Here is a 56,684-nt window from a genome sequence, read left to right as displayed (position 1 = left end):
CTAATTGATATTCTGTCACAATCTGCTCAACAAATGTTAGGTTTTTTTAATTTGTTTTTTTTTTTGTTTGTCTTTTGTATACTTGGGCACGCATGTGTGCACGTGTGCCTGCGTGTGTGTGTGTGTGTCACTTTGGCTGTATTTTTAGCCAGGTTGGGGAAGGAAGAGAAGGAGTTACTCTGGAAGGCAGAAAATGTATTGCCAGGTCGTTCTTGCCTGGCATTCTCCTTTTTTTTTTTTTTTAATGTTTTATTTATTTCTAGGAGAGAGAGAGACAGCGTGAGCAGGGGAGGGTCAGAGAGAGAGGGAGTGACAGACTCCAAAACAGGCTNAGATTGGTTACACCAGGCAAATATCTTAACTACATTGTGGTTCTCAAGGATTTGGTGAGATTTTGATAGATGTAATTTAAATGGCAACTAAAGTTCATCTTCGATTTTTTTTTTAGTTTTCTTCAAGATACAATTTACCTATAAGGCTCTATCTGTTTTATATGTATCCAGGTATAGTAGGACCTCAAATACCTGTAATTCTACACTTTCGGTATTTATTAAGGGTCAGTAATTGTAAAAGTACAGGAAAAACTTGAAGATATGGCCAAAGTAAATTTTTTAACTAGGCAAATTGAATCATAGGCAAAATATCAAAACATTTATAGTGTCTAAAATGAAATTTAAAAAAAATTTTTTTAATGTTTTATTTATTTCTAGGAGAGAGAGAGACAGCGTGAGCAGGGGAGGGTCAGAGAGAGAGGGAGTGACAGACTCCAAAACAGGCTCCAGGCTCTGAGCTGTCAGTCAGCACAGAGCCCGACGCGGGGCTCGAACCTACAAACCGTGAGATCATGACCTAAGTGAAAGTCGGATGCTCAACCGACTAAGCCTCCCAGGCGCCCCTTGCCTGGCATTCTCCTAAGTGGCTGTGAACACCTTTAACAGATGGAGTTCAGGATATGCTCAGATCTGATTTTATCAGCATATATCCTGGGCAAGTTCAACGTGAGGATGAAGACTTCCTTTGTGCTTCTTTATGTGTTGTATTGCCACCCTTTATTGTTAGTACACTCATCTCATTTTAAGGGAGCCAGCCCTGCTCAGCCATGATAGACACCTGGGTGGGAGTCATATAACAATGTCTGACACTCCACTGCAACAGAAGAGATGGCAGGCCTGGCCCAGCACTTTGTAGTGGATCCTCCAACCCCCCTCCCCATCTTATTCTTATATGTAAGTGCCAGATTGTTCTTGGTAATGAAGGGAGAAATTAAAACAAACCAAGCAGAATAGGCATCCTCAAAGACTGCCAGTAACACCCAGAATTGCCCATAATTCTTCTATCTGAAGGGCCTTAAGCTTCATGATAAAAAACAGAAATGGGAGGTTATGTGTTATTATTGATATGGCCTTTATCGTTAAAATTGGACACTGCACTTCACTTCACTGCACAGTAAACATGAACTCAGAGGAACAACTACCACCCTGAACAGTGTGTGGTACAGTGGATAGAGCCTGGGCTCTTGGATCAGAAGATAAATAGGGTATCTATTTCCACAGAACTGCCATTAGCTTCTGGTTTTGCCCAGTTCAGATGGGTGTACAGTACTTCATTCACATGCAAGGAGACTGGGGAGAACCCTGTCAGACAGAACTTCAATAACTTTATTGGTCCATCCAATGAAGGCAGACTTTCCTTTCTAGAAAACCACACGCCTACTCTGACTTATGGAAACCTCCATTCCCATATCCCACTACCAAATATGGCACTGAAATGAATTTAGTCATCCCTCTGAGAGGAAAGAATAGAGTGAACCTTCACTAATCCAGTCAATTCAATTCCCCTTTAATAAGAATTAAATTAAGATCTCAATAATACATGATGACAGTACTGCTTTCTAGTCTTATATAGAAATTATGCCTCTAGCTCTAAATCCTAGTTATCTCTGACAGAGGAAGTGAACCATTGATCAAGTAACAGAGTTGCCATGTTGTAGGGAGTAGAAGGAGTGGGAAGAAGAGATTGATGACCAGGTGATGGAATAAGTTAAGTACGGGGCGTGAGACTTCTCTGTAAGTCAGACAGGGATGCCAGGCTGGGCAGGAGGGGTAGTTATTTGGGGAATTCCGAGCCATCTCATAATTGTACTTTATGGAGTTACATGAACCTGGGACACAGTAAACACTAAATTTCATAGAATCTCATCGCTGGAAGAAACCTTTCATTTCATCTGGTCACATTTCCCAAGAGATGCTTGAAAGTCCTCTACAGACTCAATTTACCAGAAGATGTTTCTGATTTTGAACACTTTGCTAAAGAAAACCCAGCAGAGACTTGCTTTTTAAGTAACCCCCATTTGTTATAGCTCTGATTATTACTTCATGACCCTGGGGAAGTCACTTCACTTCTGTGGGCTTTTGCTCAAAATTATGGCCTCTCTGGCTATTAGTTTCTGCATCCATAAATAACCACCCCAGATCTCTCCTGCCTGCCCCTCAGCATGGATAACACACTAAAGAAGACGATAGAAGTGGAAGTCTCTTGGTAACCATAAGGTATGGTATACTTTTTAAAACATAAAAAGTATTGCTATTACCTCCTACGTTCTCTCACCAGTGACATGCCAAAGAATTGCACTGTTTCATCCCTCTCCATTCTACGAAGAGGTTCCTCACCCTTGCCCGTAATTCCTTATATAGAGTTACCCACAGATGGGTCCCTGCAAGAGCATTCACCAAGGGATCCTGTGCTTTTTCATGACAAACAAGGAATGGGCTTGTGCGGATGCAAGGCCTGCTGCCTGCACGGGGGAGGGCCAGTGTGCAGAGGGGCTTTGGGAAGGAACAGCGATGATCTTGCTCCTCCCCACATCCTCGACAAGGGCCACCTGTCCACAGGCCTCTATCACTGTGGGTGAACCTTAATGAGCCCAGCAGTAGCAACCACACAAAGTTTCCTCATGGTCCTCAGTTTTTAGTCACAGTGGAGCCTCATAATGGCACAGACTGTTGTTCATTTTAACAGGCATTTAGTAAGTGTTTGTTATGAGTCAGGTCCTGTGCTTGCCACTGGGGATGAGAGATGAGTCAGACGTGCTGCCTTCCCCTGAGACCTCACAGTTTAGTGGGAGAAACAGACTCATGAGTGTCAAACACAGGATGTGTTATGACCAAAGCCCGGACGGTGTTTGGGCATAGCTGATGGATCACTCCTTAAGTCTGTCTGAGGGCTCTGGGTTGACTTCTCAGAGGAGATGAGATTTAAAGGGGACCTTCACAGAGGTGTAGAAATTCCCCAGGGGAAAGGTGTGGGGGGGGGACTTTCAGACAGGGGGAGCCGCAAGTACAAAGGCAGAGATGTGGGAGGACAGCTTGGTTCTAGGTAAGAGGGAGGCTGGTGTGCTGCACACCAGGGAGTGGAAAAATTTGAAACCAGAGGGTAGTGGGGGCCCAAGCAGCAGGGCTTTGTGATGTCACAGGAAGCACTGAAGGATTTGAGAGAGGAGAAGGTAAGGTAAAGTTCTTAGAGCATTTAGGTGGCAGTGTAGGGCTGGATGGGAAAGGAGAAGGGAGATAAATTAACTGAGAGTATTGCAGGAGACAGATCCTAGAGAGATTTAAGAGGTAGAATTGATAGATCTTATTATGAGAAATACTAAGAGCTTCTGGCACAGGAAATTAAAAGAGAAAGAAGGCAGACTGAAATTTTAGTGAGGGCCCACAGGTAAGATGACAAGATACCTTGCATCAACTTGACTTCAATTTCTTGACTGCCAACCAAGATGGCCTATGGAATGTTTGTGGACAGGAGGTCAAAAGCTCTTTTTTTACAAATGATTTTTAGAGCTGCAGGGGTGGAGTCAGCAGATTAGGCTGACTGGGCCAGTATTCCCTTCCTTCTTTTCTCATGCTCCACAGGTCTTAGCCCCAGAACCAATTGCTTTGTCAAGGAGGAGGCCTTCCCCAAATAGAAAAAGGCCACATTTTCGTTAAGGATTGGCAAATAGCTGTGCTACAATCTCCATGCTAAGTCTTATCTAGATTCACGTATTACCACTAAGAACTGCACAGCTCGGAATACTCTGTGGCCTATAGCATACAGTTACAGACCAAGCACGGGGCAAATTCCCAGAAGAATTGAAATTTGAGCTGGATCTTGAAGGAAAGCAAAAGAAAAACAAATGCACTAAAATGATTCTTACCCAGTTTGGCACCTAGAGGGCTCTAGAGATGAGCTGTCCAATAGAACTTTCTGCAATGATGTAAATGTTCTTCTTTACTATCCAGTATGGTAGCCACTAGTTGCATGTGACTATTGAACACTTGACATGTGACTAATATGACTGAGGAACTGACTTTTTAATTTAATTTGTATTACTTTCAATGTAAATAGCCACTCTAGTTAGTGGCTACCATATTGGACAGCATAGCTCTGGAGCACATTTGGCATGACCAGATTCTGTTTTACATGCTCATTCTTTGCTTCATTCTCCTTGTGACCCTCCTCTGTCCCTATTCTTGTCTGCCTAGTCCTTCCAGTTTGATGTGCTAAGTGGCTGTCTTCCAGCTTCCAACATTGGTTCTGTTTCATGGTTATTGATTTTCTCTCTCTCGTCACAGCCCTGGACTATCTTCCATTTGACTCATGCCTTTATACCTCCCCAATTTGTCGCAGTGTGTGGAACTAGATAAAGTAGGATTAAGAGAATCCTGTCCTGCCACATTGGGCCCTTCAATAGGCCTTCTTCACTCCTTTTCCTTGGTTTCTTTTCTGGGCCACTTTAACCAGCCAGTTGGTAACCTGGAATATTCTTTGATGTTTTCCCTCCCTGACAACCTGGGTTAGAAGATGGGACAGTTGAAAGAAATGGAGGGTGGGGAGGAAGGGTTATAACAATAAATACTTTGAAAAACCACTTTGATTTGAGGTCTCTGATAGCAGGTAAAGGACTCCATCCTGAGGACTTTTTTATTGGTTGTTTTTAACTTTGATTTGTATAAAGATAGCAGTATCAATAGATTGATTACATTTGTGGATGTAAGGGATGGATTCAGGATACAAAAAAAGGCGACAGGCCAAAGCATTTGGCCAAATTTAACAAAATGAAATGTAATGACAAATCTCAGATCCTGTATTTGGGTCTAAATGCCTAATTACCTACATACCAATGCACAGTTTAGAAAGCTTGGTGTTTTTTTTGCTGATCATTAATCAGTGGTGGATAACAAAAAAGGTAATATACTCTGGGAAAGTATGATAGAATCCTCTCCAACAAGCAAGTGCTTATCCAAGAGAGATCTGCTCATTTCCATACCAATCAGACCACATCTGGATCATTGTTTCAGGTTCTGAGCACTCACTTTAAAAAAGGCGGGGAGGGGACACTGATAAACTAGCCACAGTGGTAAAGGGACAGGTAACCTCTGTATATGAACTGGGACAACTAAGCCTTAGGAGAGCAAACCATGGGGACAGGGTCACTGTCCTCAGTCTCTGCAGGGCAGTCACGGAACAGGGAGCAGACATGCTTCAAGGGGCTCCAGAGGGCAGAGCAAAAAACCAAAGAGTAAAAATTCAAGCGGACTTCAGCGCAGTGGGAGGAAAATATTTCCAATTGAACTGTGATTTTTTGCAGTTTAATCTACAGAGGCACAGTTTGGTAGAGCCCCTGGAGGAACAATATTAAACGTGCCCCAAAGCCAGTCTGCTCAAAGATGGGTTGTTCTGTACTGATGGATGGCTCATTCAAATGTGTAGGCCCTATACTTGCTGACCCCGTTTAGCTTGCAGGTTCTATATTAAGTGTCAGATTCTTCTCATTCTAGCTCAGCATTCTAATTAAATAACCTTGGCTCCTTGCATGTGGAAAACAGGTTTCAGGCACAGAACCTCTAGCACCAAGCAGAATGGCAACATAATTTTAGCTCCTGAGCAAAATGGGTCTCACAATAGCGGCAGTGCTACATGCACATTAACATTTGAATATGCTGTATAATAAGCGTGCTAATAACTCTGAGAAGAATACTTGAAGAATAAAATCAGCTGTGATCATTAGAGGAGAAAGGGGCTAGCAATTTATAGCATGGCTGCTGCTTGATATTCAAAAACACATGACGGTTCTCGTCACAGGTAAAAGGTAATTACTGTGATTATAAACTGTAATGAGAGTGGCAGGAAGTGATCAGAATTTTATTGGAAGTAAGTACACAGTACAGTTATGGTTTTTGTTGTTCTTGGGTTTTTTTTTTTTTAACCACATTCAGATTTATTACTAATAAAAATGTGTCCCCATTTGGTTGTTTGGCTCCTTTGAACAGTTTAGATGTGAACCCATTGCTGCATTGCTAATCTCAACTGTGCAGAAAATGGCTGGCAGAGCTCACAAGGGTGATGAGAAGCGGGGAGGGGGCGGACCTCAGGCTGGATGCAGGGCCACGACAGATAATCACCTGGTGCTAGGGTAGAAGCTGTAATGGGGACCTGGTACCTCATGCCTTGTACTATCTACACCAGCAGCTCTCAAAGTCTCATCTGTAGACCGCTTGTGGATCCTGCTACTCTTTCAGGGGGTCCATAAGACCAAATTATTTGTATAATAATATTAAGGTGTTATTTGTCTTTTTCACAGCATTGAACAACCACATACTGTATAACTCAACTTATAACATCTGTCCCAAACAGGCAAATCTATAGAGACAGAACACAGAGAAGCAGCTGCAGGGATCAGGGGAGGCCAGAAGGTACAGGGTTTCCTTTTGGGGTGAGGAAAATATTCTAGAACTAGTTCGTGGCAGTGGTTGTGAATGTCTGAAATGTCACAGGATTGAATACTTTAAAATAGTTAAAACAGTGCACTTTATGTTATGTGAATTTTACCACTTTTTTTTTTTTTTTTAAAGACCGAGGGAGAGAAAGTTTGCAGATTGTACTGCATGAGAAATTCTTCCCATCCAGAATTTTGAAGCTTCTTGAGGGTTTTCTAGTTCTGGAAGTTCACCTGTTTGTGAGGCCCTTTCAATAGCTATAATTCTTAAAGTAAGGAAACATTTTCCTTATTCCCTGAATAGGCTAGGCTCTTTAAAACCTTTAAAAGACTCTTTAAAAGACTTTGCCTAATGCTTTATCTTTTTGCCTTATCCTTTCTGTCAACCTGGAAAGCTACTACTTGTTCTCCGAAGCCCATCTAAAAATGACACTCCCTTGGTGAAATGTTTCTGGACCTCCACCCCCAACCTACCCAAGGAAGAGCTGGTCGCTTCCCCCAGTCTGCGTTCTTAGAGTACTTTGTTGATATTCCTTATATCGTATTCCTGGCGCAAGGAATTGTATCACAGTTACTCACAATACATAATTTTTTGTTAATGTGTCTGTCTCTCCTAAAAGGTGACTCTTAAAAGTGGAAGTATTTCTCGTTACCATAAAATCCCAGTACACACACACACATCTCTAATATTGTACCAATTATTAACTTTATATTAAGTAGCTTTAAAGTTTTTTTATTCATTTATTTTGAGAGCAAGAGAAAGCATGTGTGCAACCTGAGAGAAGCAGAGAGACAGGGAGAGAGAGCATCCCAAGCAGGCTCTGTGCTGTTATCCCAGAGCCTGATGCAGGGCTGGAATCCACAAATGTGAGATCATGACCTGAGTGGAAATCCAGAGTCAGACGCTCAACTGACCGAGCCACCCAGGCACCCCTTAAGTATTTTTAAAAAGGCTTTACAAACATTGACTCATTTAATCCTTATAACCTTATATACATTTTATAGAAGGTTCACCTGAGGAAACAAAACTTTAGGTCATGACGAGATGTTAAAACAGCAAAACTGCATGACACTAAAACCACATTATAGCTTGGCACATGGTTGGTGCTCAACAAATGCCTATTCTGGCAAAAGGAAAACTGGTTAAGAATATTAGGCAAATACGGGCGCCTGGGTGGCTTAGTCGGTTAAGGGTCCGACTTTCGCTTAGGTCATGATCTCGCGGTTCGTGGGTTCGAGCCCCGCGTCGGGCTCTGTGCTGACTGCCAGCTTGGAGCCTGGAGCCTATTTCAGAGTCTGTGTCTCCCTCTTTCTGACCCTCCCCTGCTCACGCTGTCTCTCTCTCCCTCTCTCTCCTAGAAATAAATAAAAATATTTTTTAAAAAAAGAATATTAGGCAAATAAAAGCATTCTATTCTTATGACTTGTTAAATGTTTACATATATTTTTTAGACTTCACAGAGTGTTAGAGCTGGGAGGGGCCTTGGCTATCTCCCTGTGCAAGTTAGAGATAGGGCAGGGGGAGCTCCCAGGAGGTCCTGTGGAAGCAACATGGCCCTGGAGCTTAAGGGGGGAGATGAGGAGCAGGGAAAGGGGTCTCCCAGGAGCGGAGAGAGTGATTAAGTTAACTAAGAGAGAGATGGTAGCTTAAGACAATTATTCAACCAGCACTAAGGAAACCCCCTACCCAGGAGAGAGGCCAGAGGAAGGCAGAACTAAGACATGGGAGAGCCAGAGAGCAGCCCAAGAGGCTCCGGAGCATGCCTGCCCCACAGGGGACGTGCAGCATCTCTAACCAAAGAGCACATCAAGGCCTCCCACAAAAACCAGCTGGGTCTCTTACCCCACATCACCCTGGTAGATCTTCCCAGAGGCAACTGTTGCCAACTCTTAGCTTTCAATGTTTACCTCCGTATTTATCAACACATGTTTCTGTTGCTACACCTTGGTTTTCCCACTTTATATATTGAGTTCCTAGTATTAGAAGTATTAGTATTAGAAGATTAGGACTTAGCTGTCCACCGCTACCCCTTAAAACCAGGTGTGCACCAGTAACCTGGAAGCCAAGTGACCCATCTGAAAGGGAGGCAGCTCCTACTTATCAGGTTTTTGCCAGAAATGCAGCTCCAGGCCGACATACGTGACAAAGTATGTTAATTTGTAAGTAACCAAACCACAGCCAAAAAACCGTCTTAACAATGAAGCTCCCACCGGAAGTCCAGGGTAACTCAAGCTTCAAGGTTGGTTTGATTCAGCACAACACCAGCCTCATCAAAGCTGACTTCCGTGTGAGATGGCTACCAACAGTTCCCAAGCTCCTCACCCAGATCCAGACAGATGAAGGTCATTTCTGGAAGCCTCTTTAGCAAACCTCTTTTGGTCTAGATTGAGTCATGTGCCTGTAGTGGATACTGGGGAGAACTCCTCAGTTCTCTCTTCAGGGCAGGCATAGCCAGCCATCCCTCAGCTGCTGGGAATAGTCTGCCAGTCAGTCTCAGGTCTCAGGAAGCCACTTCCCCCAAGGCTTTACACCCCTTCCCCGGGGTGTGCCTGAGGCCAGCAACTGGCTAATGTGGGAATACAAACACCTAGCCCCTGTTCTTCAGTTTGGGACAATTCTGAAGGGCCATCCCCATTCTCAAATTCCTGGTGGGACCAGCTGAGGCCTTAGTTGTAACTACACTGTAGTTCGCTGGTCAGCTTCTCACGCCCACCCTGTCCTCTGCACGTCTCCACAGGTGTATGTCCTGAGGACTCTCCTCAATAAACCTTGTGTCTGCTAATTCTCCATCTCGGATTCTGTTCCCAATCTAAGTCAGTGCCAGCTTCTGAATCAATAAAGGTGACAAGAGGTGGGACTATGCTAATGAAGTAGGACTAGTTTGCATACCCTGTTATAGAACTAGGGCTGGGATCAACCTCTCCCAAAGCACTTAGGCTGAAGCAGAGAGGCTAGGGACTGGAACAGAACTTTGAATTTTTCACAAAAAAGAGAAGAATCATACTGGAGAGGAAATGATACAGATTTTTTCATTTTTCAAGACAAGCCAGAATCTCATGATGTTTTAACATTGGAAACAAATTTAGATGTTTTTAAATGCTATGAAGAGCCAACAAGACATTGTCCAACATTTCAGCAGTCTGCAATCTTGGCCAGAAAGAACACAGGTATAGTTTGTTGCCCCAGAGAGCAAAGCTAGGACTGATAGTTATGTGAAATCAAGATTTCAGTTCAACCTGATGAATGGTTTCCTAATGATGCGAGCAATATAAAAGTGGAATGAAGCATCTCCGGAGAAGGTGAATTCTTTGGCACCAAGCTTCATGTTTGGGTCTTCTGAGAATTTGAAGTATATGATCTTTGAGATCCTATTCATTAATATCCATATAAAGTGCCCTGTAGTCACAAAATATCACTGATACACCCTTATCCCAATATTAACAGCAACCAGCATTGGGATTGTACCAATAGTACTAGTGAAAGACGACTCAGTTTCCTTTTCCTGGAATACACTTGACTCATCACTTCTGAATATTTACCTAAGTACCAAAGGGAAAAAAGGTATCTTGTCTTAGATACAGACATGCTACTAGCAAATTCTTTACAGAGATCACATCATGATAACCTCTGTTGCTTAGAAATTAGCATTATATTCTAGCATGTCAGAGCTGGAAGCATCTCAGAGATCATGCAGTCTTGTTCCATTTAATGGAAGACCCAGAGAGTGGAAGGGACCTAAATTACACAGAAAAACCGGGACCAGGATCTGGAGCAGAGTTCTTCCCACTGCAACCCAAATGGCCTAAGCTGTCATTAAGCTGAAATAATTCCCCATCACCCAGCTATTCCAGAGTGACAGTACTTCTGGTCTAATGGACTTCAAGGTTCTAGGAGGTAGCCAGTCTCTGGTGGCAATTCCCTTTCAGCAGCCTAGAATGTCCAGCCATTTATAGAGATAGTTGATTTGATTATGCTTAGTGGTTACTTGTCTTAAAGGTATTATGTTCATATGGTTCCAAATTCACTGTTCTTTCCACGATGTCACTATACCTGGAACCATGGTGTTAGCCACCAGGAGCAAGATGAAGGTACAAGTGGGACTGGAGGGTAGGCTGAGCCACTGACCCATAGCTCCTTAAATTCCCTAATAGGACAGAGCCTGCAGAGGGACTGATTGGCCCAAGTTGTAAAAAGAGGGTCTCAACAGGGAGATGACCACGTTGAAATAGACTGGTCTCATCCTGCTCATTCATCCCATACCTCTAATCTGACACAAAGCCCTGTTGAGTCTTCCTGTGAAATATTTATCCTGCCCAGCTCTCCCTCTCTCCTCTCACAGCAAAAAACAAACAAACAAACAAAAAAACAAAACAAAACAAAACTTGATTTGGACTTGAGTTATCCCACGTGTAGGTTACTGCCACAGGCTTTTAATTCACTTCCTCTGGGTGCAGAAATAGACTAAACTAAAATGAGCATGTATTACATCTGGTTTTTATTTATAGCACATGTGTAAATTTTGCTGGTCTTTAAAAAAGCCTAGATTTTTACCCTTCGACTCTACGTAGTGAAAAAAAACACTGTAAGTGCCACGCAAAGACTCGCTCCAGGTCAGAAACAAGGCTGGTCACCAGAAAGAAGAAACTTGCTCAGAAAGTGGAGGGGTGCCTGGGTGGCTCAGTTGGTTGAGCATCCGACTTCAGCTCAGGTCATGATCTCACGGTTCGTGGGTTCGAGCCCCGCATCAGGCTCTGTGCTGACAGCTAGCTCAGGGCCTGGAGCTGGCTTTGGATTCTGTGTCTCCCTCTCTCTGACCCTCCCCTGCTCATGCTGTCTCTATCTCTCTCTCAAAAATAAATAAAATATTTGAAAAAAGAGAAAAAAAAGAAAATGGATAAACAAGTTGCATTATATTTATACATTAGTATACTGTCCATTAATACAAAGAAGTGAGCTACTGATGCACCCAGCAACCCAGATAAACTCAAAAGTACCATGTTAAGTGAAAGAAGTCAGCACCTGTAGTATGATTTCATTCATATGAAGTTCAAGAAGAGGCAAAATCATCTCTTGGGGATATAATTTGGGATAAGGGTTGCCTCTGATAGGGCATGGGAAGGGATACAGGGGAATGTGATAGCTGTACTTTCTAACTTGACTGGGGTATCAGTTATACATCTTTGTCAGAACTCACCAACTGTAGGCTCAACACCTGTACATTTTACTGTATGTAATTATTCCTTAAATTAAAAGAGAAAAAACAACCTACCTGCTCACGCTGTTGTAGAAAGAAGAACCCCAATGTCTGGTGAAAAACAATGGCTTCCTAGCAGTCCCCTGCCCTCTCAACTTCTCACTAAAAACATCAGAAGAATTGGGGAAATTTGGAATCTCCCAGCACCATACAAAATCCGACAGAAATGCAATGCCAGAATATTTGCATTATTTCTTTTCCTTTAAAGCGCATGTTGCAGCTGGATTAAAAAAATCATATCCTACCACTTTCCTTCTTTTCTTTTTTTAAAGATATTTCCAGACTATGATACTTTTTTTTAATAAATTTTTTAAAGTTCATTTATTTTTTGTGAGAGAGACAGACAGAGAGCACGAGCTGGGGAGGGGCAGAGAGAGAGGGAGAGAATCCCAAGCAGTCTCTGCACCCTCAGCACAGAGCCTGAGGCAGGGCTCAAACTCCCGAATCGCAAGATCATGATCTGAACTTAACCGACCAACCGAGCCACCTGGGCGCCCCGTATCCTACTACTTTCATTCCCTGAGCAGATGCCTGAGAAAGGGTATGAAGCTCCTTGGCCCTTCCCACACCACCTGTCCTCTGTCACTCTGGGGACATCTAGGCTTTTGGGAACAGATCTAAGGCAGCCAGAACCCCGTTTCTCAGTATCCACAGCCACCGCCAGGAGCCTCCCTTGCCAGTTTGCTTGCTGTTTAAATTTCATTTGTTTCAGAGTTAATACACCAGAGTTTTTAATGCCAAATAGGACCATAGTGCTTATTACCCAAACAACAGCTCCTGCCCGCCCTTCCCACCTCATCCCCCAGAGTCCCCAGGGCTTCCAGTTCTTTTAGCAGTTGCCTCTGTTTGCCTCCTTTTATATAAATAACGTGGTTATATTACTCTTTGGGTCTTGTTTTTATTTGACACAGTAACTATTACTATTAACTATTGACTTCCTGCTATGAAAAATAGGAATTTTGCTCTCTCACACCCTCACCGTGGCACAGCTCTGACTACCCCTCCTTTCAGTACTGGTTGTTTATGTTAATGGGACTTCGTGCTTGCAGATGAGCCACATTAAAACAAACAAACAAACAAACAAAGAAAACTACTTCTTGTACAACTTTTTTATTTTTTCTGGAGTTAAGAGTTACCTCTTTTCATTGCTTTCATTTCTCCATCGGAGCTATGAAATTATGTCAGGGTGCTTACACAGGAGGTAATCCTCATTTTCATTTTCCTGGACTCTTCTGATCTCTTGCTCCGTCTGTACTGGGTTGCTCCCCAGGCCTGCCATACAGCTACCCATGTGGGAGTATATTCTGCAGTAGCTTCATGAGAAAGAATGCATGGAGGGTTACTATTTTGAGATCTTGAATATCTGAAAACATTTTTAGTCTTCTTTCACTCTTGAATGATCGTTTGGCTGTATGTTAAGTTCTTAGAGGAGGATGCTTTCCCTCAGAATTTTCTCAGGAGGCATCAATTACTCCACTGTCTTCTAGCTTCCCATGATCCATTGAGAAGTCTCATAACAGGGGTGCCTGGGTGGCTCAGTTGGTTGAGCGTCTGACTTCGGTTTAGGTCATGATCTCATGGTTCCTGGGTTCCGGCCCCGTGTCGGGCTCTGTGCCGACAGCCAGCTCAGAGCCTGGAGCCTGTTTCAGATTCTGTGTCTCCCTCTCTCTCTGACCCTCCCCTGCTCATGCTCTCTCTCTCTCTCTGTCTCAGAAATAAAATATTTTTTAAAAATTAAGAAAAAAAAGAGAAGTCTCATAACATTTGATTTAACATTTTTTTAATGTTTATCTACTTTTGAGAGAAAGAGAGCCAGAGAGCAAGTGGGGGAGAGACAGAGAGAGAGGGAGACTCAGAATCTGAAACAGGCTCAGGCTCTGAGCTGTCAGCACAGAGGCCGACATGGGGCTCGAACTCACAAATTGCGAGATCAAGACCTGAGCTGAAGTTGGACGCTCAACTGACAGAGCCACCCAGGCGCCCCATAACATTTGATTTTTGATCCTTTCATTATAACCCCCCCCACACACACACACACTTAGGATACTTTTAGGATCTCTGGTTTTCAGAAATCTCATTACACTATAATTTGGTGGGCCATTTCAATCTGAAAATTCAAAGGAACTGTGCTACATTATTGCTTGATAAGTTCATCCTTTACAGCTACAGTGCTGAAAATGCAGACACTTGAGGGTCTCTCAATGGAAGTACCAGTGGGCTTCCTAATCACCACAGAGCGATGCCCTCTAGTCTTTAAGACCTATAAGTGCACACAGAGTTTCCACTCACCTTTTTATGCCTCTCTTGTAAATATGAATGGACATTCAAGAATGATCAGATGCTCAGGAAAGACTCTAACACAAGAGCCAAAAATCTGAGTTAGTAAAAAGTAAGTTGGAGAAAATGAACACAATTCAGATATGATAATAAACCTTTATCCCCTCAAAGATAGGAAAGATGTTACATCGATGAAATAAAAACAGGATGCTATGAAAAATGAACAATTATAAAGAACAAGAGAAAGCCCTTGGAAATTAAAAATATTATAGCTAAAACAAATCTTGTTATTTTACATATTTTCTCTTAAATCAGTCACTTCCCTTCCCCCCCCCCCCCCCCAAAAGAATTCTCCAATCTCCTGCCTGGAGATTAGCTAGTAGCCTTCAGGAACTTCTGGTGCAGGAAGGCAAGTTGGAAGGATATCTCATAGTTTGGGATGTAGATAGACTTCCACTAATTCTCTCCATTTTATTCTTCTGTCTTTCTTGAATTCTGATTAATCTAATATTGGACCTCCTGGGCTGTCTTTAATTCTATTTTTCCTTTAGTAAATTTTTTTCTTTTTGTTCTGCTTTCTGGGAAAATTTCCTCAACTTTACTTTTGAGTCCTTTTAAAGATTTGGGAGGGGATGGCAATAAGCATATGAGTTAAATCCATCACCACTATCAAATTACAGAGCATCTCCGCTACTTCAAAAGAAAGACCATACTCATTAGCACTCGCTTCCCAGTACTCCCAGCCTTTGGCAACCACTAATCTACTTTCTGCCTCTCTGAAGTTGCCTATTTTACACATTTCACATAAAAGGAATCGTATGTGGCCTTCACGTCTGGCTTCTTTAATTTAGCATAATATTTTTAAGGTTCAGCCATGTTGTAGCATCTATCAGTACCACATTCCTTCTTGTGGCTGAAAAAAATTCCATTGTATGGATATACTACATTTTGTTTATTCAGACATCAGTTTAGGGACATTCGCATTATGTACACCTTATGGCCATAAATAACACTGCCATAAACATTCATGTGCAAATTTTGTACTGACATATATTTTCATTATCCTGGGTACATACCTTGGGATGAGATTGCTGGCTTTGTTTAGCTTTGTAAGGAACTGCCAAGCTGTTTTCTAAAGCAACTGCACCATTTTACATTCCCCCCAGCAATGCACAAAGGTTCCAATTTTTCTACATCCTCACTGACACTTGTTGTCTATCATTTTTATTATAGACATCTTGGCAGGTGTGACGTGGTGTATCATTGTGATTTTGGTTTGCATTTCCCAATGCCTACTGATCTTGAGCTCCTTACACGTGTTTATTGGCCATTTGTATATCTTCTTGGGAGAAATGTCTATTTACAGTTTTTGTTCATTTTTAATTGGGTTGTCTTTTTGTTGTTGAGGTCTAATAGTTCTTTTTATATCCTGAACACAAGTCCCTTGTTAAATATATGATTTCCAGATATTTTCTCCCATTCCATGCATTGTCTTTTCACTTTCTTCCTGGTATCTTTGAAGTACAAAGTTTTTAAATTTTGGTTAAGTCAATGTTATCTTTTTTTTAGTTTGTCTTGCTTTTGGTGTCACAACTAAGAAAGCTTTACCTAATCCAAGGTCATGAAGATGAACTCCTTTGTTTTCTTCTGAGTCTTATAGTTTTAGCTCTAATATTTAAGTCTGTGATCCACTCTGAGTTAATTTTTGTATATTCTGTGAGGTAGAGATTCAACTTCATTTGTTTGCACGTGGATATCGAATACTCCCAGCACCATTTCTTTAGACGCTATCCTTTTCACATTGAATTGTCTTGGTGCCCTTAGGTTTTCAACCGTGTCATTAGTTGAAAACTGACTGACAAAGGTCTTTAAAATATAATATGCCTAGGGTTACCTGGGTTAAGCGTCTGACTTCAGCTCAGGTCATGGTATCACAGTGAGTTCAAGCCCCACATGGGGCTCTGTGCGGACAGCTCAGAGCCTGGACCCCACTTCGGATTCCATGTCTCCCTCTCTCTCTGCCTCTCCCCTGCTCGCACTTTGTCTCTCTCCTTCAAAAATAAATAAACATTAAAAAAAGTTTTTTTTAACAAGATAATATATCTAATTTAGGCAAGGGTGAGGGGAAATCTTACACCATGCTAATGGGAATACAAAAGAAATGCAGCCTGTAAAGGGCAATTCACCATGCACATCCAAATTTGAAATATATACACTTTGATTCAGGAATTATACTTCTAGGAATTTATTTCAAGGGAGCTAATTGTACAAAGATGTTATGCGTGGTGGTGAACAACTGGAAATAACTTAAATGGCTGTGAGCAGGAGACCAGGAGAATAAATTATGCCACATCCATACAATGAAATATGATGCAGACTATAAAAATGATGGAGATAAAACAAATTAACAAACAAATAAATAAATATGATGGAAACCTAGATTTATTGATTTGGAGCAATCCATTGCTAGGAGAAAAAGAAAAGCACGCCACAAACCACCACTTATAGTAGGATTCCATTTATATAATATTACATATTTTACATATGCGTCTACATTCATAGAGACAGTTTGGGAAATATTCACAAAAATGTTAACAGTGGTTGCTGCTAGGTCATGGGATTTTGGCTGGCTTGTATTTTCTTCTTTATACTTTTTTGCATTGCATGAATTTGCTACATGAATATGTATTGTCTTTATATTCAGAAAAAGAAAAGCTATTTTCATTTTGTAGAAGAATGTCCTCAAGGAATGTATATTGTGGAAGGCTCCTCAGTGGCATGGAAATGTGTTCATAATATATTGTTAACCAAAGAAAAGCAGGTTCCAGTATCACCCTTATCAAAAAATTTTAATGTAATATATGCAGCATTTCCTAGGTACTATGATACTTCTTTTCACTCCTTGCTATTTCTGAAATAAGGATGTCTCGCATAATCGGTATGAATATTTAATGTAGGGGGCTCCCCCCTCCCCACCCTCCTGGAAAGCTGTTATTAATGAGATGATGCTTGCGGCAATCTGAGACTTGAGAAAGTGCCATATGTGTGTAGAGAAAAGACTGGAGGAATAGACACCAAAACATGAGCAGTGCTTAGCCCAGAGTTGAGATGTTAATTTTCTTCTTTTCGTTAAATACAGTTTCCAAGTTTTCTATAGTGTGTGCATAGATAAACATTAAAAATAATAATAAGCCACCCAGGAACCTGACTGCTCTGCTTTTCAAGGAAGAAGTAGAGTGGAACTTAATGGCCTTTACCAAAGGAAGAGCCTAGCAAATTAGGGAGCACCTATACTGCCAGAGTCGTGTTAGAGACTAGCGTGAGGAAGGAGTACCTTGCATGCCCACCAAGGGGCCCTGGCCAGGCAGGAGCTGGCAAAGCAAGCTTGAGAACAGATGGAAAGTTCAATCAACAGGAACAGGACTCTGAGATCAGTCTTAGTACTGCGTGGACAAGGACATCCCTGTGAGGTAGGAGAGGGTCCAGATGGTCAGGATGCTGGCTAATTATGGAGGAGAGGGGTGCCCAACACTGTGGGGCCATGCAGATATTTTCCAGGCCAGCTCAGGGACACATTCCCAATTCCTCAAATGACACCAAAGACTAAGTCAAATGGAAAATGAGCCCACCCCTTTTGAGAGCGAAAACTTATATAGGTTTGGGTGAGCCCTTCTCTCAGCCAAAGGCGCAGGGTCCCTCCAGGAGATGAAGGACATGGAGCAGAGGTGAAGAACTGATGGCCACGGCAAAACTTCAACAGCCTCTGGGGAGGCCAGCAAGCTCTGGGGTCTCTGTTTAGGGTAAGGGAGGGACTTGGACTTTTGGTGACTGTGCCCAGGACACAGAGGAGAATGCCAGGCACCGTGCCAGGTAGGAGCTTTGCCCACATGACCATGTGTAATCCTCATAGCAGTCTCCTGATGAGCAACCTGAGGCTCAGAGAGGTTATGTGGTTTGTATAAACGCACCCAGCCAATTAGTGATAGAACACAGTTCCCAAATCAACAGAGTCCCTCTCTGAAAAGGGAAAATCTGAGCGGAGTTAACACTCATACTAAATATAAATATTGGTTTTGTTTTTTTTTTTTTTTTACAAAAAATATGCATAATACACAGGCGGACAAAGGCTGCAAGGATATATGCCTTAATGGTGTAATGGTGGTTATGTCTCAGTGGCAGGAATTTAAATTAAAAATTTTTTTTTCTGGACTTTGGTGTTTCGATTTTTTCTTTTTTTTCCTTGCTTTCCAATTCCTCCATGATGAGCACGTAAATCTTCTTAAAGCAGAGAAAACAAGACATTTTTTTTAGAAGCAGTTGTGAGGACTAGTGGATCAAAGTAACGAGACTGAATTATAGTGAAACCTTAATGACAGAGAAATCCAGGTTCTTACTGGCTACATGAGTTCCACTTGGCTTCACTGAACCTGTTTCCTAAACAATAAAAGGGGATTATAATCTTGTCCCAGCGAGCTGTTGCCAGGATTAACTGAGATGCAATGTACATGAAAGTCTCAAGCATGGTACTTGGCATAAGGATGGTGTTTAATAAACATTAAACTTGACGAGTCATAGCTTTTCACGCTGCACCAGGAAGGCCCAGCACCTACAGCTGTTTCAGGGAGCGGAAAGGAATCTGGTTTCTTTGGCAGGGGCCCCTTACTAGACCTATAGCTGCCGACACACCTGACACTCTCCCCACCTCTGTTCTTATCATCTGGAGACTAATTGGATCTCATTCCTTACCCCATTTTCACCTATTTGCCTCTCTTTCTCTGTTTCAAAAACCTCAGCTGCCTAGACAGTAGTTTTGAATACGTGTGACATCATTTTCAACATAACACACATTTGCAGAGCACCTGTGTCCTAAAGATGGCCCCGGGCTTCTACTCTCCATACCCTCAGAAATATTTGTATGAGCTCACAGTCTATTTGAGAATCTAGGTCCTTCAGCTCCCATTTGTAGTCTGACTGCTGTAGCAGGTACACAAAGGGTGTGTGGAAACCCAACAGGCAAATTTACCAGCGTACGCACATATGCACGGGAGAGCAGGGGGAGAAGTATTTAGTATTTAAAGAACAATGATCTCATGCGTCAGCTTCATATACTGTCTTTACTAAAGAGAAAATGTGCCCGTTCTGCTAAACTGGCTTCAAAGCCAGTCAAACGAACGCTCCAGTGGGGCTGTTTCCTCCCGTCTTCAGATTTATTAAATTCTGTTCACAGCCACAAAGTTTGTGGAAGGCGCCGGTCATCTCATGATGTTGCTGAGGCAGTGGGGTGGAACAGGGCCAAGGAGTTACAAACTAGCTCAGAGAGTTCTCCTCGGACATTTTGGAGCTTCCTGGAATACACATTCTGATTAACAGGCAGTTTTAGGACTCCAATGAGTGCCCAAGCTGGGCATTATTTGGCAGATTTTTTTTTTAACTTATTAGGCAAACACTAACTTTGATGGGAGCAAAAAGAGTCAGCCATAGTTCAGACTCTCTAAGAAACTAAGTGTTTTTCACTTTTGCTTATTCTCTTTCAGCCCTTGTTCAAATTCATAAATCCCTGAACATGATGATAATTGTAGATTAGATACAATTATATATTCTACTTCTTTCTCACACCCAGATGCAGACTCAGAATGATGTTAAGTACGGCAACATTCAAAAGTAGGGCACTGTGACAACAGCCCCTTCAGGCCTGTGGACTGACAGTCCAGTGGAAGATGTTGGCAGGGCACGCAGACACACCCTGTTCCGCCTGTGTTATTTATGCCTCTGGCAGTGAAGCCCCTGACAAAGAAGCATGTCACTGGAACACATGCTCTTTGTTCACAGAGGTGCATGCCAGCACCGGCTGTGTCAGAAGGGACAGTACCCGGTTTGTAGTCTCTCCTCCTTTGGCTCTTTTGCTTTCTTTTTATTTGCTTGCACATTGTGGCTATGTTTATTAATTACTTTGTAGCTTAATCTTATAAAACAGACATTTATCCTGTGAGCTATGTACTATGTATCATGGGGAAAGAGGCCTTCATACTCTTGAGTTGGTTATAGAGGACAGGATCTCAAGATTTGCCCCTTTTCTCCCTAAGGATCAGTACCACCTCTCCCATGAGTCACCAGGTCACCGCTGTCTCTAGCCCAGAGCTACCATGTTCCAGTCTCCTTCAGCACCTCTCCCTTACCTGTGAGAAGGCACCTGCATGCCGTGTGCTATTAAAGGCTGGCTACAAAGGCTCTCAACCTACTATTCCAAGCAGGCCCCATGCTATGACTTCATTCCAGTTGGACTGATGGTGTAACAGAAAAGATGGCAGGCTTTGGACATAGACTCATCTGGGTTTAAATCTTAGCTCTACCTCTTGTTGGCCATGGAGCTTAAGGACCCAGAGCTTCAGTTCCTCATCTGTAAAATGATTAAAACACAGTTAGGGCGCCTAGGTGGCTCAGTCGGTTAAGGGTCCAACTTCGGCTCAGGTCATGATCTCGCAGTTCGGGGGTTCGAGCCCCGCCCGGCTCTGTGCTGACAGCTAGCTCATAGCCTGAAGCCTGCTTCAGATTCTGTGTCTCCCTCTCTCTCTGACCCTCCTCTGCTCATGCGGTCTCTCTCTCTCAGTAACAAATTTTAAAAAACAATCTACTTCACAAGGTTGTTTGAAGATTACATGAGAAAGAACATACTCAAGCCTTAAAAGTGGATGGCTCAATTATTGCTTGTTAGCTCATGTAACTGATTTGCTAGTTTTTCATAAAAGCCTTTATCTCATGGCCCTGTGGTTCCCATAACCTTATAGATACAGACCTCCTGTGGTATCCTGAAGACTACTTCCCTCACAATTTTTTGGTCACAGAGATGCCTGCTAAGAATAACATTTTACATACAACACTCAAAAAACAATGTGCTATAAAGCTTTTGCCTTTTCCCAAAAGGCTTCTAAAACTTTCTTTTGCTTTGAAATTGTAACTCATTGATATAGGTGGTTTTGTTTGCCACTAAATGAACTCAGGCTAAATGGAAGGGATTGAGTCTTCATTTCAAGAAAACCTTAGGTTAATGCATGGAACTGTGCGTTTTTCTCTTTCATAGGTTGGCAATCTCGTCTATTAAGATCGTATCTGATTTGACACATGGTATATTTACTTATTTTAAGTTTAATACACCCTGAAGTGACTCCCCAGAGGCCTGCAAAACAAACTTAGTGCTCTAACCCTGGCTCTCAGGGTGCTGTCTGAGCCGGACCATTACAAAGGCTACCTGCCAAGCTTCGCCAAAACGCAGCCCATCGAGAATTTACACACCTCGCAGGGGTGCCCTGAGGAATAAATAAGATGAAAGTCTGCAGGAAAACTTCGTTAAAACTCCGAGACATTAGAAATGCTAATTGCTGCCTCGCTAGCCCAGGTTTAAGTGTTAGAAAACCCAGGGAGATTCTCCGAAACTTGGGGACACTCGGTCCCTCTGTGGCTCTGGCGGGCGCCGGGGCTCCTCGGTGCCCGCAGGCCCGGACGGCCAACTCCGCCTGGTGCCGCGCGGTGAGACGCGGGCCGGCCGCAATTCCGCCCCCGGACGGGGGTCCCCGCAGCACTGCTCTCCCCCGCCCCCGCCCCAGGCCAAGGGGAGCGGGGTTCGCGCTGTTAGCTTCGCACCGTGTGAGGAAGAGGAAGGCAAACCCGAAAACCCCTATCCGTGCTTCCTTCACGTCTCCCGACTTCGCGGGCGTCGGGCTGGCCTGGTGGGGCCTCCGAGGACCCACCTGGCTTTAAAGAACCCCCGCAGCCCGACTGTACAGTCTCCCCGAAGCCCTCCGGGCAAACGTCCAAGCGCGGGTCGGAGACCCGCCTCTCGGCGCGACAAGCTGGGGCCCCGGGGGGCTCACTCGGCTGCGGGCGGGGAAGCCCCCGAGGAAGGTCTTACATCAGCCACCCCACGTGCAGTCGGAGGGAGGGAGGAAGTCGCTCCAGTCCCCCGGGCTGCGCCTTTCCCCCCCGGCCTCCGCCCCTCCCGCCGCGCGTCTCCCCGCCCTGTCCTTGGTGCAGCGGCGGCCGCCGAGCCGAGCAGCGCCGCGCCGGGCCGAGTCGAGCCGAGCCGAGCAGCCGCCCGCGCCGCGTCGCCGGTTTAAGTGCAGTGCGGGGCCGCGGCCGGGGGCGGCGGTAGTGAGACCAGCGCTGCGCTCCAGCCCCCTTTTCCCTCCATGGTTTCTCTCCGCTCCCGTGAGTAACTTGGCTCCGGGGGCTCCGCTCGCCTGCCCGCACGCCGCCCGCCGCCTGGGACCGCGCCGCCGGCCTCTGCCGCCAGCAGACCCCTTCCGACGGCCCTCGCTGTGCAGGCCGGGACGCCTCTCCCCCCTCCGCCCCCGCCGCGGAAAGTTAAGTTTGAAGAGGGGGGAAGAGGGAAACATGGACATGAAGAGGAGGATCCACCTGGAGCTGAGGAACCGGACTCCGGCAGCTGTAAGCAGAGCCCCCGTCGAGCGCCCTCTCCCCCCCGATGACTTGCATGTAATGGTGGCCACCTGCGGGGCCCGGGCCGCGGGTTCGCCGGCCCCGGCTCGGAGAAGGGCGCAGCTCGCGGGCTCGGACAGGGAAGGCGGGCGGGCTGGCGGGCGGGCGTGGAGGGGGGAGCGAGCGCGCGGGGATTAACTCTTTGGCGTCCGCGGGCCCCCGCGGCCGTCTGGTGAAGGCAATGGGGTGGGGGAAAGCAAACTTTGAGCTCCTCGCCCGCCGGGGTCCTTTCTCGGAGGAGCGCGTGTGCGTGTGGCCGGCGGCGAGGGAGGGAGGAGGGGGTTGTGTAACGCTGGGAGCCATGTTTGCAGCCTCCCGGGATGCGCGGCCGGGCGGAGGCCGGGCCTGCCGAGGAGCCGCGCGGCCAGCCGGGGCTGGCTCCGCGCGCCCCGGGACGGCCTGGGAAGGGGCTCGGGCGGGGCGGGGCCTTCTCCGGTCAGGCCTCGCGGTTGGCGCCGGCCGGGCTGAGGGCCGGGGCCGTGGGGGTGAGGAGGGGGGCTGTCGGGCCTCCGAGGGGGGCAAGGAGCCCCCGAGCGCGCCGGGGGGCTTGGGCGGGCGCGGCCTGGCGCGCGCGGAGCGGGGGAGGGGCGAGCCGGGCAGCGGAGGTGGCGCAACCGCCGCCCCTCCCGAGGCCAAGTTTGAAAAAAGGACGCGGTTCCCGCCATTTTTCAAGCCTAAAAATAAAACTTTCTCCCCCGTTTCTCTCTCTCCTTTCGTCCTCCGGGCCTTCCCGACTCCCGGCCTCCCGGGACGCACCCCGTTCGGCCCAGGCCAGCCGTAGTGGCGGTGGCGACGGCTTCGCCTTCCCTCCGCACCGCGGTGGCGGAGCCCGGGGCCCCTGCCCGGAGTCTGGCCCCTCGGTGTGGGCGGGCTGCGGCTCCTCGCGCCAGCCGGGGCGCGCCACGGTCCGACGCAGCGCCATGTTGGCGGGCGCCCATCTCCCTCCGCCGCGTAAACCGGCCTGTGGGTTCGGGCCGCCGCTCCCGGGCCCAGCCCCGTGGTTTGCTTTGCGCCCGCCTCGCTGGGGCTCGGCTCGCACTGGCGGGAGCCGCGCGCTCCGGCCGCCGCCGACTCCTCCGGCTCGACTCCTGTCGGGCGCGCTGCCGTTCCCCTCCCCCGTTCTTAAAAGGGCAACGTCAGACGGCCGCCTCCGCCCGGGCTAGGCAGCAGGGCTACGGGCGGGCCTCCGTTGGGTTCGCGGTCCCGGCGGTCTCCCCGCACGTGCTCCGGGGAGGCCGACACTCGCCGCTGCGGCCGCGTGAGCGGCGAGCGGGCCTTTGAGAATCGCATCTTTCTTCTCCACCCCTGCCCTCGCGGCGGTCGGGCGCGGGGCCATGTTCCCCCGCGCCCGCGCGGTGTGGCCGCGTCTCCGCCAGACCGGGGCCTCCGGTGAGTGGCGTTCTCTGGCTCTGGGGAAGTCCTCCCACCCCGCCCCATTCGAGCGATGGGCGCGCGTCGTGGAGTCAGGTAGCTGTGGGTAATAAGTTGCTAACTTGTGGAAATTTATAAACCAGGGTTCGCCTGGTGTCACCACAAGTGGGGTACCGGGTGGGTCGCCCCGAACGGCGTCCCGTGCGTCCCCACAGGACCTGAGGGGGATGGGCGTCTCAGCTTGGCACCCCGGGTTTTAAGGTTGAGGTTTGACCAGAGCCGTCCCTTCCGTCCACAGTCAGACATTTTGTGTCGGCCACGTGCTAGTGTGATGAACGGTTGAGCCTCCTCGCACCCTAAAACTTGAAGAGTTGTGTTCCCTTTTTGAGTTGTTAATTGCATACCTTTGCGTTATTACTGCGTAGCTGCACGTTAGTGCAGTGTGGAGTAGTTCGATTTAGCCAAAATTTCTAAAAGCATGTACATAGATCTTAAAACCGCTTTAAAGTCTAGAATTTGAATTCTTTGTCCGCAAACTAAAGGGCTGTTAAAGTACTCTGGAAGAGCAGTGTTCCTCCCATCAGGAAAGCACAGCTGGGATGATCCCACTATATGGACTTTTTTCACATAGGATATCTGGTATGTTCCTCTTTAGAAATAGTATGTATATAGGTTCAGGTTTTAACTTTTCAAGTAATCCACTTAGGCCTTACACTCTTGCCAAAGACAGGTCAGAGTCATGTGATTGTTTCATTAACATTAAATTAGAAGTCAGTTTATCCTTGGCACTATCCCCGTCGCAAGAGCTCAAAAGCAGCAGGTGATTAGTGGCTAGTGTATTGGACAGGACTACCCTACAGCAGTCCACTGGTTTTTAAATAAATATTTGAGTACCAGTATTACGGCAGGGCCTGGAAAAGCAGGGTGAACTAGACAAAGAGCAGCCCCTTTCATTCTGAAGCCTCAGAACCCGGTGGTGCCTGTTGCACTGGTGCAATTCAGGGGCCTTGGGAGTTTGCTGGGAGCCTGCCAAGGTTGGGGGATAGGTAAAAAAAAAAAAAAAAAAAGGCTGCCCTAGGGAACCTGAGGAGGAGACAGAGACAGCAGGAGTCAGGTTCTTAAGAAAGGAAGGCTTTGACCTTAAACTGAAGGCTTTTCAGGAAAAAAAAATGCTGTGGATTTTGAAGGAAATTCTCAAAGAGTTAGTGTTTTGCACAAAATCATGCTTGAAGCAAATGAAAAGTTCGAAGATGACGCCTTTATCAGTCACATGGCTATTAGGGTTTGTTGTGGGGCCAGCAGTTACAGAGTAAGTAGGCTTGGCCTCTGGGATCCAGTAGGCCCTTGTCATTTGGGAAAAGAAAAAGAACCTTTTCTTCATATCACCCCTTGATGTTATGTAATATGGACAGGAGGCTCTTAAATGCATGCATGGCATCCCGTGGTTGACTTTAATATTATCAAGTGAGAAGTAAGACTTTGAGGAGGGTGAGGGTTTAATCACAAATGTTTTTTGGAGGTTGCTTTTTTTTTTTTTCTTCCTTTGGACCAGATGGGCTTTTATTTGTGTGTGGCTTTGTTTGTTTTTTGTTTGTTCTGAGTTTTTTGTTTTTGTTTTTGTTTTTGTTTTTTTTTTGGAGGTTTGAACATGTCCCTGGTAACACTTTTACCTTCTTGTATTCCTTGGCCAGAGTACATGAGACCAAGATAATAGGTTTAGTTCCCCTATGACTATATCCTTATTCCTTGTAAAACAAGTATGCACGTTTCTTTAAGAGGGGACTTGCAAAGAAATGTATACTTCAGTTTTTTTCTAAGACCAAAAGAGTTCTTGATATCAGGTGTATTTTCTTAGTGGACAAAATGGCTAAGATAGCATTTAAAACTAATCCACATAAAGAACAGAGATCACCATTTAAAACTATACCCAAAGATAAGAAATACTTTATACAAAATATTTCTAGTGTCCGTTAACTTCACTTAGAGCAAATTGTGCAGTGCTACAACATACTGTATACACTAGAGAAATTGGTAGTATTTTCAGATGTGAAATGGACACTGGCATTCAGTAGTGAGATGTAATTTAGTTATGTTCCAAAATGGGAAAAATAGGTGTTCCTTATGTGAGGCTTTCATCCTTCCATTACACCAAACATGGCACTCTTTTCCAGCACCTCATTAACTATGCATCTAGGGACAGTTAGCCTTGATGTTAGTTAGCTGTTTGAGTTTTCCGTTCAAAGTTAGAAAGCCCGGCAGGTCCGTGGTTCACAGTGGATGCCGTGGGGGACTCCGGTGGGGGGTGTGCGAAGACGAAGCACTTCCCACCCATCATGAGAGTAGTCTTTCCTTAAGAGATGCATTTCCGTTTTCCCCACTTTTATGCCTTTAAAAGATTTTTCCCCAACTTTTACTATCTTGTGTCTACTAATGTAATTTTGAGCACAATGGGATCTTCTGATTAGTTGCTATGCAACTATGGTTTTTTTCATGTTATAAGTATTGTATCTAAATTGAAGAAAAAATTAGGTACAGATAAGCCAAAAATACTAGATATAGATAAACAAAAATGGGATGGGCATGTGTGAGATTTTTATCATCTAGACATTCTGGTGTATAGTCTACCAGAGTGTTTATTTTCTTCCAAAATAAAATTCTGTTAATGTGTATATTATCTTCTTACATAAATAGAGTAAACTTCTTTATCTCTCTGTCGCTGTTAACTTACAGTCTTATTGTTAATGTCTGCATAGATCATAATTTATGGGGTGGTTAGAAGGGTTTTTGCCCCTTTAAATAGTACTGAAATGAACTTCTTGTAATGAGGATTTCAGTCTTCTGTCAAATGGCTGTCTATAATGGTTCCTTCCTTTACCTACCCACCAATAGGATATGAGTTTTCCTTCTTTCATGTTGACAGTCCTGTCACCTAAACACAATTGAGTACCGCTAATACAAATTTGTTCCACTGTCGTGTTGAAAACATTTTAAAATAATGGTAAGGTAGAAGGTTTGAACATTGGTTAACTCAGAAGAATGGCAGAAGTTACTTTTTCTACATTTTTGGATTCTTTTACTTACTGCAATAACCATGTATTAGTTTTCTAATTAAATGAATTGATAACTCTATAATTCGTCCATACCTTTACCCCTCCTGTTATAATTAGAGAAGATCACTCAAGCAATTTAAACCAGGTAGGTTCTGTGTTGTGTTGTTTTGTTTGAGTAGCCAGGAGAGTGGGAAGTGAGAGCAAGTTGGAGACGGTGAAAGGAAAATTGCTGGACTTTCTCTGACCCCTAGCACTAATTGCCATAACATGGCTATAGTATAGTTCAGGTTTTTCAGTGAAAAAGTACTAGAAAACAGTAGTTTTTCTGATAGTTGCAGAAAACTAAAACAAGAGTTAAATAGGAAATAATATGGATTACTTTCAGTTAAGTGTTTATACTGAATTCATGTTTGAAGAAAGAATCTAGTTTAATTAGAAAATGGTGGATGACGAGTGAATTGGCCTTAAAAGTCCACCTATCTTCAAGCAGAAGGCCAGTTAACTTTATCTTGGACCAAACAGCTCCTTCTGACTTGTACACACAAATATACGAGTGCCTGCCCAACCTTCCTTCCTTAGATAGAAGCTCTGGGAGGATTTGGAACATCAAAAGGAGAAGCTGGGACCTTTTTTTTTTTTCTTGATTAGAATCCCTCATTTATTCTGAACCTAGATTGAGAGGCCACAGGATTATCTATCCCCAACTCCCTCTCTTCCCCAGTTGTTATCTTCCTTGCAGGTGAGTCAGGATCCCTTCATAGTCAGCAAGGTGTAGGGCTGTAGGGGAGGCTTAGTTTTCTCAAATGCTGCTGGCCCCATGCCTGAGAGCAGATACCTTTTACCATGCTACTGTTTAGAGCTTTAAACAGGCTGGAAGAAAGCTGCTGAGGGTTGGCTTTCCAGACCGGTCATCCTTAGGCACAGTCCCAAGTGGAACCCACCTGTGGCCTCTGCTTTCCTCAGTGATTCCCGCTCTGTTCCATTCCTCAGTGGCTGGTCCTCCTACTGTGCCTCTCTGTTCTGGTGGATAGCATGCTTTACTACATCTTCCTGGAAAGGTCAAGGGGTATGCCTTCTCTGTTGAGCCATACAATCCTCTGTCCTACTCACCTCAGTAAATTGTTACCTTCTTCTCATAGAGAAAATTAAAGGTCTCAGGTGTGCTTTCCCTGAACTTCCTGCTCTCCTGCTTACAAGCTCCCCTACACCTGTATCCATCCTGGCCTTCTCCATAGGAAGCGCTTCCTGCCTCCAACAAGATAGAATGATCTATCTCATTTTTAATATGCAGTTCTTAGTGTTGTGGTTGAACATCAACTTTTTAAATGTGATGATCTGTGTTTTTTATGGCGTGTCTGTTTTTTGTCCATGCTTTTGGGTTATTTTTTCTCACTTAGCTTAAAAACAGTATCCTCAAGCAAAAGATAAGTAAATGCAAATACCTAAAATTTTCATATGTACAGAAAGATCACATTCTGGATATATGTTTAAATACTTAAAAAAGTGCTTAACAGGTTGGTTGCCATTTTAAGTAAGGAACTCAACTCAGTAACAGAGACTCAAACGTCTATATTCTTTTATCTAGCAATAGATTGTGAGAAGAGAATCCTAATTACAAAAGAAATTTTACTGAAGATATTTTGCCATTATTATGATAGGGAAAATTAGAAGTATATTCAACAGGATTGTAAAGTAATTTGTGGTACATCCATATACTTTAATGTTTTTAGCCATTTAAAAATATTGAGTTGTTATGCTGAGTAATGAGTTTTATCTTACTATATTTGAAATATACAAAGGAAGACTGAACTTATATACCAAAATATTAATACTGACAAATATTCCTTGCATTGATGTGATTATGCTTGTGATCAGAAAGAGGTTCTCTTTATTATATCCAAGTTTTCTTTTGTATCATCTGCTCAGTCCCCTACAATCCTGACACAAATCCTGATATAGTACTCTGACAAGCCTGCAACCAGTTTTCCTCATTTAACAGTTGTGAAAGCTCTTTCTCATACTGAGATATAGTGGTAACTAAAACAGACATCACCCTACCCATCATGAAACTTGAAGTCTAGCAATGACTTTTAAAATCTTTATTCTTTAATAAATTAACACCATCATTGAAATGCTAAGTAAGTTTAGAGAGCAAGGTCTCCCAGCCACTCACTTTCTCTTCCTGAGAGTTTCTGTACATATAAGAAAGTGAATGTGTGGTCTATTACATAAATGACAATACCCCCGCACCCCTTGTGCCCATTTTTCATCCCACAGTGTATCCTAGGAATAAGTCCCTTGTTGATGGGCATTTAAATTGTTTTCTAAGTTTTCAGTCCTTTTTTCAATAACTTCTCATGCCTTATTTCATAAGCCTTTACATGTGTTTGAAACTACTACTTTACCATTGGTACCACTCCCAGTTTTTCTCGGGTCTCTCTTTCAGGATGCTCAGGGTTCTGTCCTTGGTTCTCTTTTCAGGAATTCCATCCTTCCACTATTGTTTCTGTCCTGATGACTCCAAATACAGTACTGACCACCTACCTCCACGCCAGACCACATTCCCAAGGGAACCTTAAACTCAGTAGCCGTCCTGGTATTCATTACATCCACCCCTCAGAAAGCTGTTCCTGCTTATTTACATCTAGCTGCATGGCTCCCATTTCTGTAAGCCAGAACCTCAACTCCCCTCCATCATCTTCCATACCCAGCAACTAAACATGCAGATTTGAACCTTTAACATTTTTTTTTCCTCCCAGTTCCTTCCTCTTGATTCCTGTTCTGCTGTTTGGTTCAGCAAACATGTTTTAATTCACATTTGAATCTTCATGGTAGTTTTTGATGACCCTAGTTAGGGTAGAATCTTATAGTTGAAAGAAATATCCAAGAGGTGGTTTCACACAGTGACCTGGGAGGCAATATGACTACTGCTAATTCCCCTTTACTTGGCTTTTGGCATGTAAGTGTCATTCTGTATAATTTGGATCTTCTGTCAGATAGAGTCATAGAAAATCCCCCAAACCAAGTGAGAACATTTTAGTTGTAGTTCTGTGTTAGGTGTGTGGGCAATTACAGTTGACTATTTTTATGATTTGTTGATTTTACTTTAAAAAAAAGACAAAAATACATGCTTATAAAAAGCTCAGTACATATATGAACAAACAGCCGAGGTAGGTCCCTGTCATACCCCTACTCCCTTTCCCCAGAGATTACTTTTTTAGCATTTAGTACGTTCCAGGTGCTATTCCTCTGCAGCTCCCATGCGGTGGGTACTGTTATCTCTACTTTGCAGATGAAGAGCTTGAGGCACAGAGAAGTTAAGTGAGTGTCTGAGATCACAAAGCCTGTAAGTGGTAGAACCAGGATATGACCTCAGGCATCTGTTTGTAGAGCCCACCTCTCTCTCATTTGACACCTTAAGTTTTCAGAAATGCTTATTTTCCTTAAAAAAGCTGGGGAAATGGCAGAGATGTGTGAAGAAATGTGGAGTGAAGGAAAGAAAGACTTAAAGGTGTAATAGGCCTGCATGCATCCTAACTGAAACCAGGGCTTGTGAGGAGGAAGTAGACCACCGGGTAGGGAGAAGTTGTGGTGTGTTGTGGGTATCACGACTCTAAATCTGTTTCCTTCTCTGTATATGGGGGAGGGTGTTGTGATGCAAAAATAATGAGTAAGTTCTCTGTAAATGATAGCAATTACCAGAGTACTATCCTTGGATTTTACACTGGAGGATGAAGACCTTACTAGCTCATATTCTCATTTTAGAACTATGAGCATCTTCCTTCCATATAGCTTGCTTGATTACTGCTATCAAACATGGTAGATTCACTGCAAGAATGCCTTTGGCCGTTACTTTGCCGTTAATTCTAATTTGCATCACTGTAAATTGACCAAAACATGTTAAGAGTTGCAAGTTTCAGAGTCAGCTACAGAGCAGAAATGGAATAGGGATTATCATGGTAGTTATTCACAGGCTCTTTATTAGTTGATCAGCATTTAAAATCATGGGGCACCTGGCTGGCTCAGTCAGAGTATGCGACCCTTGATCATGAGGTTGTGAGCTCGAGCCCCACTTTGGGCTTAGAGCTTACTTAAAATAAACTAAAATCTTCAGATGTGATACTCTTAGGGATTGGAATTCTGAATTTCAGGATCCACAAAGGAGAAAAGGAATCTTGGGAAAAGGAATGAGGTAGATACAGTTTCTTCTCTTGTATCTTAAGAACTGTAGTTTCTCTCTCTGAAAGTCAAGCACTTAAATCTTTATTTATACCATGGTGTAACATTCCATCCTTGGTATCTATTAGTATATTGTTACTAAAGGCTTAATCGTTTTTCATTTATTTATAACTGTGATCTCGGTCTAAATGGAGGTTGCCCCTGTATGTGGGTGTTTTTGCTGGGTGTTTGTGGTTGTAGTTTTTGCTTCTTTATTTTATGTATGTTTTTGAAAGCTTTTTTTTTCTTTTTTCTTTTTTTCCCTTTGTCATTCACAGGTTCGAGAACTTGTTCTGGACAATTGCAAATCAAATGATGGGAAAATTGAGGGCTTAACAGCTGAATTTGTGAACTTAGAGTTCCTCAGTTTAATAAATGTAGGCTTGATTTCAGTTTCAAATCTTCCCAAACTACCTAAATTGAAAAAGGTAAGTCCCTTTTTCTTTAGCAGTAAAAGAGAGAACATTCTGAGAAAGGAAATATATATGATTTTACTTGTGAGGAAGCATTTACTGTAGCAGAAAGCACATGACCTTTGGAACTGGGCATATTTGGGATTGAACTCCAGCTCTATCATTTCCCTGATGGGTAATCTTCTGCAAGTTACTTAATCTAAGGCTCAATTTCCTCACCTGTTAACTGGTGCTACCACCTGACCTTATGGAATTGCTGTGATGTTTGGAAATAGTACATGTTGCATGATCAATAAATAGTGATGAAGAATAATTATTTTGTGAATAAGTTACTAATTGCTATAAATTTGTTGATATAATGTTAGCTGTGTATGGATGCTCTCGTTTAGGAACCACAGGTGCCTCTCACCCTTCATGTTTTATGCTTGTTGATTAAGGGTGAGTTTCAGTAAAGACTTCAGATTTGTAGTCTGTGATAATTCAAGACCATTACGTATTCTTAATGAGAAACAAAGTTTAAAATGTGATTAGGGGCACCTGTGTGGCTTAATTGGTTAAGCATCTGACCCTTTATTTTGGCTCAGGTCATGATCTCACAGTTCATAGGCTCAAGCCCCACATTGGGCTCAGTGCTGACAGTGCCGAGCCTGGTTGGGGGATTCCCTCTTTCCCTCTCTGTGTGTGTGCCTTGCTTGCACGAGCACATGCACACTCTTTTTCTCTCTCCTTCAAAACAAACAAACAAACAAAAAAACCCATTAAATAATAAAATGTGTTGTGACTGCAAGAATTCACTATAATGAAGCTACTGTATCTCCCTATCCTAACTGATGGTTCACTGTTCATACTTTGTTGGTCTAATTATAAGCCAATCACTGCTTCCCACCCCCCAGCCCTACCAATTTAAAAAAAAAACCCTCAAGGAAAATGTTTTCTCATGTCCTTGTCCAAGTACCTGTCACAGAGCTCCAGAATGTCAAAACTGGAAGAAACTTTGCTCTTTTAGTCTAGTTCATTATTTGTAAGGATAGCAATAGACCCAAAAAGGTATAGTAATTGGCCTAAAGCCATCTACAAAAGAGGTTTGTACTAGAGCCAAAACTAGAACCCGTATCTCCTATTTCCTAAACCATGCCTTTTATATTGTATAATAAAAGATATGTGGTCATGTAAATATTGCAGAATTTTCCACTGTTCTCTGTTCACTTTATTAGGCAGTGTAAGCAGAACTTTCATCTAAAAGTACACATAGAATCTGTAATCAGATTTAGGCAAAATGCAGATAGGCTGTTCCTCTAGCCTGTTTGAGTCCTGAGAGGAGCTTGTTTTGGGTTAAGTACGTGAATTAAAAACCAGAAATGTTTTTTACTTATTTGCCTTAGGTAATAAGTGCTCAGGCAGTCCTCAGAAGTTTTAGGTAACTTAGCATCCTACAGAAAGAATAATCCTGTTACATTTAAATTGGCTAGTTGTTCCTTCTGCTAAGCATCTACTTTACTGGACATGGGTTATTGGTGACATTGGGAGCTCTGATTCACCTGTTGACAACTGATGGCTTTCTGGCGTGTATCTACATAAACTTGATGCAATATGATTCTAGTGTGTATTTTGTGTTCTGTTTTCCTAGCATCCTGGTACATTTTCCTGACGTACTATGGTCTGTGTGCTGTCAGACTTACTCAGAAGAGAACTGAATCAGTGACTACCTATATAGGCTTTATCAAGTCCTTCTGAAGTCTTGTTAATCACTTCCTTGCAGAGTTAGGGAGGAATGGAGAGATTTACAACTCAAACTTACAGGCAGATAAGATGTTCTTACAACTGATACAGACTTTATTTTCTTTCTGTCCTAGAGCACAGATTATTTTTTAACATGAAACAGTTTCTGAAAGAAATTTTGTTGTATAAATGTCACAGGATTCCTAAATGTACACATTGATTTCATTTCAAAATAAACATGTCACTAAATGTTTTGGCAGATTGCCTTGTTTCTCTGCTCCCTAAGATAGTCATGTTGAAAGGATACAAACATTACATAATATGTGATATTCCAACCAACCAAGAGAAGTGGCCTCTGTTATTGTTTTGATTTACTAAAATCTCAAAGCTAACACTTGAGTCTTTGTTGATTATAGACTTGTATTTTTAAATCTAGACCATGACTATATAATTTGACTGGAATATCCCATGGGAACGAAAAAATGTTTTGAAATATTGCATTTTCCTCTTCTGAAATATTTAATAACACCTAAGTTGCAGGCTTGTCTTTTAAATTCATTCTTTCAACAAATATTTAGGTTTTTAAAACTTCTCTGTTCCGCATCATGTAGTTTATTTCATTGCATGCCAAAGACCAAATTACATGAAGTTTTCATGCTATTCTTTATATGTAACAAAGTGGAAAAGGCAAATTCTTCTGAAGCTAGCCTGCCTGGCTTCAGAATCCTCCATCACCACCATAACTGCTTTGTGATCTTGGCCAAGTTATAGGGTTGTCTCTATAGTTTCTTTTTCCTCACCTGTAAATGCGGGTAATAATTCCACCTACCCCATAGGCTTATTGTAAAAGCAAATGAGTTCATGTATCTCTAGTGTTTCAAACATTGCCCGGCACTTAAGTACTGTGTAAGAGTTAGATGCAGTTACCATTGTTGTTGGCACTTAAAATAGAGAATTGAGACCAGTTGTATAGCCTGAGTTTTCTCATCTACAAAATGAAGAGTTTGAATTAAATGCTCTCAACTGTCTAACTTTTCCAGGCTCCAATTTCTTTCACTTCAGATTCTGATTCCTTGGTGAAGGCTCTTTCCTTCATTGGCACACCGCTTGCTGTGCTACTTGACCTGCAGCTAAGAAATAAGAGTAGGTTCTTATAAAGGCTAGTGCCGGCTTTATGCTAGAAGTGGCCTCTGGGGAGTTGGTTTCGGCAACCCTGAAGCTGTTGCTCCACTCACTTTTCTGAGGTCATGGAGCTTCTTGAAGGGCTTGTTTTGGGGCCTACCCTGAGCCTTCAGAGCAACATTCCCTGGTGGCTTCCAGGTATGGAATCCTACAATGTGTCAGAACTCTGCAGACCAAATTAGGTTTCAAGTGGGCATAGTGAGCTTTGCTTGGCACGCAGAAGAAGCTGCTTAGAATGCACAGACCATTTACCCATCCTGGCAGGTATAGAGTATTGCAACTTCTCAAAGAATTCTAATTTGCTTTGACCCACTTTTGAGGTTAGAAAATGGATTCACTGATGTTAGGGGCCAGATCTTGAGCAAACTGTTATAATTAGCAACTGGTTAAGGAACTCTTAGCTCCTTACACAACTCTTCTTATCCATCCTGTTTCTCCTCCTCCTCTGAAATGTTCTTGGAATCTGCAGACTGCTTATCTGGTTTAATCACATAGAGCGAACAAACATGCCCTAATAGAAACAGATTATTTGATCTTGATAAGAATTTAAAAACAGTATTTGCTACTTAATAAGAGTTTCTCTGTGTGTATTTGTGTGTATATTGTATATTCTCTTGCAGCTTGAGCTCAGTGACAATAGAATCTTTGGAGGTCTGGACATGTTAGCAGAAAAACTTCCAAATCTCACACATCTAAACTTAAGTGGAAATAAGCTGAAAGATATCAGCACCTTGGAACCTTTGGTAAGTATGTGAGAATTTGGAAACCAGGACTTATTGGTCATTTTCATTTTCATATTTCTTTATAGGGAGGGAAGTGTTTGGAAATAGTAATTGATCAAGAAAGTGGTGGTTCATATGATAATATTTTCTATAGAAGTTTTAAAGATCTAGTTAGTAACTAGGCCTTTCTAGTTACATGTTTTGTGGCTTTGCTCTCCCTACCTGATACTGTGCTGGTGTCCTTCAAAGGGGAATTCTTTTCTTTTTTGTCCTTTTTAAGTTTCATATATTGACCATAGCCTTAAACATTTATCTTAATCTTTTTTCCCCAAACTGGCCAGGCTATTCTATACTGTCACATTTTTATAGAAAAAGCCGTTCATACTGGGTGGCATATCTGAATTGTAGATGGAACAGTCCAAGGACAGCTCCAGTAAGTTTTAGGTCTTCTAACTGATCTTGTGCCCCAGCTGGATTGTTATTGCCTAAAGTTTTGCATGGGAACCCCCAAATCCTCCTCAGTCTTACGTACTGGGATAAGCTATGAAAAGTTAAGTTTAAGTGCCGTTTGGGTTATAGGCTTGCTGTGTGACCTTGGGCAAATTGTTTCTTCTCCCTGGGCCTCAGTTTCCTCATTTATGAAGCAGGGAGGATAATAATCTCTACGTTACCTTCCTTTAGCAGTTCTGAGATTAAAACAAGGTAATGCACTTAACTCTGCTTTGTAAGTTGGGAAGCTATACTAATGGGGGTCCAGTGGTAGGTTGTAGGCCAAAAAAAGAGCTGGAGAGAGGTTAATGCAAGGTATGGGGCAGCCTCCCAAGCTATTCTGTTTGGCTGCCACCTGGAAATTTCTATGAATTTAACATTGTTAAGTGACTGATTTCCATAAATTTGGCATATAGAATTCCATTTTAATAAGGCTAATGGAACTCCCAACTTGTTTCATACTACCCAAAGAATCATAATGGCTTCTTACTGTTTTTGCATATACATAAAGTTAGCGTTTCCTTCCCTTTGACTTACCTTGAAAACATTAATGTGGAGAAGTTTATGTAAGCAGATAGGAGGTGTCTCAAGATCTGGAAGAGCAGAACCCAAGAGGATATAAAGCATCTTTCTCCATGATCTCTATCTGTTTTGATGTCACAATACATGAAAATATTTGGGTTTCACATCGCTTGTACAGAATGCTCTGTTGGTATTTCAAGAAAAGGAAGGTAGAGTTAAATTGTGACTTCTTTTAACAAAGGATTTCCTGCTAGAATTATAGCATCTTTTCCCTCCTAATCAATAATTAAGGGTCTACTCCAATGTAAGCTAAGTTGCCTTTTATTGAGTCCCTTTATTTTTTATGTTTCATTAAGTGGACCATGTATAGCTCATATTCTCTCAAATGTTAGGAGCCTGTTTCTCAGCTTTGTTTCATGAATTTTGTCCCCTTTTTCTGTTATAGATACATCCAGGTACTTGGGCTCCTTCCTTTTTACTGGTTCCATTCTTTTCCTCCAAACCAATCCCCATCTCCAATGTTTAAGCAAACATTTACTGAATTTTGCTGTATTCAAGGACACTAACATTTTCCCAGTGTGTCCTCCTACAACCCAGAGAAAAGAGAACAGCTGTCCCCCTCTTAGAGATGAGGAAACCAAGTTTAGAGAGTTTAAATAATTACTCAGTGGTCACAGATAAATAGCAAACTAGGGATTCAAATCCAACTCTTCCATTCTTTCCACTGCCCTTGGGACCTGTTCTTTTTATGTACAAATTTATTTTATACCCAAATTGACTTTAAACTGGGAATTCCAACAGGAGCACTAAATTAAATGCTGGTGTCTCCCAATTGACAGGCTACATCTAAGCCTTTGTTGTTTATGTGTCAATGCTAGGCCTATCGATTCACGGTCACTGTGAGCATAAGAACCCCTTTTTTCTAGAACAGAGTGCCACAGTACCCTCATGTTGGATGACCAGCTGTTGCCTAATTCTTGTGCCAACCGGAGTCCTCTTTGATGTTTTACCAGAAGCTTTTGTTGGTGTCATAGCACACAAGAGACAGAGCAGAAGCAAACCTTGCATGGGAGTTGTTTTCTTGGGCGTTCTGACCTGGTCGTTGATGAATAAGGGCCCTTTGTGGTTGTGAAAATCTCAGTCCCCCAGGACCGTGAAGAATGAGAAATAATCATAGTTGTATTTACCATTTTTAGAGGATCTGCTAAGTATCATACACTGTAGTAGGTGCTTTACATGTGTTGTTTCATTAGTAACCCTCAAAAAAACATTTCTATAAATAGAATAGAAATAACATGGCCCTCAGTTTACTTATGAGGAAGCTGAGGCTTGGGAGAGTCCGAATCCCTTGTCCAGAGTCACACTTAGCTAGCCAGTGACAGAGCCACAGTGCTGCATACCCAGGGCCATCTGGAAACGCCTGGGCTCCCACCATTCTCCTAAACTTGTTCAGATCTCTGGCGGGTGCTAGGTAGTTCTCCTGAAGTTATATCTTGGAATAAAATAAAGGTGTAGGAGAAGGTGAAGGGGGGGGGAATGTTGGGTCCATTTTGTCTTCTGAAAGTTTTCTTCAATGGGAAAAACACCATCCTCATCCTCATTAACCACGTACATTTTGAACACCGTCTACTTTGAGCCCAGTTCTTACAGTCAATGCAATGATTGTGAATGCCTCTGCTTGCTACAGGGACATTAATCGAGAGACAAAGAAGGCATCAATTCAAACTTCCTTGGACACCTTTTTTAAGAGACCTGGGCCATCCAAACCATCCCCCAAAGCCTTTCTAAATTCTAAGAAGGCAAGCAAAATTATTGTTAATAAAATGTTTAATGTTTATTATGGCTAGCCTTTTAGTTTTAGGCCAAATTTCTGGTATGGTAGCATTCTGATTTTGGGGGTTTTTGGTTTTGGTTTTGTTTTGTTTTTTTAGCAATATTTACACATTTACATTGGGGTCCTGAATAATCTGTGGGTAGTATATTTTGGGCCTTAAAGCGCAATTTTAATATTTTAAACAATTCTAGAGTACTACAAATACTTGGAATTTTGTTGTTATTTGATTTCACTTCGTTTTCTAGTATACTGTTTGGCATATTTGAATTATTCATAATGGGTCCGTAAGTAGCCAAAAACCTCACAGATACATGGAGTTTCAGTAATAGGTGAGCCTTGGAGGCCTGTCTCCTGTGATTGTAGATGGAATTAGCGAAAGGGCCTGAGGCACTATAGAACATTAAAGATCAAGGGTTGTATGCTTTTTTGTGCATCTGTTCCCTGGGTATAATTTTTGAGAAGTAAATGGCTCTTCCCTTGAGTAAAGAATTTTTAGACTTTGGGAAAGCTGCCTAAATGTACTTGTGGTTATATCTTAGCTGGTATAGAGTCAACCTTTTTTTGTGACAAGAAGAGTTTTCCAGTGTGCCAGCTAGTTGTCTGGGGCTGTATTTCTACATATTTTCCCTCTTCGGCAAGAAGTCCTACCTGGAGGTCAGGGTCCACTCAGTGGGGAACCTAATCTGAAAGCTATTCAACATAAAAGCAGCTCTCCCTATCATTAGGAGGTCTGGGGACAGCTTTCTTACGACCTCAGGGGACTAACTTACATAAGCACATTATTTGATCCATAAACTCTTGGATCATTGTACCTTGGTATTTTGAGGAGTGCATTTGCCTGTTGCCGTAACCCTGCTCTGTGTTCCCTGCCTGGCTTTCTCTTCCCAAGGGCTGCACAGTGAAAATAAAACAAGTGTGGGAACCTCTTCCTTGACTAGGAAGAGGAAGATTCTGTAAGTACAAGGGTCAGGCACCCTTTTCTCGACAGGGCCAGATAGTAGACCTGTTGGGCCTCAGAGGCTATATGGTCTCTGCTGCAGCTACTCAGCTTTGCCATGATTCTAGCACAAAAGAAGCCATACGTAATACATAAACAAGTGAAGTGGCCGAGTTACAATGAAACATATTTTACAGAAACAGGCAGTGGACCAGGATGGGCCAGTTGCCTTTTCCAAGGCCTGCTTTAGGGCAAAGATTTTTAAGTCCTTTTGTAATTCTCCAGAATTACTCAGATACCTCACCTCCTGAAGACAAGGGTTTTTTTCATCTGCATTTCTTCCCAGGTCCTTGTAAATGTTGAAATAGTTTTCCCAGCCTTTAGACGATGTTTATATTTTGCAACTCAACTTCATGCAGAGATCCTCTTAATTTTTTTTGTGATAGTACTACTTTCTCAGAGAATACCAAGCTTTTTCTCCTGATACAGAACCATTAAAAGTGACATTTATGAAGCTATGTGTCATGTGCCCTGCAGGCTTATTGGCCGTATTGTAGAGGGCTCCAGGTTACATACTGCTTCATGTTTTGTGTTTGCTTTTTAAGCACTTGCCCCTCTTCTCCTCCTAAGAGGCTCTGCTGTACTTCCTGCTGCTCTCCTTACTTGCCGTTAGTATACTACCTCTGCCCTCCCAATGTCTTCCTTTACCTTGGGTCACAACTTAGTAGAGCTGGGATAGAAATACTAGTACACAGTATAATAAATGAATCTCTGAGTAAAATACACGGACAGTTTCTTACCCACTTTGGCTACTCCGAGCACTTTCCTTGGCCCAAGCTCTTAGATCTCAACTATTTTGTGTTTTAGATAGAAGACGAAACCAAAGTTCTAAACAAATGAGGTTTTGCAACTGAATTTCAGGGTTTGGTAAAATCAGAAGAATTTTACATCAGAAAGGTCTGGTAATAGCATCGATCTTTCCCCCCAAAATTAAAAAAGAATAATTTTCCTCTCCTGAAGTTTCAACTCTTAGTGCCCCCTCCTTTCCCCCAGCCTGTACTACCTCCCCCCTTCCTGGAGAAAAACTGTATCACTACACTTCGTGGTTTATTCCATTCTCTAGTGTTTCACATCTGTGTCTTTGAATAGAAATCTCAGCTGCCTTAAGATTGAGTTGATTTTCCCATCCCTGTCACCCCAGAGCTTTGAAGACTAGGCTTGATATCCAGCAAGTTCTACTGACCATTGGATTACTTGGATGTTAAAAACTTAGTTTTGAACCAAATTTATTAAAACTGTGATTAGTCTCATACTGTGGAAAAAGATCCAGTTTAAAAGATACTTTTTCAAATTTGTTTTTCTTAAAACTAGTAATGCTGCCAGAAAAAGACCCAATCTCTGAGAAGGTAGATAAGGTAGATTGTAGAAGCAAAAATCTAGTGACCTATGATAAAGGTTGCAAAGGACTTGAAATTTTTTCCTGAGTATAAAGCTGAGTTGGTAGCAGCTAACTGAATACAGAGCCTAGAATTTTACCTCTTTGGGAGATGGGTTTTGTTGCTTATGTTCCTTTGGTTTAGAAAGTATGTTTTTTGATCCTTTTCTTCAGAAAAAATTGGAATATCTGAAAAGCCTGGATCTGTTTAACTGTGAGGTTACTAACCTGAATGACTACCGAGAGAGTGTCTTCAAGCTCCTGCCTCAGTTGACCTACCTGGATGGCTATGACCGAGAGGATCGGGAAGCCCCTGACTCAGATGCCGAGGTGGATGGTGTAGATGAAGAAGAGGAGGATGAAGGTGAGTGGCCATAACATCCAGTGAACCGAATTTCTGCCTTTGAAAGGTCATGATAAAAGCTCCAGAATGTTCTTGGTATTGAGAAAAATAATATGTATGTGTATAGGCATTCCCTTAATTTGGAATTAGGACTTCTGTTGAATTTTAAGAAGCTCTTGGGACATTGAAACCTTCAAATGATTCAAAATAAAAATGGTTTGTTAGCTAGTTAGCCTTGAATTTGGAGAGATCATAGACCATGCCCTAACATATTGAAGTAATTGTGGTTTACCCTTTACTAAAAGGACCATCATCTCATGTCTCCCTGCCTGTTCTAGTTATTCCCCTTTCTTGGTTACTGTCTGACTTAATCCTTACAAACTCCGCTCTGTCAGCACTTGCAGATTGTACTTCCTGATGTCCGGAGCTAGGTTAGGTTCCTTTGCATGCTAAAGCATCCCTCCTTTTTTTCTTTCATAACTTGTCACTCTCTGCTGTTTTTATCCCCTTCGACTATGCTATTATGATCTTACTGGGTAGGAACTATCTTTTTATCTTTATTAACAAGGCCTAGCACTTTGTAGATACTAGGTACGTGTCCGTTATATCCAAATGTAAATAAAACTGCTTTCCTGAAGGGCTTGTGCTTTCCTTGCATGGTGATTCACTGAGGCACTCAGGATAGTTTCTCGTCTCTCCACCGACTTCAAAGGAAACAGGGTGATCAATTTTCATGTAAGTCAGCATGAAGAAAACTTACTCTCCTAGAATTCCTGAGGTTGCTGGAATCTGTGGTGTTGTATTCGAAGCATTATATTAAATGTCTTTTTCTTTAAAAATAAAAATCCACAAAAAGAAATGGTCAAAAAAAGTAGAGGAAGAAATTTGTCAGGCAGCCTGGGTGCAAATTGGTGGTGTAGTACTCTGGTAGCACTTCTGCAGTTTTATGACAGCTTCGAGACAAGGTAATACAGGATGGGATGTCGGTTGGTAAAGCGGACACAGAATAGGGACATCTCCCTTGGTTCCAAATGTTCATTCACTTAGTCCCTTTACTGCGGTTCTCTGTTATTCCTGAAAACGATGTGTGCCTTTTTGTCTCTTTAATTGAGCTTACCTTAAACAGGTTGAATGGCCCTCTGTGCCGGAGCATGTAAGAAAATTACTTGGAGGGTGGAGAGCAGCTCCTGAGAAGGAGTATCAGTCAGGCAACAAATTTGGGCATTTCCTAGGTGCCAGGCATGGAGGTATATAGTTTTGAAGGTAAAAATCAGATATGGTTCCTGTCCTCTTTGTGCTTACTGTCTACTGAGAAGAGAAAAAGTGTTAAATAATCACAAGTGGAGTAAAGCATGAGATAATCGAGAAGCATCAGCTGCTTATATGGGAGCATGTGAGCTGGGATTAGGAGGTCTGGTGAGTCTATCTTGAAGAAGTGATGTTTAGGGGTACCTGGGTGGCTCAGTCGGTTGTGTGCCCAACTCCCTCATTCATTCATTCATTCATTCATTCATTCATTTTAGAGAGATAGCGAGCATGGGAGGGGCAGAAAGAAAGAGGGAGACAGAGAATCCCAAGTAGGCCCCGTGCTGTCATCACAGAGCGTGATGTAGGACTTGAACTCGGGAACTATGAGATTATGACCTGAACTGAAACCAAGAGTCTGATGCTTAACCAACTCAGCCACCCAGACTCCCTGAGCATCCAACTCTTGATTTCGGCTTAGATTGTTATCTCATGGTTTAAAGGGTTCGAGCCCCGCATTTGGCTCTGCACTCACTGCTCAGAGCCTGCTTCAGATCCTGTCTCCCCCTTTCTGGCCCTCTCCTGTCTGCATAGTCTCTCTCAAAAAGAAATAAATGATTTAAAAATTAATTTTAAAAAAGTGATGTTTAACTGAGACCCAAGGGTTTGGATCTGTTACCTAAGTAGAGAAGAAAGGGAGGAATACGCAGAGACTAGGAAGCAGGACAGCACAGCAAGCTTCAGGACCAGGAGAGGTAAGAACTGCTTGCCTAGAGGCCTGCACTAAATGGAGTAGAGACACAGAGGGTGCAGGTACCTCTCAGCCTGCCTCTTATTTCCCCTCTCTCCACCGGGTTATTACGAGTGTCTCTTTGGTTCCTCATCTGGCAGCTGGCTTTATGGTGGTGCCCTTACTTCAGAGAAGGAACTCATTTATTTATTTTGGGAGGAGGTTAACGTTTTACTGTGGAACATTTCAGACCTAGAAAAAGATAGAAATAATACTGAAACGAACTTTCATGTTTCCATCATTGAGCTTCAACAATCCCCGATTTGTGGCTGATCTTATTTTATACATACATATCTCTACCCACTTCCCCCTTATTTTGAAGCGAATCCCAGAGATCATATCATTGTGTCACTAACTGTTGTAGCGTACATCTAGTCCACCAGGGCTCCTGGTCTCCAGCTATAATGGCACCGGGATGGACAAAGGGACTGAGTTGCAGCAGCCTGGGAGAAAGGGGACCACCGAGGTACATGGGTTTCCTGGACATCGGTGTAGCCCAGCATTTGTTCTGTAGCCCAACCTGAAGTGCCCCAGCACCTTAGCAGGTGTGCCTCGTGGGCCATCAAGGGTATTTAATGAATACCTTTGGACTGTTTTCAGAAGGAGAAGATGAGGAGGACGAGGAGGATGAGGATGGTGAAGAGGAAGAATTTGATGATGAAGATGATGAAGATGAAGACGAAGATGTAGAAGGGGAAGATGATGAAGATGAAGTCAGTGGGGAGGTTGGTGCAACTATGTTTGCTGCTCTGTTTCCTATTTGTAGTTAAAAATGTGGGCGATTTTATTTTGTATTTTTTTTTTAAATGTTTTGTTTCTAGGAGAGAGAGAGAGAGAGCGTGAGCAGGGGAGGGTCAGAGAGAGAGGGAGTCACAGACTGAAACAGGCTCCGGGCTCTGAGCTGGCAGTCAGCACAGAGCCTGACGCGGGGCTCGAACTCACGAACCGCGAGATCACAACCTAAGCGAAAGTCGGATGCTTAACCGACTAAGCCACCCAGGCGCCCCTGTATTGTTTTTAAGAAAAAGGAAAGAAAAGGAAAAGGACTTCTGATGCAATTAGTGAACTTGTAAATAGACTATTAACAGTATGATGGATTTAATTTGTGTTCCCCCTTTTAGTAAGTACTAATAAAATGCTTGCTTCTACGGGATAAGTCTTGACCCTTAAACTTATTGGGAGGAAGTAATGGGTTGAGTGTTCATTCCGTAGGATGAGAAAACTGAAAATGTTAAGAGCTGATGGATTGTCTGTCCCTTCTGTTGTGTTGAAGGAGAGGAGGGCATGTTTACCAAGTCTGAACTTGTTCTTACATGTTGAGCCCAATTCAGTAAATATTCTGTGCTTGCTGTTTTCAAGATTTGGGGTTGCAAAGTTAAACAAGAATGTGGTCCTGCCTTGAAAGAGCAGATAGTCTAGTTTGTGGGACACCCAATAATACAGTGTCTCTGAGGAGCCGTCTGCCACAGAAGGACAGGAGAAAGGACTGACCTAACTTTGATAAACCTAAGGGAGGTCGTGAAGACAGGCAAAGAAACTGAAATGTCATCAAAAAGCATTTTCCTTTGTAGTACAAAAAAAGTAAGGCTGAACATTTATGTAATATCATAGGTGTTTAATGAAATTATGTTCCTAAAAGAAGCTTTTTATAAGGACAGGAATACAGAGTTTTGTCCAAACCTGTTCTAAAATTTAAAAATTTTAGGGGCGCCTGAGTAGCTCAGTCGGTTAAGCATCTGACTTCAGCTCAGGTCATGATCTCACAGTTCGTGGGCTTGAGCCCCATGTCGGGCTCAGACCCTGGAGCCTGCTTCTAATTCTGTGTCTCCCTCTGTCTCTGCCCCTCCTTGTACTGTCTCTACAAAAGAAAAAGAATAAACATTAAAAAAATAAAAAACTTCTTAATCATTTCTCAGATTCTCCATTATAAATAGTATATTAAAAGACATATCTGGCAAATGCTTCCTTCTGAAAAGCAGTTTTTAAAGAAAATTTTAATTCAAGTTTATTAAGAGAAATGAACTGGTCTCAATTAAAGATTTTTCTCCTTGGTGAATTTTTATATTTATTGGCAAATTATGTTTTTCTCTGGACATCTCAGCTTGGCAAATCAGCCTAATAGTGGTTGCTACTTACTGTTCTTTAGGAGGAAGAATTTGGACATGATGGAGAAGTTGATGACGATGAAGATGATGAGGATGAAGATGAAGATGAAGGTGGGTCTAATGCATGTACTTTGGTCCTCCTAAGTTAAAAGTCATGGGGAAATGTCCATTAATTTAGAATTTAAAAACTACAGAGAACAAAATAAAATTCCCTTTGCCCTCGTGGTCTTCCTAGGCTCTTACATAGTCCTGTCAGTGAGCCTGTGCTGGCGCAGACCTCCTGCTGTGCGGTGATTAATAATGCCTGTCTACGGGCAGGAGGCTGCCCTCAGTCCCACACTTCAGGTGTGTTTATAGACCCCAGCATTTGGGTTACTGCCAGACATGAGATTTCTGGTTTTGGAATTCTTTCTTTAAAAAAACGTCTATCTAACTGGATCATATTTTTTGCAGCATGTATAAATAGCACCCTTCTAATTTTATTACTGTTAATTCCTTTTCCCTCCCACAGCCAAAACTTTGAGTGAAACATCTGTTTATTACTCATTGAGAGTATAGATTCTCAACCTGTGTAGGTTTCAGAGCACTAGATTATCTGCTCTGCTTTCCATTGGTTCAGACTTTCTCAGTGTCTGCTCTCTGTGCCAGGTACTGGACCAAATTTACACTGAATATAATAATTGGGGCCCAGTACCTGCCTTCAAGGAGCTTCATGAAACATAATGCAAATTAGGTAATTTTATTGACCTAGCCATGAATTTTTACCAGTTGGAAAAACCAGGATGATGTACAGGTATTTTTGGCTCAAATACCTAAAAATTGTAAGAAATATGTTTTGAGTTAATATTAACTAGCTACAGTTTGAGTCCGCTTTTAGACAGCAGCTTAAAATTGAAAAAACTTTGCTGTCATTTGAGATGCTGCTGTGCATTTTGCTCTTTTTAAAATCAGCAACCTACCAGTTTGGTTGGTCTTAACATTTTTTTCAACTCCCAGCCATCAGAAGTTTATTGTTGTTACCTCTGTTAGCAGTAACTTAAACAAATGCCTTTCCCATTGTCTCAAAGTGAATTTCTGTTATTGTGCAGAGGAGGAAGAAAGTGGGAAAGGTGAAAAGAGGAAGAGAGAAACAGACGATGAAGGAGAAGATGATTAAGATCCCAAATAACTTGCAAAAACAGAACTGTTCAGTATTGGTTGGACTGCTCACATGGATTTGGTAGCTGTTTAAAAAAAAAAAAAAAGGTAGCTGTGATACAAACCCCAGGACACCCACCCACCCAAAGAGCCAAAGAATAGTTCCTGTGACATTCCACCTTCCTCCATTTAGTCCCTCTTGGAAATTCACCACCAAGCTTGGGGACATCACCCCAACAAAATTGTAAGCGTTTGTTAGGTTTTCGTGTAAGACTCTTGCTGTAGCGTGGATAGCTGTGATTGGTGAGTCAACCGTCTGTGGCTACCAGTTACACCGAGACTGTAACAGCATTTTTACTTTCTGTACAACAAAGAAGCTTTGTAAATAAAATCTTAACATTTTGGGTCTGTTTTTTCATGCTTTTCTTTTCAATGAAATTTTTTTACATTAGGACATTTTATGTGTCAACTGCCAAAAAAGTATTTTTTAAGAATTTAAGTGAAATAAACACGTTCCTCTTTGGTAAAGTCTAGTTGTATGCTTACATTTTTAAATTAGACTTTAATTGTAAGCTCATGTTGAAACACTACAGAACTGGTTTCTCTGGCATTTTTATGTGTTAGTGGTTGTTGAGGAAATGCACAAGTGCATAGGATCTTTGAACACTTAAATCTATTTTCATTTCTCTAACTGTGGGAGTAGACTTTATTATTTGTTTGTTTATAAATGATTGCTTATTTTTGCGAGAGAGAGAGCCACACATGTGAGTGGCTGGAGGGTCGGAGAGAGGGAGATAGGATCCTAAGTGGGCTCTGCACCCGGAGCGGAGAGCCGGATGCAGGGCTCAAACTCATGAACCATGATATTATGACCTGAGCCAAAGTCAGCTACTTACCCAACTGAGCCACCCAGCTACCCTGGTGGTAGACTAGTTTGTTTTTTGTTTTTTAAATCATTTGTTTATTTTTGAGAGACAGAGCATGAGCAGAGGAGGGGCAGAGAGAGAGAGAGAGATGGAGAATCTGAAGCAGAGTCCAGGCTCTGAGCTGTCAGCAGAGCCCAATGGGGGGCCCAAACCCATGAACCGCAAGATCATGACCTGAGCTGAAGTCAGACACAACCAATTGCGCCACCCAAGAGCCCCTAGACTTTTTAAAACAACGTTTGAAATTCAGTGTTCCGGAGCCTCTGAAAGCCAATACAAATGTTAGATTCAAATAATAGATGAGTTAAGGGGAAAAAAAAGTATAAAGGAACAGCCTTACTCTGGGGTTCTGAGAGATCCTAATTCTAACACTGCCTCTGCCACTGATTTCCTCTGTAACCTTGTGTTGACCTCTGGATCACCTCCCAGCCTGTAAAATTGAAGGGGTGTGACCAAATGGCTTCTGAAGTCTCTTGTAGCACTGATGGTCTGTGACCCTCATTGACAGGGAGGTCTGAAGAAAAAAATGAGCTTTGCATCAAGGCCAAAACATGTAGGGTTTGACTGACAAGTGAACAGAGTATGGTTTGTTATCAAGACAGGCGTGCTAAAGAGGAATGACATGTGAAAAGCCTTGGCAGGGAAGCGGGTGGGCACTGCCCAAGGTCAACTCCACTCTTCCAGAAGATGGAAATTTTCTCTATTCTTAAAGATCCTAAAGGGATTTGGGGGAGGGGTAGATGTTCAGCTGTCTGTGTGTTCAATGGCTCAACCATTTAATAGATAATTTGACTTTGTCGGCGATGTGTTTTGTAGTGCTAGATTTGAGGATTCTTTTAGTAAATCTTAAACTATAAGCTGCTGGTATGAGTAAAGTTTTTATGCATAGAATTAGTGTTAAAGGTTGGAATCTAATTTGAAAATGAAGAAAAAGTTACATAGTGTCAATGGTACTCCCAAATTGTGTCTTTAAAATTGAAGTCCCTAGGCTTTAAAGTGGAGTTTGCTTTTTGCAAAGGAAATTCCAAAAAATTGAATTTGATTTCTGGTTTAACAGGCACTCTATTTATTTTCAGCCACAATGCCTTTGCCATTTGGCAAATCTTTGATACATCATAAAGCAATTTCTTCTGTACCCAGGTTTTGTATATATTGCCAAATATCAAACACTAACTTTGGATGATAGTTTTCCTGCCTCTTTAAGTTTGTAGAATTTTTCCAGTATCTACCAAGCACTTAGGCTGTGCCAGGCTCCCTGGCTGGACAAAAGGGAGAGGAGAGGGCTGGGATGGAGACAAGCTAGCTGTTGGATGTTCACAGTAACTAGTAGGGAAGAGAAGTCAGACTCAGGAGTGATACTTGACTAGTACCTGCAACTAGAGCTCCGGTAAGTGTGAGCATAATAAAGAGACTAGAAAGGTGGCATCCATCTAGAAGGATTGGGGGTGTCTACCAGAAAAGAAAATATTTGAGCTGCACATGCTGCCAATCCCAATTGAGAAATAAAGTTGGGTTTAGAAGAGGAATGGGGGAAGGAGGGAGGGTCATGACCAGCAGGGGTCTGAGGTTGGCACCTGCTGAGTTCCTTTAGATTCAAATGGACGGGTAAGAATACAGGAATGGCAGGTGAGACTGCAGCACTAATTTGGGACTTCTCCTAAGGGGCCTTTGAAGGTCATTCATTCTTGGGCATTCACTTTGTAAAGTGTCCATTTGACCTATGACATGTGGCCAGTGAGGGTGTATGGGAAATTACCAAGCCAGTTTTTCATTTCTATCGTGTTTTTTTCTTTTATTTTTAAATAGGGCTCTCCAGAAGTCTGTGACCTGCTGGCCTCCGGGAGGGCCTTGAGGTCCACCTGCTCTTGACTAAAGATTATTTTTAAATTGTTGAGAAGCAAGCATTTTGGTGATGAGGTCACAGAGTGGACCATATTTCTGGAGTTGTCTCCCATCTGAAGGAGACCCTCATTGAGCAGGTTTGCTTCCAGCCTTTGCAGTGAATGTGAGTTATCAACTGTAAGCTGGGTGGGAGCTGTGTTGGGCTGGATGGCCCATCTCTTCTGCTTGTGTGAGGGGGAGGGGGGGAGGGGGTGGGTCTCTTCCACACACCTGCCCTCCAGCCACAGCAGCTGCGCTCCCTGTGTAATATGTTGTAATGTCATGATTGCATCTGAAGCATTTGTCCTTTATAAAAGAATCAGTACTTATTGCAGAGATGAAGAAACTGAGGCACAGGAGATAGCCAAGTCCTGGTGAAGTAAAAGATCCTGTCCTAGAAACCACATGGCCCAGTTCTCAACTTGTTGCTCTTACCTTTGACTCATGCTGCTCCGGGAGTCCAAGCCCAAGAGCGCTGGCCACTTCCGCCGGGAATGCAGAGCGTGCAAGATGCTGGTCCGCACTCCCCTCACCAGCGTGAGGACTCTGGATCGGTGCCCGCATGAGGGTTGTTAACAGAGCCCATGTTTCCATCCTGGCATGCCTATTTCGGCTACACTACTCTTCCCCCAGAGAAAGGGGAGACAGAGCCACGAAGGTGCTTCTGCCCCTCGGCCATGACCTTCCCTTTTCTCCAACCCTGCCAAGTGGCGCTGACATCAATTTTAATGAGACTGATGATACCGCTGTGTTAACAGTTTGAAAAAGGGAGTCAAGTTACCAGCTGACTTAGACTTAAGCTTAGGTCGGCCAAGCAGTTGCTCTGCAGGAAAACCACCAAGATTGCAGCAAGTGTAGAAATTCTTCCCAGAGCCAATTAGGTCAGCGTCATAATCTCTGACCAAGTATCTTATAACTTGTCCCAGAGGTATTGGGAGGACATATAGAGAAAGAGGCCATATTCTGTCTGATGAAAGGGACTTCACTCCAGGTCAGGCAGGAGAAGTTTGTGAGGGGATGGGGTGGCCATTGTGCCACTGTCCCACCTCAGTCCTAGGGACGCAGCAGTGGAATGAGGTGAGGAAGGTCACAGAATCCAGAGACCTGTTTTAGCCCCAGCCTGGCCACCGGCTGGTATTTGACCCCCTCCCCACAACACCTCTTTCTGTGAGTCTCCAGTTCCTCAACTGAAATTACGGGGCCTGAACTGAGGGAGTTTACAGCTCTCTTCCGGCTGTACAGGTCTGAATGGGGTACAAGCCCAAGTTCTCTTGGGCAACAGTAACTCTTCAGTTACTCATGCTTCACTCCCAGTTACCCCTGAGCCCTTCCAAGGAGTAGAGAAGGGTTTGAGCTAATGGGAAATGTCAGCTTTGTTTTAGGCTGATGGAGTAAAAGGAATAGACTGGTAGCGGGAGACCAGTGAGGAGGCCAGATGAGGGCTGTACCCCCGACTGATGAGTGAGATGTCTTTCAAAAACTGCAATAGAAATACTTAGTGGGACACCTGGGTGGCTCAGTTGGTTAAGTGTCCCACTTCAGCCTCAGGTCGTAATCTCTGTTCGAGCCCCACATCAGGCTCTGTTGACAGCAGGGAGCCCACTCTGGATCCTTTGTCCCCCACTCTCACCCCTCCCCCACCCATTCTCTCAATCTCTCTCCCCCCTCCCCTTCCCTTTTCCCCTCCCTCTCCCTCCCTCCCCTTCCCTCCTTCCCTCCCTCTCCTTCTCTTCCTCTCTCTCTCCCTCTCTCCTTCTCCCTCTTTCTTAAATAAATAAACTTAAAAAAAAGAAAAATCCTACTAAATCCGTCTTAACCAGTCCCAGCTGCTCAGTGTTCTGAAAGTAACATGCAGACTCAGTAGCTTGAGCAGGATGTAGATCTGCCACTAGAGGGCACTCATGCTTCCAGTCAGGAGGAGCCGATGGCCATTTAATCTTCAACCCCTACAAAATGATACACTGTAATCCCCATTTTACAGATGTGGAAACTGAAAGGTTTAGAGGTGAAGTGCCCTGGGGCACCTGGGTGGCCCAGTCCTTAAGCGTCTGACTGTTGATTTCGGCTCAGGTCATGATCTCAGGGTTTGGGATTGAGCCCTGTGTCAGGCTCCATGCTGGACGTGAAGCCTGCTTAAGGTTCTCTCCCTCTGTCCCTCTCCCCTGCTCCCGTTCACTCTCTCAAAAACAACAAAAAATAAAGATACACACAAAACAGAAGAGGTGAAGTTCCTTAGCCAGAGTCACGTAGCCATTTAAATAGCTGGCCTGGCTGGGATTCTAATCCAGCTCTGCCTAAATCCAAAGCATCTCCTCTGTATGAATGCGCCTCTTTAGGGCTCTCTGGCCCCAGACTCTGTGCTGATAAGAATGTGGACATATTTCTTCCTCAATCTGGGAGCAAAGTAGAGGCTGGCTAACCACACTCTGTTGGTTCCAGAGGTTCAGGACAGAATGTAAGGTTTTCAGAATTGGAACTGTGAAATGCTTGGGCGGGGAGAGGGGGATGGAGGCAGGCAAGCTGAGCTTTCTGTGAACACTGACAATCACCATTCTTAACCATTCCGCACTGAGGAAGGCAGCCCTGTCATATGCTACCTTAGTGAACTTGCTAAGGACGCTTTGTAGCCGTGGAATTCCATCCTCCATTTGTAAATTGGGAGTGCTTTGCCCCTTCTCTCTGCTGAGTGTGAAAGTGCTAGATGCCCATGAGGGGTAACTTCTTCAGAAGACCTGGGAACAGCCTATGCCATCGGTCTCTGTTGGTGGCCGACCAAGCCAAGCTGCACGTGACCAGCTGTACACCTACAGGCTGCTGTAGCAGTTGGGTGAGAAGTGGGCAGCTTAGCAGGGGGGCAGCCTGGCACAGAGGGGTTCTGGGAGTGGGTGGCAGGACCCTGGGGAAACCTGAGAAGTCCACTGGACCCCAATCAGTCCCTGGGGTTGGGAGCTCCTGTCCGGCCCTTGGCTTTGTCCATTCCAGGGACCGGGTCATCTTCTGTCTTGTCTCTGGCCTTTAGGTTCCCCTCCTGGGACATCAGCCCATTGTTTTCCTGCATCCGAAACCACCCAGTGGCCCCCCCACGGCTGCCTATCTCAATCCTACCTACAGTCCCCCTGCCACCCTGACCAGCTCCAGTCTGACCGGTCCTGAGCCCCACTTCTGACAAAAGAAATGCTGGCCCCGGTGTGTCCGTGACACACTCCTATTTGTATGTCCATCATCTTACTCCAGGAGGTGGTGTGAGGATTCTGACCCCATCTTTCAAATGAGGGAATTGAGGCTCAGGGTGGCTTTTGCGAGACCCCAGGGTGCAGAGCAAGGCCAGCCAGTCTTCCCACTTTGTGCTCTTCCCGGTGAATAGTAGCTGGTGTGAGAGCTAGCAGGGGGCTACGGGACCCGGTCCACTGGGCTTGGGAGAAGCGCATGTGGATGGGAACTTTTGAAATCTAGCGCTCTCCATGATGCAGGTGCTTCAGTAACTGGTGGCAGGTTGAGGGGAAAAGAAATGAAGCTGAGGAAATCCACATTCCCATGTCATGGGCCACTTGAGGTCCCACCCTGGACCCGTCCTCCCTGTGCAGCTCACGGGGTCACCACAGTCTGGCTCTCTTCATGCAACTCAGGAGCTTCCAGTGATGGTCACTCGGCAGACACACGAAACTGCCCCACCTTTTCAGCCTTACTCCCTGCCTCTCGGTCCCCACACACCATTCCCAGCCCAGCCACCTGTGCTGTCCTGCACGGGACGTGCTCGTTCTTCCTCCACCTGCATGAGCAAACCCCACCCCGTCCTGAAGAAGCCGCACAACCGTGTTGGCGTCCCCAGTGGCCTGCAGCCATTCTGTCTTTCCTGGGGTCCTCATTTGATGGCCTTGATGACTTGCTCTCACTGTCCTGGCACTGGCTGCTCCGCTCCCTGTCTCCCCTGCGGATTGCAGGTGCTCTGGCCAAGTGTGCGATCGCCGTTGCCGTGCCTCACACACTGGCACTCCATGCACGCTTTCTCGAGGATCCAGTGTATTAGTGTCCTGGGCTTCCATAATAAAATACCACAAACTGGGTGGCTGCAACAACGGAAATGTATCCTCTCACAGCTCTGAGGGCCAGAAATCCAAGATCAAGGTGTCGGCTGGGTTGGTTCCTCCGAGGGCAATGAGGGAAGGATTTGGTCCAGGCCTCTCTCCTTGGCTTGTAGACGCCATCTCCTCCCTGTGCCTCTTTCCGTGGAGTTCTTTTCCTACGTATCGGTGTGAAAATTCTCCCTTTTTATAAGGGCACTAGTCACCTTGGATTGGGGCCCACCCTGATGACTTCATCTTAACTAATTGCACTTGCAAAGACCCCATTTCCAAGCAAGGTCACATTCCGAGGTGCTGGATGTTAGGACTTCAACTGACGCATTTGGGGAGGACACAATTCAGTTTGTAACACCAAATGAGTGAACTGTGAAAACCTCTGGGCACAGACAGGCTGTCAGGTGCCTAATCTCGCCCCGCCCCCCCATCTCCGTTGAGTGTTTGTATATACAAACAATGTGGTTTTGAGACCAGACTCAAACCCTGATTTGCCTTCCATCAGTTTTGTGATCCTGTGTGACAGTTCTTTCAAACTACATTTCTCTTTCAAATGATATTAATTCACATGAATTATCTTACCCTCCTTCAAACCTAACCAGAAAAATCACTATTTTGAGGAGCAGAGGGTCAAAGTGGCAGCAGATAATACAAATCAATACAAGGGAGTCTTGTATTGATCCAAAAATCAGAGCCCACTGATCTGGAACTAACGAATTTCTGTCTCCAGACACCCATGGAAACCTAAAATGGCAAGAAATCTAGGCTCCCTAAAGTAGAAGAGACCAGATCTCTTCTGCTTTAATCCCTCTGCTAATGCTGGATCTCCCCACCGTAACTTGCCCAACTTTAGTTGGATGCCTTGGTGATGGGGAGCTCACTCCTTTTAAGGCAATGTATTTCATCTAAGAAAAACAAAGTTCTTTATCTCTAGAATAATAAGGCATCTCTATCTTTCATTATTATTGTTTGGTTAGGTAAGCAGACTGTAAAAAAAAAATACAACTCTTTTTTGTGTGTTTATTTTTTGAGCGAGAGAGACAGAGTATGAGTGGGGGAGGGATAGAGAGAGAAGAAGACACAGAATCTGAAGCAGGCTCCAGGCTCTGAGCTATCAGCAGAGCCTGATGTGGGGCTTGAACTCAACGAACTGTGAAATCATGACCTGAGCCGAAGTTGGACACTTAACTGACTGAGCTGCCCAGGTGGCCCTGTACAAAACTCTTGTTGCTAGCCAATTCTTGGGCCTCTGGAGCCACAGAGAGGGGAAAAACTAAACCATTTTTTTCAGGGGAGTCCTGTAAATATTTGATGATATCCATCGTGCCCTTGCAACATCCAACCTCTTTTCCCAAAATTTATCTCACTTGAACGTTCTTGAAAGTTGCAACTAATGAATACTCATGTGGCAAGATTTCAGTGTCAGATTCATCCATGTTAGAGCATGCATTAGTAGTTCATTCCTTTCTATTGCCATACTGTTCTATTGTATGGCTATATTACATTTTATGTATATTTGTGTAGACATGTTTTCATTTTCTTGGGTATATGTGAGGAGTGGAATTATGCTGAGCCATATGTTTACTCTTTTTCACCTTTTGAGGAACTAACAACTGTTTTCCAAAGCAACTGCACCATTTTCCATTCCCAGCAGCAGGGTATAGGGGTGCCAGTGTCTCCATGCCCTTGTTATGGTCTTTCTGATCCTAGACTTCCTCATGAGTGTGAGTTGGAATCTCATTGTGGTTTTGTGGCTAATGATGTTGAGCATCTTTTCATGTGCTTATTGGCTTGAATAGTATCTTTTAAGAAATGTTTATTTATTTATTGAAGGGGGAGGGGCAGAGAGAGTGGAAAAGAGAGAATTCCAAGTAGGCTCTGTGCTGTTAGCACAAAGACCAATGTGGGACTCAATTCCAGGAACCATGAGATCATGACTTGAGCTGAAATCAAGAGTTAGCTGCTTAACCGACTGAGCCACCCAGGTACCCTAATACCTTTTTTTTTTTTAATTTTTTGTTTATTTATTTATTTTGAGAGAGAGAGCGAGCAGGTGAGGAGCAGAGAGAGACAGGGAGGGAGAAAATCCCAAGCAGACTGTGCGCTGTCACCCCATAAGGGGCTCAATCTCAGGAACCTGAGTATGATGCTTAACCATCTGAGCCTCTCAGGCACCCCTGGAATAGTATCTTTTAGCACGTGTGTGGATCAGTCTGGTTGTCCTCAGGTTGGCAGGATCACATGGTTGAGACAGAGTTGCTATGGGGCATTCTTAGCTACTGGGGCTGCTTTTAGAAATGGCTGTGAGCTGAGCAGACAACCAGGGAGAAGACTTTGTCTGGGTTGGTGATGAATGTCTGGGAGTTGCCCACGAGGACACATAAGATCTTAAAACCCAGTGAAGAGATAAGATTGCCAACATCTCTAAGGGTGAGGGGAGAAGAATTAAAGTTCTTACTTCTTAACAGCTTTGGAGACTCTTGGAAGTTAAAGGTGAGAAGAGCAAGTAGAGACACATCAATGAGATCCACTATCCTAATTTGGCTATGGGGAGGGCCAGGACCTGCCGGGGTGGGAAGGGGATTAGGCTGCTGACTTTCTGGATGAGGCCTGAGGGTAGGGAAGGTCCCAGCAGGCCACAGGCTGTGGAAACAGACCAGGGAACCAGAGTTCTGGAATGAGACCTCTCTCTGGGGGGACAGGTCTGGGTTGTTAGGGGTCTCACACACTTCTTCTGCAATCCTCACTACTGCCCTCTGCTGGTGTTTGCTGGTCTGTGGCAGGAAGGTGAGGAGTTCTCCAGCGGGAAGGGTCAGAGCTGAGAGTGGAACCCAGGCCTGACTTATTCCACACCCTGTGCTTTTTCCAGGGCAGTATATACTGTCTCAGTATCATGTGGTGATACTACATAGGAAGAGTCTGTTATCATTTGGAAGGAATTTGGGATGGGGGTTTTCAGCTTAAATGTCAGCTTTTCAGAAAGTCTCTTCCTGGGGCCCCTGGGTGTCTTATTTGGTTCAGCGTCCCACTCTTGATTTAGGCTCGGGTCATGATGTCACAGTCATGGGATCGGGCTCCCTGCGGAGTATGGAGCCTTCCTGAGCTTCTCTCCCTCTCCCTTGGTCCCTCCCTCCTCCACTTTGTACTCTCTCTCGCTCTCAAAAAAAAAAAACAAAAAACAAAAAACCTTTTCTGACTTTCCAAAGAAGCCTCCCCCACCATTAGTCTTACCAGCACTCAACTTGTTTTCTTCATGCCCTTGTTATTATAATTCATGATTTTATATTGTTAAATAAAACCACAGGCCCAAAATGGTGTCACTTAGACCAAGTTCCCAAATTAGGGCCTAATACCCAATCTAATTGCAGTTTCAACCCCTCCTCTCCCTCACCAAAATACAGCCTTAACAGGTCAGTCAGAAAGTTTTTCTTTCTATGAGAGGCGATGAATCTGTCATCTGGATTCTCTCCATCCCCCAAAGAAAGATGAAGTCATCCCTAGCAAACA

At 43.6% G+C, this 56,684-nt stretch overlaps 1 protein-coding gene across 3 annotated transcripts; it reads left to right on the top strand.

Annotated features, from left to right (window-relative positions):
• Window positions 1-22,348: 22,348 nt before the first annotated feature.
• ANP32B (acidic nuclear phosphoprotein 32 family member B) lies at window positions 22,349-49,061 on the top strand. Of its 3 annotated transcripts, none has more exons than XM_039234800.1 (7): window positions 22,349-22,731; window positions 31,700-31,849; window positions 35,356-35,478; window positions 40,849-41,038; window positions 43,653-43,777; window positions 45,199-45,268; window positions 49,027-49,061. In XM_039234800.1, exons 1-7 carry the CDS (start codon window positions 22,678-22,680, stop codon window positions 49,044-49,046), a joined length of 732 nt encoding a protein of 243 aa, XP_039090731.1. In that variant the 5' UTR covers window positions 22,349-22,677; the 3' UTR covers window positions 49,047-49,061. The 3 variants fall into 3 exon arrangements, with proteins under 3 accessions (XP_039090731.1, XP_039090729.1, XP_039090730.1); XM_039234798.1 differs by lacking the exon at window positions 49,027-49,061 and adding an exon at window positions 46,225-46,700; XM_039234799.1 differs by lacking the exon at window positions 49,027-49,061 and adding an exon at window positions 46,246-46,700 and having other exon boundaries at window positions 22,350-22,731.
• The last annotated feature ends 7,623 nt before the right edge of the window (window positions 49,062-56,684 follow it).

Source organism: Hyaena hyaena, unplaced genomic scaffold (assembly GCF_003009895.1).
Source record: "Hyaena hyaena isolate Hyena2069 unplaced genomic scaffold, ASM300989v1 scaffold_93, whole genome shotgun sequence".
Lineage (NCBI taxonomy): Eukaryota > Metazoa > Chordata > Mammalia > Carnivora > Hyaenidae > Hyaena > Hyaena hyaena.
This window is presented reverse-complemented; position numbering and strand designations above follow the sequence as displayed.

Coding starts and splice junctions, on each gene's coding strand:
- ANP32B (XM_039234798.1), top strand. CDS start 22,678: ATGGACATGAAGAGGAGGATCCACCTGGAGCTGAGGAACCGGACTCCG. Junction 43,778..45,198: donor AAGATGAAGTCAGTGGGGAG/GTTGGTGCAACT, acceptor ACTGTTCTTTAG/GAGGAAGAATTTGGACATGA. Junction 45,269..46,224: donor GGATGAAGATGAAGATGAAG/GTGGGTCTAATG, acceptor ATTGTCTCAAAG/TGAATTTCTGTTATTGTGCA.